We start from the raw sequence: 71,566 nt of genomic DNA, 5'->3' as shown, positions 1-71,566 counted from the left end.
CCTATTTACAACTGCTGTGCTGTGCTATCTTCCTGGGAGGAAAGGAGGGAGGGAGAGAGAGAATACAGCTGACTGTGTTCTCAGGATCTACTCACAGCAACACTGGTAAGAACCTAGGTATGAAGGGAGGTACCTTAGACTGAGAGTAAATCACCAGCCAAGGAACCCAAAGCCAGGAGCACAGGTGAAAAACTGCCAGCTCTCTAATACCACAGGTGTGTAAGTTTCACCACAGGACAAAGGGGGGGTTTCCAAGTCTGGACAGAAGAACAGTGAGAGGCAAGATCCCATCTTTTTTTTTTTCAAAATAGTTTATTGAGAAAATTATAATACATCTGGGAGAGTTAAAATATCCTAGGCTACACAGCAAATGTCTGTCTTTCAAGTTGTGTGGTGCTACATTTTTTGTTTTTACAGCAATCATCCCAGCATTTCTGTTTATTTGTTTGTTTGTTTTATGGCTACAAATCTTTACTTTTGCACAGGTAATGTTCCTCCTGAAACATTTTCATCTTGAAATTAGAATCCCAAAGCCTGGAACTGGATCACTTGGCCCTTTCTCTTCTTCCTCTTTTTTTTTTTTTTTTTTTGTTGGGTAAGGGGGTTGCTTTCTCTTCTTATCAGTTTCCTATTTTCACTGTGTAGACAAGGCTACTGCAGAGATGGCCAGTGAATCTAGAACCTTAGAAAAACTGCTGCTAGAAATGTGGAAAACATGAGTCCCACTGTATAGCCCAGTTTATTATACTGGCAAAACTCCTCCTCCTCGTATACCCAAGGAAAGTAGAGATCGAGTCTAGGGGCTACAGTGGTCAAACAAAGCCCTTGTATGCTTATCAAAATCTTTGTGGTCTCCTGGAAATTGGGCTTCATTTGCCCACCTTTAGCCCCTCTGCTTGCTGCGATATCTCTGCTTTCCCTGGACAAAATGGGAAGTTTCGCCTTTCTCATAACCAGCCACTTTGTAAGACTCATGCTTTCTATGTTCCTTACAGGAAGTTTTTCAGGTTTTAGATTCATTGACCATCTTTGCAGTAGCCTTGTCTACACTATGTAAATAGGAAAGTGCGTTGCTGCACAAGGAAACCCCACACTCTCATCTCTGCACCAAGCAGGTTCCTTTGAGACTGGTTGAAAATTTGGCTCGGGGGTTACCTCTCTCCACCAGCGCCTAACCAGACCTAGCCAGGTCCTGTCTCTTTTAAGGTATGTCTGTGGGCAGCAAAGTTGAAACCAAATTTTGCCATAAGGTGTGGGAGATGAATCTGGATCGACTTCTCTTGGTGGCTGACCTGTGGTTGAATTTGGGCCTCCAGGAAGATAGGTCTTGAAGTGTCAAGTAGCCTAGACACTGTAATATGCAGATTGGCAACTACATGTGGTTTTGGTTTGTTCAAAGTAACCAGCACTGTAGATGCCTAAAAAAGAATACCCTCCCCAGACTATTTCAAAACATTAAATTTGATTTTTACTAGAAAGCTGTGAAATAACTACATCCCCCTACTGAGACCTAGGCTTTATGTCTGTGTGGAAATATATATAGGAAGCCATGCTTTGGCTTATCTTCTGGACAGGAATGCCCAGTTGGTATCTCCTCACAGTAAACATCCTCTTGAGGCCACCTCAGCTCTGCCTCTGTTGCTACCACCAAATCTGCCTCATGGGAACCTTTCCACCTGCCCAGAAAGGGAATTTTCTGCATTGGAGCTACTGGAGGCATTAGTCTCTAGATGCTCAGGCTCCACACCCCCTGGCCACGCCTCTGGGTGGTCAGCTGCTTCCTTTCTTTGATTTGCTCTCATCAGACTCGAGGTCAGAGAAAGATTTTCTGTTTGGACTGTCTTTTTTTTTTTTTTTTAAGATTTCATTTATTAGAAAGATAGGAGGAGAAAGAACCAGACATCACTCTGGTACATGTGCTACTGGGGATTGAACTTAGGACCTTATGCTTGAGAGTCCAATGGTTTATCTACTGCACCACCTCCCAGACCACTGTTGCCTTAAGATTTAATTATAGTTTAAAATATCTTTTTTTTTTCTTATATTTAAGGAAGGATTAATTAACAAAACCATAGGGTAGGAGGGGTACAATTCCACACAATTCCCACCACCCAATCTCCATATCCCACCCCCTCCCCTGATAGCTTTCCCATTCTCTATCCCTCTGGGAGCATGGACCCAGGGTCATTGTGGGTTGCAGAAGGTAGAAGGTCTGGCTTCTGTAATTGCTTCCCCGCTGAACATGGACGTTGACTGGTCGGTCCATACTCCCAGTCTGCCTCTCTTTTTCCCTAGTAGGGTGGGTCTCTGGGGAAGCGGAGCTCCAGGACACATTGGTGGGGTCTTCAATCTAGGGAAGCCTGGCCGGCATCCTGATGACATCTGGAAGCTGGTGACTGAAAAGAGAGTTAACATACGAAGCCAAACAAATTGTTGAGCAATCATGGACCCAAAGCTTGGAATAGTGGAGAGGAAGTGTTGGGGGGGTATTCACTGCAAACTCTAGTGTACTTCTGCTTTCAGGTATATATTTTGCAGTAGTTTACGGATACGTGTGAACATATGCTCTCTCTCACAGAAGCTGGTGTATATCTAGGATTTGGGACTTTGTTAGAAAGTGAACCACCTGATATGGAATTAGAGTATACTATGAAAGGAAAGGTCTCACCCGAGTAAGGAAGCTGAAGGGTTGTCATTCCACACGTGAAGTCTCTGGACACAGTCTGAAGTGAAGCATGTTGAGGTGGCAATCATTGTGTTGGTTAGGTTGTGATCGGCAGATGCAATATTATTTGATATGGATTGGAAGAGGCTTACAGGAAAGTGGGCCCTATCCAATAGTTCCAGGTCTGGGGGAAGTAGAGGCTCTATAGTGGAGATGTGAGGTTCCTGCAGTCTTAGGGCTCAAAAAGACAATCAATAGTTTATGTTATCATCACATTATTTGGTAATTGGGTTAACTTTGAAAAGTCCTTTTGTTAGGGTTTGCTGTACAGTACCTACCCAGTATCTTGTATATAGCTGTGCTATTGGTTGCTTCTGATCTACTTGGTGTAGGCTTTCGAGAAAGTATGCATATCAATTACACAGCCCATATATTGAAAAGATTCAGTTTGTGTTTTGAAAAACATCGAGACATACAAATAATTTCCCCCCTCTCATATTAATTTACTAGGGATTTATATGACTAAATTTTACTAGGAGTGTACATAAACACCATTCCCACCACCAAAAGACTGTGACCCATCCCTCCCACCTACTCCCACCCACTCCCACCCCCCTTCTTGCCGGCCTTTTGAGAATCACAAAATGCTCCACTCAGCTCCGGACAGCCTAGATTTTCTTGGGGTTCCCATGTTCTGTTGGCCTCTGTAAGTGTTTTGCAGTGTAGGCCCCTTCCACCTTCCCACTTACTCATTACACACTGGTCGGCCCCGCAACTTTGCCAGCATGGATTCTTCAGGCTCAGCCTCTTCAACTTTTTGGCTCTTCCCAACCTGCTTCTCGACCATTTTTGGCAATGCAGTTTCACCTGAGGCCATTTGTTTGTTTGTTTATTTATTTTCCCTTTGTTTTTGCCCTTGTTGTTTTATTGTTGTTGTTATTATTGTTGTTATTATAGATGCCTTCGTTGCTGGATAGGACAGAGAGAAATGGAGAGAGGAGGGGGAGACAGGGAGAGAGAAAGATAGACACCTGCAGACCTGCTTCACCGCTTGTGAAGCGACCCCCCTGCAGGTGGGGAGCCGGGGGCTTGAACCGAGATCCTTATGCCGGTCCTTGTGCTTTGCACCACCTGCGCTTAACCGCTGTGCTACCGCCCGACTCCCTACCTGAGGCCATTTGTAACTGCAGACTTGAAGGCTGTTACTCACCACTTCCCAGCTGCTCTGTGTCCCGGGTTTGTGGTGTCTCAGGCCCTCAGCCTCCAACTCCAGTCACATCTGAGGCTGAGGGGCAAATCTATAAACGTTAAACCTTTAATTCAGTGAGTCCTAGAAAATACCTAGGGAAAAATAGTTGAAAACCTTGGTGGTTTTCCTTTTGTGCTTTTCCTGTAGATACTTTTGGGTAATAATCCTCGGTAGATTATTACCTCTACGGAGGATTATTATGTGGCCCAAAAGTAATGGGTGGGCAGGTGGAGGGACTGGGGTTCCAGGTCCTTTGCTAGTCCCGGGGGAAACACTGAATCTTGTTCTTCACTGTTCAGAATCAGGCAGCAGAGATGAATACCAGGAAGGAAAAAAGAACATGGGTCCTTTTCTGCAGAATGGTGACAGCAGAGAGATTCAATACTCTGCAGTATGTACTTTGTGTTCCTAAGGTCACTGTCTAGGACTTTTCCTGGATCTTGCCACCTGTGGGGAGTACCTTCTGCCATTTCTAGGAGTTTCTGCATTGCTCCAACACTTTCCCCACATGGTCATATGGTCATATGTTCTACATATTAAAGGGGAGTCTGTCCTCAGGGATGGCAAGTTGAATAGGGAGCATTTTGACAATTACAGAATCCAGAACTCCCACCTTCTGCACCCCAAAATAATTTTGGCCCATATTCCCAGAGGGTGATAGGACAAGTAAGCTAGAGGGCTCTGTACCCCCAGTCCACCAAAACCAAAAGCCACCAGGAATCTTATATATATATAATCTTATATGATTATATATATACCATCACTGAAAAGGAGAACTGGAAAACACCCGAAGAGAAAAAAAAAAAGGAAAGTTACCTGGAAGTAGTAACAGGTGTAGTGGTGACAGAAAGAACAAGAAGGCAAGACCACTGAAAAAAATGGGAAGAAAATACATAGATGGAGTTAGACATAGAAATAGAGATAGACAGTTATAGAGTCAGTAGGTATCTGTGACCTTGGGAGAACCACTGTAGTTTCCAATGGAGGGAATGAGGACACCGAACTCTGGTGGTGGAATCTGTGTGGAATTATACTTCTGTTATCTTATAATTTTATTAATTAATATTAAAAACAAAGTTCAGGAACACTTAGCAGGCAGCAATAAAGGCCATGCTATATATAAATGAAATAATGATCCTTTCAACATAGAGTAATGCTGCTGACAACACAATTCTCCAATATTCTGATGGAGAAAGACTTGAAGAAATTAACAGAGAAGAGAATGGGCTAGGAGGTGGCACATCTGGTTAAGCACATGTATTACAGTGTGCAAAGAGCCAAGTTCAAGCCCCTGGTTCCCACCTGCAGGAGGTTGGGAGGCTATAGTCTCTCTCTCCCTCTCTGCCAGGAATGGTGGAAAATCCTGCATATATTGGTTGCTGGTTCCATAAGAGGACCCATATCAGTTACCATATGGTGGCAGGTGCTCTGAAGACAGAGAGATTAAGTTTAAAGAAAGGGATAGATGGAATGCTTTTTTTCTCACTGTCATTTGGGATTCAGACCTTGACCTTGAATATTATTATTTTTTAATTTTCATATTCAATGAAACAGAGACAGAGGAAAAGACACAAAGGAAATGGGGTTTCCTCCGAACTCAGACCTGTGTCATGCATGTGGAAGATTGAATACATTCCCAGGTAAACTACCTTGACACTCAAGGAGTGTTTTTTAAAAAATTTCTTAATAGTGTCTGTCTGTCTATCTATCTGTCTATCTATCTATCCATCATGTGCAGACATAAATATAAAGAGAGAGACAGAGCATAGTTCATTCTACAGAGTGTGTGTAATGGAACCCAGAACCTCAGGCTGGCAAGTCCTTTCACTGCCCACTGAGCCACCTCTCCAGGCTGGACATGGCCTCTCTTTACGCGTAGGGGATGCAGCTAGAGGAGCAGGCAGAAAACCAAAGCCCCAGAGAAATGAGGGTGGGAGTCACAGCCATTTCTGGGAAAACCAGGGCTGGTCAGAGGTAAAAGTAGGACGAAGGCCATGAGAGACACTTGCTTCAGAAGTCAGGGCTCAAGGGGGAGAGTGAGGGGAGTCAGGTGGTAGTGCAGCAGGTTAAGTGCACATGGAGTGAAGCAAAAGACCCGCATGAGGATCCCAGTTAGAGTCCCGGCTCCCCACCTGTAGGGGAGTTGCTTCAGAAGTGGTGAAGCAGGTCTGCAGGTATCTTTCATTCTCTCCTCCCTCTGTCTTCCCTTCCTCTCTCGATTTCTCTCTGTTTTATCTAACAAAGACATCAAGAACAACAACAATAGTAACTACAACAATAAAAAAAACTCGAAGGGAAACAGAAGGGAAAAGAAATATGTATACAAAAAATCTTTTTAAAAAAAGAGGGAGATTGAGAAGAGGAGAAGCAGAGAAGGATGAGGAATCAGAGGGCTCGCTGGGGTTGGGTGAGCTCCAGACACAGCTCCCACCCCCTTCCCTGCCCCCCCCCCAGGGGTCAGATGTTTCAGAGCAATTCCTAATCATTGCACATGTAGAAGAGATCACCTTTTTAAAATACTTATGAGGGATTTTGCATAGTACCTGGATCGGTGCTGGGGGAAGGGAGAGGAACAGGACTGGCTGTCCCTAGAGCGTGGCCATTCTGCCATTATACACATCCCCTCTCACCCCACTCCCTGGATGTCCTAGGCTCTGCCCTCTCTGAGCATCTCTCTTCTCTTTCTGCATGTGCAGGCATGTACACATTTCTGTCCAGCACCCTCAAGTCTCTGGAGGAGAAGGACCACATCCACTGAGTCCTGGACAAGATTACTGACACCTTGATCCACCTTATGGCCAAAGCTTGTCTGACTCTGCAGCAGCAGCACTGCCGCCTGGCCCAGCTTCTCCTCATCCTCTCCCACATCAGACACATGAGGTGAGGCCTCCCCGGGGAGTGTCTGTGGGGCAGGTAGAACCCTAGAAAGTCCCCAAATGAAGATTATAGCCCGCCCAGGAACTATCTTACTATGTGGGATGCAGAAAGTAAGCTCACTTTGGGGTGACAGGGTCAGGAGACAGCTCCTCTGCTAAGATGCATGCCGTGGACCTGGGGTTGAACCCTGGCATCATGTGAGAACATCACAGGACCAGGGAGAGCTCCAGTACTGTGATCTCTCTCTCTCTACCTCTGTCTCTCTGTCTCTCAGTATCAGAAATAGAAAGAATAAAAGAGTTGGCCAGGGAGAAGCAGAAGGAGGCCCTCACAAGAACAGGATGAGTGTGTGTGTGTGTGTGTGTGTGTGTGAGAGAGAGAGAGAGAGAGAGAGAGAGAGAGAGAGAGAGGGAATGAGAGAGAGAGAATGCCTTCTGCATACATTCATGGGAAAACTTGGGTTTAGCACATGCTGGAGTACAGCAGTGTTTCAATCTCTTCTCTCACTCACATTCTCTTTTGTGAAATAGAAAAATATATATATATTCACAATTTTTCCTGTTTCATCCTTTTACAAAAATCTTTTTTTTTTCTGTTGCTTTCTTCCCCCTTGAAGAACCATGGCATTATGAGGTTAGACAGGTCTCAGATGTGCGTCATTGAAAATCTATGCATACAGCCCCCTCTGTCCTGATTTACAGCTCCCTTCCCCCAGCCCCCAGCTTTCCTCTTCCCTCCTGGGGACCACTCATTGGCCTTCCAGTTCAGATGTTTCTTACAGTTTCATTGAGCTCATCGGTTTGGTTTCTCTGTGATGTGGTGACAGCAGAGGACTGAGGAAGGAAGCCATCTGCCTAAGAAAGTCCCAGAATGGCTCTTTTATTGGGAAGAGAGGTGGGTTTAGCCTCTTTGAGGTGTTCCTCATCTATCCTTACCTTAGCCTGAGCAACCCAGGAGCTCAAGATGGTTTAAAGTGGATCTCTCTCTCTCTCATACACACACAAACACACACACACACACACACACACACACACACACACACACACACGCACACTAGAGGGGCTGAGAGAGACAAGCATAATGTTTATGCAAATAGACTTTAATGCCCAAGGCTCCAAGATCCCAGGTTCAATCCCCCACATTACCATAAGCCAGAGCTGAGCAGTACTCTGGTTAAAAATGTTTTTTAATAAATTATATTTTAAAATAATAAACATTAAAATTGATTCATTAAATAAATAAAGGGGTGTGGTTGAGTGCACAGGTTACAGTGCACAAGGACCATATTCAAGTGCCCAGTCCCCACCTGTAGGTGGGGAAGCTTCATGAGTGGTGAAACTGGGCTGCAGGTGTCTCTCTCTGTCTCTCTCTCTCTCTCCCTCTCTCTTCCCCTACCCTCTCAATTTCTGGTTGTATGAATTCAAATAGTACCCCTCTTATCCTATGGTTTTGCCAGTGTTTCCTTTTTTATAAATAAAATAAAAAATAATAATAAATTTAAATACATAAATAAATAAATGGAGGGAGGGCCAGTAAAATATCTTACTTGGATAGCACACAGATTTGCTTTGTGTGTGACCCAAGTTCAAGCCTGCTCCACTGCACTGAAGGAATGTTGGTGCTGTGGTCTCTTTCCCTCTGTCTCAAAAAAAAAAAAATGCAACAGGGCCGGGTGCTGGTGCATCTGGTGGAGCGCACATCAGCCTCCGGTCCCCACGTGCAGGGGGAAACCTTCACAAGTGGTGAATCAGGGCTGCAGGTGTCTCTCTGTCTCTTTCCCTCTCTATATGTCCTCTTCCTCTCTATTTCTGGCTGTCTCTGTCAAATAAATAAAGATAATAAAAATGTAAAATTAATTATTTTAAAAAATGGGACAGGAGATTTGGAAGTGACCATGCTAAGTAGAACAAGTCAGGAAGTGAAACAAATGAACTTGCACAATAATCTGCAGAATAACCAGACTGACTGAAGGTCAAGCCAACCGACATGAGTGATTTCACCAATTCTGGGCCTATTGTTTCTTTCAGATGGAGAGACAGAGAGAGACACACACAGAGAGAGAGGGAGAGATATCAGAGTACTAGTACTCCCCCTGGTGCCGTGCATGGCTTTCCCAAGTGAGACCCATGTGGGAAAGCACACAGGGCAAGGCAAGGCAAGCAAGGACCCTGTTTATTTGCTGAAGTGAGTCTACAGGCCCAAACTGACTCTTAGATTCTGGGAAAACTGTAATGGGCCTTAGAAGAAATAAAGAAGCTGGGTGGCGGATGTGGCAAGTCTTATATATGCAACTCTAGGTGCTAACCCATGCCCTCTGTTTTTATTTGTGGTTAATGTGTTCCAAGGTGGCAAGATAACAGTTCCACACCACATCCAGCACCAAAGTTCTGTGTCCCACCCTCCTACTCCCCAAAAATAACCACTGTGATTCTCGTCTCAGAAACAGTTGGCTTCTTTCTTCTCCTCCTCCTCATTCTGTTTCTTCTTTTCCAAGTTCATGTGTATTAGACTTCTAGATTCCACATATGAGTGAGACCATCCAGTAGTTGTTTTTCATCTCTTTACTTATTTGGGGAAGTATAAATTCCTCCAGTTCTGTCCATTTGTTCCAAAGGACATATCTTCTTTTTTGATTGCAGAATAGTATTTATGGAATATATGGATCAGAATTTCTTTAGGCAGTCATCTGCAGATGGGCATTTAGGCTGCTTTCACTCTCCAGCCACTGTGAATAATGCAGCTATGAACATGATGGTGCATATATCCCTTTGGATGAGTGTATGTCCGCTAAGTAAATACCAAAGAGTGGTATAACTTGATAATTCAGTTTTTATTTATTTAAGGACTTTCTATATAGTTTTCCATTGGGCATGCCCCTTTAAATTTTAATATTGCCAAGCCCATGTTCAATCGCAAAAAATAAAACCTAATACTGATGTGCAAAATAATAATAATGATGATGTTGATGGGGGGGAGATAGCATAATGGTTATGTAAAGAGATTCCTATGCCTGAGGCTTCTAAGTCCTAGGTTCAACCCACCACCACCACCACCAGCCAGAGTTGAGCAGTGCTCTGGCTTAGAGAGAGAGAGAGAGGGAGGGAGAGAGAGAGAGAGAGAAAGAGAGAGGGAAAGAGAGAAACTTGCTTAGGGGCCAGGCAGTGCTACACCTGGTTGAGCGCTCATGTAACAGTGCTCAAGGACCCAGGTTCATGGATTCATGCCCCGGGTCCCCACCTGCAAGGGGAAAGCTTTGCAAGTGGTGAAGCAGGGCTTTGGGTGTCTCTCTGTCTCTCTCTCCCTTTCTATCTCCACCTTCCTCTCAATTTCTAGCTGTCTCTGTCAAGTAAATAAAGATAGTAAAATACATTTTAAAAATAGAGAAATACAGAGTTGGGCGGTAGTGCATCTGGTTAAGCGCATGTTGCGTGAACTGTAAGGGCTGGCTTAAGGATTCCTGTTCAAGCTCCCTGCTCCCCACCTGCAGGGGAGTCACTTCACAAGTGGTGAAGCAGGTCTGCAAGTGTCTATCTTTCTCTCCACTCTCTGTCTTCCCCTCCTCTCTCAATTTCTCTCAGTCCTATCCAACAATAATGGCATCAACAATAACTACAACAATAAAACAACAAGGGCAACAAAAGGGGATAAATAAATTTTAAAAAATTAAAAATAGAGAAATAAGGGGAGTCGGATGATAGCTCAGTGGGTTAAGTGCACATGGTGCGAAGCGCACGGACTGGCTTAAGGATCTTGGTTCGAACCCCGAATCCCCACCTGCAGGGGAGTCGCTTCACAGGCATTGAAGCAGGTCTGCAAGTGTCTATCTTTCTCTCCCCCTCTCTGTCTTTCCCTCCTCTCTCCATTTCTCTCTGTCCTATCCAACAACAAACAATATCAACAATAATAACCACAACAAGGCTACAACAAAAAGGGTAACAAGGAAAAAAAAAAAAAGGCCTCCAGGAGCAGTGGATTCATGGTGCAGGCACCAAGCCGCAGCAATAACCCTAGAGGCAAATAAATAAATAAATAAATAGATAGATAAATAAATAAATCTTAATGGAAAAATAACAAGGCTACGTCCCAGAGACCACAAGCTCAATTCCTTGCAGCACCATCTGCCAGAGCTGAGTGGACCACTGGTTTCTCTCTGTCTCATGAAAATAAAGAGTTAAAAATAAAAGTAATAAAGAAATATGGTCCTTTGATTATAGTGGCTACTGCTATGTCCCTCAAATTCTAGACACATCTGTTTCTCTTCTCCTGTCAGTGAGAGAGTCCTAGAAGGAAAGGTTCCTCTGCCCCCTGGCACCAGCTGAGGCTTTATCACAGGAGACCCAGAAGTGTGAGGTGGGGCAGTTTCCTAGATGATGGTACCCACCACCAAACCAGTTCCTATCCTGTTGCCCAGGAGAGTTTGCAAGCCAAATAGATCCACATTCAAAACAGAGCTGCAGAGATAGCTCAGCTGGCAGAGCTCATGCCTGAGATTCCAGATTCGGTGTTGCATTGGATGAACTTTGAGTTTCTCTCCCTCTTCCTCTCCCTCTCCCTCTCCCTCTCCCTCTCCCTCTCCCTCTCCCTCTCCCTCTCCCTCTCCCTCTCCCTCTCCCTCTCCCTCTCCCTCTCCCTCTCTCTCTCCCTTATTGTTCCTTTCCTCCCTCCCTCTCCTCTCACAAGATATAAGTCTTAAAGAAGGAGGAAGCAGAGGAGAAGGAGGAGGAAGTAACCCCAGGAGGTAGCGCAGTGGAAGAGGACAGGGCTTGCAAGCATGAAGCCCTGAGTTACTGAGTCTGATCCGTGAACCAGAGTTTTGCTCTAACAGGAGCAAAGAAGCAAGTGTATCAACATGCTGGAAAGTGATCTTGAAATGGGGTGGAAGGATCTCAGTGGTCAGAGCAGCTGGGAGCAGAGGATGGACACGCCCCCCCCCCCAAATTGGCTTCCTCTGAACCTCTGCCTGGAGTCTCCCAGAAGCTGCAGCTGTGTGTCCCCCCTCAGCACCTTCTCAGCCTGTGCCCCATCCTCTGCTGACTCCTGATTGAGAAATCAGTCATCATGGTAAAGGCCACAATGAAAGACTGGCGAGCTGAGGGACATTTTTATGAACTGATGGCATTCCTGAACTCACTCGACTCTCCTCAGAATTTAAGCTGTGAAGATTCCGGAGGGATTTTCTCACATTTACGACCAGAAAGAACATGTTTTACATACAAAAAAAGAAAATAGAAAGAAAAGAAAGAAAGACACTCTTTAGCAGTGCTTATCATGGAATGTCTTCAAAAGCAGGAAGAAAAAAAAAAACCGGGGGGGAGTCAGGCCATAGTGCAGTGGGTTATGCGCATGTAGCGCGAAGCACAAGGACTGTTGTAAGGATCCTGGTTGAAGCCCCCAGCTCCGCACCTGCAGGGAACTCACTTCACAGGCAGTGAAGCACGTCTGTAGGTGTCTACCTTTCTCTCCCTCTCTCTGTCTTCCCCTCCTCTCTCCATTTCTCTCTGTCCTATACAACAACAATGACATCAATAACACAACAACAATAACTACAACAACAATAAAAAACACAAGGGCAACAACAGGGAAAATAAATAAATAAATAAAGGTAGAGGCTGGGCATGGTGGTGCCCCTGATTGAGCACACATGATACAATTCACAAGGATCCAGGTTCGAGTCCTGGGTCCCCACTGGCGGAGAGAAAATGTTGTAAGTGGTGAAGCAATGTTGCAGATGTCTCTCTGTCTCTCTCCTTCTCTATGACCCCTGCCTCTCTCAACTTCTGGCTGTCTCTATTCAATAAGTAAATAAAGATAAAAAATGAAATAAAAATAAAGGTACACAAGGAAAAACGTTGGTGTTTGTGGTAAGTTTACACAAAGACAGGAGATCTGCACATGGAAGTTTTAATTATCCGGTGATATTATTACCAATTATCCTAGAAAAAGAACACAAGAACTGAGTCTCTGAGGTAGAGAGATCTGGGCTCAGAAGGGACGGAAGCACGGCAAAAAGCAGAGGTGGAGTTTTACCTCCTCCCTCCTAACCGGTAACACCTGTGGGCTAGGATGAAGCAATCTTTTCTTTCTTCCATTTACTTTTATTTTATTTATTTTATTGGGGGAGGCTAATAGTTTACAGTTGTTGGTACATGTGTAAAATTTCTTTTTTTTTTTTTTGCCTCCAGAGTTATTGCTGCTGTTAGAGGCCATTTTTCTTCTTCTCCTTCTTCTTCTCCTTCTCCTTCTCCTTCTCCTTCTCCTTCTCCTTCTCCTTCTCCTTCTCCTTCTCCTTCTTCTTCTTCTTCTTCTTCTTCTTCTTCTTCTTCTTCTTCTTCTTCTTCTTCTTCTTCTTCTTCTTCTTTGTCTTCTTCTTCTTCTTCTTCTTCTTCTCCTTCTTCTTCTTCTTCATTGGTTAAGACAGAGAAATTGAGAGAGGAGGGGAAGACCAAGAACGGGTGAAAAACATAGACACCTGCAGACCTGCTTCACGACTTGTGAGGCAACCTCCCCACCCCACCACAGGTGGGCAACCGGAGGCTCAAACTGAGAGCCTTGAGAGGATCCTTGTGTTTCATACTGTGTGTGTTTAACCAGGTATGCTACTGCCCAGCCCTTAAAATTTATATTTTCTGCAAAACACTCTCACCCTGCCCCCCCACCTAGGTCCACTTCCACTATCCTGCACCAGGACTTGAAAGCTCCCCCTGACCCCTATCCCCCACACATCTCTAGTCCCTAGTCCTTTGCTTTGGTGCAGTACACCAAACCCAGTCCAAGTTTTGTTTTGTTTCCCCTTTCTATTCTTATTTCTCAACTTCTGTCCATGAGTGAGATCATGCCATCTTCATCCTTCTCTTTCTGGCTTATCTCACTTTACGTGATTCCCTCAAGGCCCATCCAAATGAAGTGAAGCTGGATTCATTATTCTGAATAGCTGAATAGCATTCCATTGTGTATATACATCACAACTTTCTCAGCAACTCATCTGTTGCAGGTGGCTAGGTTGCTTACAGGTTTTGGCTCTTAACAAAGTGTGCTGCTACCAACACCGCATGCACAGGTCTTTTTGATATGACAATCACAGGAGTGAGGAAGCAATCCTTAACACACAGCTTCACCTGGAACTGCTGACTATACTGCAGCCTTCCTAGGGTGGCACCAGAGAGCAACGGTGCCATTTTGTTTCTACCACATGGAGAATGTTTAAAGAACATCTACACTGAGCAGCAAACCAGGTGCAAAAATACAGCCAGATGCAATTGAACAGCCTTCAGGAATGACAGGGCAGTGCTGATTTACCTGGGAAGAAAGATAAAGCCTTTCTGCCTGGCTGGGCAGTAACATACCCAGTTAAATAATAATAATGTAGTTATTGGATAAAGGTAGACAGAAATTGATAGGTAATAATGGGGGGAGAGGAAGGAAGGGAGGAAGGAGAGAGAGAGAGAGAGAGAGAGAGAGAGAGAGAGAGAGGACTTCATCACTCCTTTACTACTCATGAAACGTTTCCCCTGCGAAATGGTGGGGGCCAGGGGCTTGAACTCAGGTTCTTGTGCATGGTGACAGGTGCATTGTACCAAGTGTGACACTGCCTGGATACCAGATGTATTTTGTTATATAATAGTGAGTAACCATACTGCGTATAGGCCTAGGATCAGATGTGCCTTGTTAGGTAATCAGGATGTCATTGTGTCCTGGTTTGTAACCTGGCACATTCTCCTCATTCATGAAAGGGGTGGTGAGGGGCCAAGCAGTGGTGCACCAGGTTGAATGCACATGTTACAATAAGAAAGGACCAGGGATAGAGTTTCTGGTCCCCACCTGCAGAGGGAAAGCTTTGTGAGTGATGATGCAGTAATGCAGGTGTCTCTCTGTGTCTTTCCCTCTCTGTCACTCCCTTCCCTCTCAATTTCTGGCTGTTTCTATTCAATAAGTAAAGATGATGATAATAATAATAAAGGAGGGGGTTATGAAAAGCTATTGAGAGGTGCTGCATCTCCCTGGGGCTATGTCCTCCTCAGATTGAGAGGAGTTGTGTCCCCACAGGGATGACTGTATACTTCTGTCTCTGTGCCTCATAGTTTCTTTCAGCCTCCACCATTCCCTTCCCTTGTTCAGAATGGAGGAATTTCTCAGCAAACAGCCCATCACTCAGAAGGGGACACTTCCTCTTGACAAAGTGAGGTCTCTTGGGAACACTCTATCCCCCTCCCCCCCCTCCACAAGGACAGCAGCAGCAACAACAACAACAACAATAACCGTAAACAACCGAAGGCAACCAAGGGGGAAAAATGTCCTCAAGGGGCAGTGGATTTGTAGTGCAGGCACTGAGCTCCAGCAATAACCCTGGAGGCAAAGAAAAAAAAAGCCTAATTACTCTAGCCACATTTGAATATAAACAAAGGGAGGCTGCTAGAATGTTCTCAGCTGTCACTATGGACTGGGAGCTCAGAGTAATAGGGACTCTCCTGTGATAAAAATTAATATATATCATGCCCAGGTCAGATTGAGGTTATAAATGTTCACTGTATTTATATATATATATATTTTCAAGTTTGGGAGCCACTCTCTCCCCTAACCCACCTTTCTAGTTCTATTCTTTACTCTGACACCACCCTGCCAGACAATATCAAGCTCCAACAAAAATTACTCAAGTCCTGGGCTCCTAGAACATATCTAAAATAGACATCCTAGCTTCTTTCTACCCTAGCATCAATATTCTCATAGGCTCCAGCCCTACTTTTTGGTTCATGGAGAAAGAAAACAACAACAACAACAACAACAACAAACTTCTCTTCTATATCTTACTGCCTTTCAGTCAGCAAGTTCCAGATGCTGCTATGCCCTCATCCTGACCTCCTTAGGCAGATGTCCTCACCAACATGTTCTGTACCTCAACTCTGCAGAGCCCTGCCCTAGTAAAGAAAGATAGAGACAGGCTGAGGGTATGGTTAGATTGGCCAATGCCCATGTCCAGTGGAGAGGCAACTACAGAAACCAGAACTCCTTCCTTCTGTACCCTGAAAAGAATTTTTGTTCATATTCCAGAAGGGGCAAATATTAGAGGAAGATGTCCAGAGGGCCCTGAACCCCAGTTCCACTGGGACCTGGAACTATTGCGACCAGGAACCTTCATTTTTATATCATTATAGAGAGGAAAGAGAATCTGGAAAACACCTAAGGAAGTCAGGTGTTGTTTATCATATCTGAGAGGGAAACGTAAAAAGGAAGAACACCCAGAAGTTGTAATAGTTGTGGGTGTGGCTTAGAAAGAAAATGAAGGCAGAGCCTTAGAAATGAATACAAATGGTTATCACTTTCCACAAGGGATCAGTCATATTTGCCCAAATAGTCCATTTGATTCTTTGGTATGTGTGTTTTTATTTTCCTGATTAAAATTTTACACTATCAGGAGAAAAAAGTAAGCCTACAAAGAATACTAAGAGGGACTGGGTGGTGGCACACCTGACTGAGTGCATGTATTACAATGTGCAAGGACCCAAGTTTGAGCTCCTGGTTCCCAACTGCAGGAGGAACGCTTTACGAGTGGTGAAGCAGGGCTGCAGGTGTCTCTCTGTTTCTCTCCCTCTGTATCACCCCTCCCTCTTGAACTCTGGCTGTCTCTATCCAATAAATAAAGATAATAAGAAATTTAAAACAATAAATTTAAAAAAAGAATAATAAGAGTTTGTTTTTTGCCTACAGGTTTATCTCTGGGGCTTGATGCCTGCACCTCGAATACACTGCTCCTGGAGGCCGCTATTTTTTCTTTTCTTTCTTTCTTTCTTTCTTTCTTTCTTTTTTTTTTTTTTTTTTACCATTTTTGTTGTCCTTGTTGTTGGATAGGACAGAGAGAAACTGAGAGGGGAGGGGAAGACAGAGAGGGGGAGAGAAAGACACCTCCAAACCTGCTTTACCATTTGTAAATCGACACCACCCCCCACCCCCACCCCTCTTAGGGGCTTGAACCAAGATCCTTATACTGGTCCTTGTGCTTCATGCTTGTGCACTTAACCTGCTCCACCACCACCTGGACCCTAAAAAATACATCTTTGTATTATTGTTATCACCAGTGATACTATCCACAGAGTGACAGAAGGGCCTGGTCAGTGGCACACCTACAAAACGCATGTTACAATGTGCAAGGGCCAGGTTTGAGTCCTCAATCCCCAGCTGTAGGGGGAAGTGGTGAAGCAGTGTTCTCTCTCCCCTACTCATGTCTCTGTCTCTGTCCTATAATTAAGTAAATAAATAAAACCTATAAGAGATAATTCAAAAGATAGCAAAGTTAGTTCAACTGCGCAGGACAGAGTCCCAAATTAAAGTGACATAAATATCGCTTTTAGGAAAGCTAGCACTTAATGAGGCTACTTCTATGTCAGGGGAGAGGATGGGGGAACTGTTCCCATTGGTTGCCCATGGTTCCCAGCAGGAGAGAGTTAACTAGTCCCAGATGGTGGCCCAGATGGTGGCCTGGCAGTCCAGCCTAAGAGTGGAAACTTCCTATGAGGTTTCCAGACTCTGCTGCTATTGAGTCTAACCACAGCTGGAAAACCACTGGCCCTGGTCAGAGAGTCTTCCAGCAAACCCTCTGTCTGTGGTTTCCAGTCAATCTGTTAAGTCCTATGGGAAGACAGGGGCAGGGGCAAGGGCAGGAAGGTGACCTCTGTGGAGGCATTGGGGGTGGAGGCATTCAAGTGTTTGGAACTGCCATCTATAGCTGTTCTGTGATCACTGCACAGCCGCATTTTCTGATCCCAGCGATTTTCTTCAAGAATGTGTCTGGTGACTGGAACATAGCTTACCTGGTAGAGGACACACCTTAATATGTGCAAGGCTCTGGATCTGAACCCCACACCACAGAGAAGACCCATGGAAAACACCAGGGAGCTCCATGGCTGGTGGAGCAGGGAACAAGTGGTATGCAGGCTGTTGTGTGAGGGAGGTGAGAAGGAAATAATGGCACTACGGAGATACGGAGACACAAGGTGGGACTTTTCCATAGTTAGAAAGGCCGGAACCACCTGTTAGCTGCTTAAACTACGAGCTCCTCAGTTATACTCACCATACTCGGTTCCACATTAAGGGGCTGGGCGGTGGTGTATCTGGTTGAGTGCATATAGTACTAAGTGCTAGGACCTGTGCAAGGACCTAGGTTCAAGACCCCCACCCCCAGCAAGCTCCCCATGTGCAGGGGGGATGCTTCACAAGTGCTAAAGCAGGTCTGCAGGTTTCTAACCTTTTCTCTCCCTCTCCATCTCCCCCTCCCCTCCCAAGTTCTTTCTGTCCTATCCAATAATAATAATAATAATAATAATAAAATGGCTCCCAGGAGTGCAGAAGCCACATAGGCTCCTAAGCTGAATATGGACCCCAGATTAGATCACATCGATGGGGTTTACAGTCAACAAAATTTATACACCTTTCCCATATTTGGGAGCTACTCTCCCCAACTTGTATCCACCTGCATATCAGATGTCAGGTTCAGAAAAAGAAAAAAAAAAAAACTAGTATAGTCATAGGACCTTTGGAATATAACTAGAATAGGCCTACTAACTATCTATAAAATGGAGAACCCCAAATCTTCATCTGCACTATTCCAGCCTCTAGGTTCATGATTAGTCAACAATTTGTTTGGCTTTGTATGTTAAATCTTCTTTCAGCCACCAGGTTCCAGATGGTAGCATGATGCCGACCAGATGTCCCTGGGCAGAAGACCACCCCCCCCATTTGTCCTGGAGCCCCGCTTCCCCAGAGTCCCACCCCACTAGGGAAAGAGAGAGACAGGCTGGGACTATGGATCGACCTGTCAACACCCATGTTCAGTGGGGAAGCAATTACAGAAGCCAGACCTTCCACCTTGTGCAACCCATAATGACCCTGGGCCCAGAGGGAGAAAGAATAGGAAAACTATCAGGGGAAAGGATGGGATATGGAGTTCTGGTGGTGGGAATTGTGTGGAGTTGTACCCCTCTTATCCTATGGTTTTGTCAGTGTTTACTTTTCATAAACAAAAAATGGCTACCAGAAGCAGTGGATTCATAGTGCAGGCACCCAGTGATTAGGGTGGAGGCAAAATCAATAAAAATCCATCCGTATTAAGTTCAGGATGACGTCACACGCAAATCATAGGACCCCTAGTGGTACTCAGGTTACCAGCATTATGGGTGGCCTGCATGACTGTTTCGAATATTTGAGTCTGTCACTTTGCTTTAAATATTTGGTTTAGAGCAGAATTTGTAGCCTCAAATACCCAGTGGGAGTTAGGTTGGTGCAGGCAATGAGAGGAACTGAACACACCCTGGTGTGAGTATACACACTTCTTTGTCCTATATTTCACAAGACAGTTGCCACAGGGCTCCAGTACTGGCCTTCATGCAGTAAAGTATGTCCAGGTCACCAGAGTTTTCCATGTCCAAGAGAAGCCCCAAACCTTGTTTTATTGAAACTCTATCCTTTCACTGATTAAATGATGGGAAATAAACAAATCCACTAGCTGGCAAGACCAGAGGGGCAGAATAACTGAACATGAATGACAGACTAAAACTGTAGTCATTCTAGAGTACAATAAAACAAAAAGGGTTTAGAGCAAAGTAGGTTTCTGGATAAAAAGTGCTTGGAGGGGGAGGGGTAGACAGCATAGTCGTTATGCAAAGAGACTCTCATGCCTGGGGCTTCAACCTCAGGTTCATTATCTCTACCTCCATAGACTATAGCTGAGCAGTGTTCTGGTAAATAAAAGAGAAAGAAAGAAAGGAGGAAAGAAAGAAAGGAGAGAGGGAGGGAGTAAGGAAGGAAGGAATGAAAGAAAAAGAAAGAAAGAAAGAAAGAAAGAAAGAAAGAAAGAAAGAGGAAGGAAGGGAGAGAGAGAAAAAAGTAGGAAAGAGAGAGAAAGAAAGAGGGTGGGAAGGAGAAAGAAAACAAGAAAGTAGAAGGAAGAGAGAAAGAAGGAAAGAAAGCAAGAGAGAATGAGAGAAAGAGAAAAGAAAAGAAAAGAAAGAAGGAAGAAAGGAAAAAGGGGGAAAGGACAACACACCAAAGAGTGCTTTAAGAAAATTCAGGGAGTCGGGTGGTAGCGCAGTGGGTTAAGTGCAGTTGGCGCAAAGCACAAGGACCGGCATAAGGATCCCAGTTCAAGCCCCCAGCTCCCCAGCTGCAGGGGAGTCACTTCACAAGCGGTCAAGCAGGTCTGCAAGTGTCTGTCTTTCTCTCCTCCTCTCTGTCTTCCCCTCCTCTCTCCATTTCTCTCTGTCCTATCTAACAACGACGACATCAATAACAATAATAACTACGATAATGAAAAACAAAGGCAACAAAAGGGAAAATTTTAAAAATTAAAAAAAGAAAACAAACAAACAAAAAAAACATCTTCATGATGAGAGCTGGGTGGTAGTAGTGTACCTGTTTGAACACACACACATTACCGCATGCCAGGACCCAGGTTCAAACCTCAGGTTCCCACCTGTTGGGAAGGGGGAAGCTTCACGAGTGGTGAAGCAGTACTACAGGAATCTTTCTCTTTCTATATCCACTCTCAATTTTTTTGTTAAAAAAAGTATTTATTTATTTTTGGGTAGAGACAGAGAAATTGAGAGGAGAGACAGAGACAGAGAGGGAGAGAGACAGAGACGCCTGCAGTGCTACTTCATCTTTCATGAAACTTTCCCCGTGCGGGTGGGGACCAGGAACTTGAACCTGGGTCCTTGCACACTAGTAATGTGTGTGCTTAACCAGGTGCACCACCACCCGGCCCCTTCTACTCTCACTTTCTTTCTGCCTCTATTGAGAGACAGAACAAAAGTGACAGAGAGAGAGAGTTGGCCACTGGGAGATGTGGATTCATCAGGTAGATACCAAACCTCAGTGAGAACCTTGGTGAAAAAAAAACTGAAAACCCATCTTCAGGCTTCATATTAATTCATTCTGCAAAAAGAGATAATTCTGGTTGCATTCTGTATGTGTCAGGTGAGTAAGGAAAAGTTAGAGCCTTTCTTTTAGGGAGGGAAGAAAAACCACGCACGGGCCAAATGATTTATAGTCTCTATAATAAATGCAAATCAATCAATCAATACAAACAGAATTTGGCTTTAGTAAACTGTACATACACAAATACCTTTTTATTATAACATTCAACTCTTTTTTCACATAAAGTTTTCCATAATCTCATTTATTACACCCAGTATATATATATATATATATATTTTCTTTACACCTTATAAAAAAGTGCTTTACATATTTACAGCTTCCAAACCAAAGATGAAAACATGCCCCCGTGTTACTTCCAGACTCGCCACTGTCCCGTCATCATGTTCATCCACCCCCAAAGCCTGGGTCTCCACGCGTGGGTGGGAGATGAGGTGACAAAGCTGCCATCACCAGGACTCTGCCCAGGTTCCCAGCCCTCCTCCTGCTGGTCCTGACTTGCTCTGGGCCAAGCACAAAGCCCCCTTCTGTGAGAAGCACCACGGGCACTAGCCACAGAGGAGGTTCACAATGGAGGGGGACCATTGATGTATCTGAGCATGAAGTGGAAGGAGTGAGCGGGCAAAGTTGTTGGCAGGGCGCAGCTGTAGTCCTTTTCAGACATGCGGACCAGGCAGGCCAGCCCCATGAGGAGCAACAGCAGGAGCTGTAGGGGGAGCATCGGCTCGGAGAACCCTGCACAGGAAGGCTCTGCAGCGGTGAGAGGCAGCTGGAGCTGGTCGAGGCTCAGAAAGGAAGGAAGAGGAGCCACTTCTTCTGGACCTGAGAAAGAACCGACACAGATCACACAAAGATCTTAGAGGCTGGCTGGCTGCTGTGGTCTCACTTCTTTGCCATCCAGGAAGCTACAGGAGACTGCCCAATCCATCCCCTGCCCTGGCAATCATTGGCCATGTGCCCTGGGGCATCTCCCCCACTCAGAAAGTGAACTTTGGCTTGGAAACTGCACTGATGACAGATAAGCATAGAGTCAGTCAATACGAGGGGGCTGACTGGGGGATCATTTAATTTGGTCAAGTACACACACGTTCTGCCCACAAAGATAACTGCTCTGCACACATCCTCCCAGTACCAGTGAAGTCAATCTCAAATCACTCCAGTGTGGACGTTTGATGTGGTGCCTTTTTGGTTTAAAGCTACCAAAGGATAGGCTGAGGATGTAGGCAACGTCAGTTGAGGTCCAAATTGTAGGAAGCCTCCCAGTGAGCCTCTCGGCTGTGCCAAACCCGCCCCACCTGGCGGCAAAGATGAGAAGAGCCTTTGCCATTTTGCACAGACCCCTAAAGCTTCATGAACCTTTGGCTGTACCCTGGGTTCATATTGCACTGAATCAGCATTTTGCCCTGATGACAGTGGGTTTCAAAGCTGTTGACTCAATCCCAGAATGCAGGTGTTGAGTGGCGTCCTTCCTCGGCTGAGCCTATCCATCATTAGTTCTGTGCTGTGGGGAAACAGACACACTTTTTCTAAAGGAAGGTGGGCTAGTCATTTCAGAGGCTTCTTTGTCAAAGAAATGTTATTCCTTTAACATTTAAACAATGTTTTGGAAGTAGACTTGAGTTATAGAATGTGAGAGAACGAGAGAGAGAGAGAGAGAGAGAGAGAGAGAGGAAGAGGCTGACCCTGAGATACTAAGTACAGAGCCAGGTTTGGGGTGGGGATTTATTATTTCTTTGTGAGCACCTCTAACTTTTTTTTAATTATGATTCAGTATTGGATAAAGACAGAGAGAAATTGAGAAGGGGAGAGACAGAGAGATACCCGCAGCACTGCTTAATCATTTGTGAATTTTTTGCACCGTAAGGTGAAGACCAGGGGTTTGAATGTGGGTTCTTGTGCACTGTAATGTGTGCGCTTAACCAGGCACACCACCACCTGACCACCCCCTCACTGTTCTGTGAGGCCATTAACGGAAAAGATGCAGGCAGAACTGTGATTTTAAGAGGTATTTTGTAAGGGCCAGGTGGTGGTGCACCTGGTTGAGTGAACACATTACAGTGCACAAGGACCCAGGTTCAAGCCCTGGTCCCCACCTGCAAGGAGAAAGCTTCATGAGTGGTGGAGCAGGGCTGCAGATGTCTCTCTGTCTCACTCCCTATCTCCCCCTTCCCTCTCGATTTCTGACTGTCTCTATCCAATAAATAAATACAGTGAAAAAAATGTAAAAAGAGGCATTTTGTACACACACACACACACACACACACACACACACACAAGCAACAGGAAGGAGAGAGGAAGCTGTAATGAGGAGACACATTCTATCATGTCTAGCACAGTTCTAGAAAGCTCTTAGTGCCACTAAGCTTAAGGATAATGGGAAAAAGAGGCAATGTGAAATCTGCATGACTGCCCCGTGTGTTTTTCTTATAAGAAAACATTAACTGGATGAAGGGGCTCTGGCTGTGATATGGGAATAGGCAGTGGTGTAGCTGGTTGAAAGCACACACTACCTTGTGCAAGGACCTGAGTTCAACTCCCAGCTCTCTCTACCTACAGTGTATATGTGGGTGGGTTGGTGGGGGGGGGGAGTTTCACCAGGGGTAAAGTAGGACTGTAGGTGTCTCTCTTTATCTCCCTCCCTTCCCAATTTTATTTCTGTCCTACCAAGTAAAACTAAGAGGGGAAGAAATAAAAAATAAGAATACAAGGAAAAAGATGATTGTTAGGAGTGATGGTTTCATAGTGTAGGCACTGAGCCCCAGCAATAATCTTGGTGATGATAAACACAAAACAAAATAAGCAGAAAAAAAGAGATAGATAGAGAGAGAGAGAGAGAGATATGATTCCCTTAAGTGGGGACAGACAGCTAGTTAACACCCTTATCAAGATACCAAAGAAATATGGGTGGTGGCTGACTGGTTCTGCACAAGTATCAAGCAGCTTCCAGAAAGGAACATGTTTGGTTCCAACTTAAGACAACACTGTACTATCTGAAGGGATGTGTCTCTATTTTAGATATCATGAAAAAAGGTGCCTTGAGATGGGAAATAACTGGCTCAAGGTTATACAGCACCCATATGGCAAAACAAAGATTTCAACCTTGGGATAGGAACCCAAGAACTGGGACTCTATGGAGACAGTGAATGGCCTGCCCTGAGTTCCACCACTAAAGGAAGAGACGCAGCAGGCACGTGAGGTAGCAAAATTCTTGCCTGCTCTACGTCCCGTGATGTTTTATAGGTTGATGACATGAGGCACAACCATCCAGCTCACAGATATATCACACGTAGAAACGATGACTTGTGCCCTAAGATGTGCTTTATGTATAAAATAAACAGCTGTAAGGGTGGGGGAGATAGCATAATGGTTATGCAAACAGACTTTAATGCCAGATATTCTAAGATCCCAGTTTCTATCCCTCATAAGCAAGAGCTAAGTGGTACACTCCACTTTTTTTTTTTTTTTTTTTTTTGCTCATGAAGGAATATAAACTCCAACTCTATCAGGACCTAGAGAAAGAAGTAGACAAAAACAAAACAAACAAACAAACAAAAACGATACCCAAAAGTAGTAACAGATGTGACTTAGAAAAGAAGAAAAAAAAGGAAGGAGTCTAAGCTTCAGAATGAAGCCTTAGTCCACTGTATTAGATCACAGGTGACTCTTCCTTCACCTTCCTGGGAAGAGGGCTGAAATCAACTTCCACTGTGACACACTAGGGCTTTGAATAATGTTGCTGCCGATTTGCTGTGGTGATCTGAAGTCAAAACTAACAAGCAGCAACTACCAGCTAGACCACCATTAGCAATACTGCTATTGACAATGTGACTCTTAAACATGCCAACTCTAAAGCTACAATCATGAAAGCAGTTGCGAGGAACATTCAGACAAGTGTTTTTTAAATGCTAATCATCTGAAGGCATCTCAGGGAGCTATCTGTCATTGACCTAGCTAGGGAAGTTCTAGGGGCCGGGTGGTGGCACACCTGGCTAAGTGTACATGTTACAATGCACAAGGACCTGGGTTCAAGCCCCTACCTGCAGGGGGAGAAGCTGCAGAAGCGGAGAAGCAGTGCTGCAGGTGTCTCTCTGTCTCTCCTCTATCACCCTATCTCTTATCAAATACAGACAGATTTAAACAATCTAAAAAAGGGGAAACTCTAGAGGCCGATTTATCACAATTCTTTGACTGGATATTTCATTAATTTTAAGGACTCGGGGTCTAATTCTAGAAAATTGCAGAGTACATATTGACATCGACACATATCTAGGCTTAGAATACTGCCTCAGAGGAAAAAGAAAACAAGACACAACAGTGACCAAAGATCAAACTGGAATAGACAGCAGGCAAGAAGCTGACATGACTATTATCTGAGTTCAAACAATGACAAAAAAAAAAATAGTAGAATAAACCTTCCCTTCCAATTAACATTCAGTTTCTCCCCCATTCAATTAGTCTCCTCTCTTGGGATGAATATGTATCTCTCTACCTTTTTCTCACTGTTAATTGCTGGTGTCAAAATTTGAAACGACCTGTGCTTTTACTGGAACCTTTCCAAATCATTGGACGAGTGCAAGATCAAACACACAGTAGCCTCTGTGAAGGAGCCAGGACCACCTGGGGTGTGAGCAGACTTCATCCCTTCCCAGCAAGCTCTGCATTGTAATGTTGAGGTTGGGTGCACCCCACCCCAAATGGAGCTGCCAAGGAGTCAGTCTAACCCAAGAATGTTCAGTCACAATCAAGGGCTTTGAGGAAGTTTGCTGTTGGGGTGCAGACCCATTTGTCTCCCTGGCCCCCCCTGCTCCCCTCCCCAGCAAGGTGAGCATTGTGCTCAGATGAGTGTTAATCAACAGTGCTGGACAGAGCAGAGTCGAAAGGCATTCTGAGAGGTGTCCCAGGAACAAGATGGCTGCTACTGCTGTAGAGCCCTGTGAGGAGACATAGTGAAGCATCCGCAGTCCTGAGACACCAAGACCGACATTTTCAGAAGACCTGGGCAGCTGTTTGCAAGCATGGAAGAAGAGACCAAGTTGGGGGGGGGGGGGCTATTGATGTTGCCTTAAGACAGAAGTTGTGTTTTTTATTACCATCATGTAGGTCAACCAACCAAAGCAGTTGTTACTGGGATATCCTATACAGAATGTACTGGGGTTACCCCATCTCAGTTCAGGCCACATAGGCAGCTTGTGGGGACAGGATAAGTTGCATTTAATACCACCTTCTGCCTACCTACAACACACGCTGTGCTTTTTTTTTTTTTATGGAGTTAAGATAACAGAGCCTCTTACTATCCTTTACGTCCCTTACTATCTTTTTTTTCTTTTTTTCACTTGAATCTCATTGAATATTTTGACAATAATAAAACAAAAATCAACAGCCAAATCTGTTCAAACCAAACTAAAAGTTTTTTTTTTTTTTTAAAGTATCTTCAAACCAGACAGTAGCCCTAATTACATTCTGGATAACTTTTGTTGAAGGGGAAATGAACAGATTTTGTTTTTAAATGGCTGTTTCTTTTGGCTCCCAGTCAGAAAGCCTAAATCCTCACTGGGGGGTCATTTCAAGTTTGGTTCTCCACTTCCAAGTCCCCTAACCCTTTTCTTCTGGGGACAGATTCCTGCTCTTCTGAGGAGATATTCCCAGAGGGATAAAGTACTTGAACAGAGAAGGGCTTTGATTAGAATGAAACATCAATTGGTAGAAAATCTTTTTCCTTCTAGCAAGTCATTGGGAAAAACATGAACTGTTTAGCATGAGGGAAGCGACACAGACATCACATGGACGATGAAGAAGGCACAGTACTGCTGGTGCAGAGACTGGGGCTGGGGGCATAGGAAGCAGGGTGGGGGGCTGCAGGGCAGGCAGGAATCACAAAGTGGTGGGGCTGTAGGGAGGCTTCCTGGGAAAGAGACCCCAGTTGCCCTGGTGTTTCTGAGGTGTCAGGAGAGTGAGTGAGTGAGTGAGTAACTGTACTGGCAGAAGAAAACTCTGCAGAGAAGCCCAAGAAAGAAGGTGACTCCGTCATTGTGATATGAACACCCAATTCGGATTGGCCTTGTGAGGTGTCCAAACCCACAATCTAGATAAAACATGAAGAGAAATTTAAAAAGGCTGGTTGTGGGGGGGGGGTTAGTCTTTTTTATTCAGATATGTGGGTTCCAGGAGTGGTAGAGGGATTCATTACTCTATCACCCTGTCTTTTTCTAGAATCTAGAAAGAAAGAGGATGATGAAAACCTGATATGAATCAAATGATGGACGTGCTGTCAGTTACACAGAATCTTCCTATTCACCCTTAGTAGTTTGTGAAGGAAAGTACCGGGCAGCCTATTGGGGAGTCAAGCAAAATTTGCAGGGGGGTGAGGGGACAGTTTCCTTGTTCTATTCCCTGAGATTTACTTGCATTTTTCCACTTAGAAAAATATTTTCCAGTTTATGAGGAAAGGGCGTGGATCACAATGAATCGTTATTTCTCAACTAGCCTGAGGCCGACCTGAGATAGGTCTATCTAAATTAATGGGCAATTTTCATCATCCTCTTAGGACTCTAGAACAGTGTGGAAACCAGGAGAAAAAGGTACCTGCTATGTGGACTGCTGACAGAGGGTCCAGGCTGTGAGAGACTACATTTGCCTCGTGGCTGTTCGCAATGAACAGGGGGTAAAGAAAGAAGAATGTTCAGTCCAGGCAAATAAAGACAAGCTACTGATGAAAATTAAACTAAAAGTGTAGCAAAGTAAAAACAAATCAAATAAAACAATCAGTATCCAGGAATTAAGGAAACTGGCTTTTCTTTGACAAGGAAATATATTTGTATACTTAACATCTACATTATTGCTTGTTGGCTAAACGTCCTAAATTGTGATTCAGGAATTCACACCAGAGTAGGTGTGTTGTACTCTACATTTTATGGTAGAAACACAAATGCTTCTATATTAGTCAAGATTACTCAGATTTATTTGCAGTGGATACAGAATTCACTATGCTATGGACTATGCATTTCCAATAAACTTTCCATATTTCCCATATGTAACTGAAACAGTACTAAAACTCTTCATAGAGAAAAACAATATTAACCCTGATATGAATTGTTCTTTGTCAAGTAATAAAGACTGAGTAAGTTAAAAACTGGTGAAATTAAGACTTAAAATTTGATTTGAAAAGCCAGTGTTCCTTCACATTCTTAAACCAGGATCTATAGGAAACTAGTGAATGTTGTTAAAAGAATTATAACATCGACCAGCATCAAACTTAAATTTCTAACAAAAGCACTACAAATGCAACCAAGACTTCTAAAAACTAAGGAAAATGGAATGATGATAAAAATGAATATAATCATGAAGCTGGACAAAATAAAATAACAAAACAAACAAAAGAAACAAGCTTCTAATTACACAGAGAAACTAAGGCAGAGAGGGGTCAGGGACAGAGTTTGTCCTTTCGTCCTTATTGTGTTTCTCATAGACTAGACGTTGTGGGTGGGTCCTTGTGTGTTGCCACCATTTTGGGAGGGGGCCAGTATCATTGATGAAAACCTGCAGGAGCTGCTACTCTAGAGTCAGCAAAATCTCCACTTGCCTCAGAAATTCACTGGTCTCATGAGACAGTGACATTTTTGTTCAACTTCGACAGAGTGGCCCTTCTATGGAGGGACTATAGAGGTGGGCACTTGAAGGGAGGAGTCACCCCTGAGGGAACGTGAGTGCCATTCTAGAGATGGCCCTTGGAGCAATAAAAACCATTTGTAGCCCCGAAAAGCCACCACCAGTGAAGCCTTGATTCATCAGAAAAAGAGAACCACTCTTCTTGTTCCTGAATGCTTGTGGGGCAGGTGGGAGACAGGGCTGAGGAAAGAACTTTTCACTGAATCACTTGCATAGGGAGGCTCCATGGTGGCTATAGATACCATCGCTCCCCCAAATTCGAGGGGCAGAGCCAAGATGGCGACTGGAATCTAGCAGCACCTTTGGGCTCTGACATCAACTGCTAGAAAGACTTGAAATCCTGGCCTTCAGCGGGACAAGCAAGGAGGCATCCTAAAGGTAGACCAAGGAGGTGATTATAATTCAGTTTGGGTTAAAAATTAGAACAAAAAGAAAGGAAATTTCTTGATTATTTCTCTCAGCCCCCATCTCCCCATAACCAGACCCCAGGGGTAGGAAGCTGCTGCTAGTAGGCTCCCCATGGAGCTCCTTTCTTTACCAAGATTCCTGGCCCACCAGGGTGCCATTAAACCCTGCTTCCAAATTTCTAGGCTATGTCTGTTGTTCCTCTGAGTAAGGGACTTAGACCTATTCAAGTGACAATTAGCTGATCAAGCAAGCCTCACCCAGCCTGCTTGAAAGTTTTTTTTTTTCTTTTTTTCACGTTTGTTTTGTATTGTGTGTTCTTTCTCAATCAGTTGTCTAGACTAAATGTACATAGGCTAACAGGGGGCTATCCAAGCTGTAGACCCACTGCTTGGGCTTTTTACTCTGTTCTATTTTACAAATACTATTATATATACACGCATATCCCTTCCCCCCTCAGGTAACCAACTTTAACTCTTAGTATACTTTCCATTGCTAGACAACAAGAATTATCACCCACTGTGAGAGAAACTTGTCTCACTTTTCATACCTCCGATATACACTATCGCCCTTCTCCCACCTCCAAGCCAATTAAAAAAATATATATATATATATATATATATATATACACACACACACACAACTCTCCCTTTTACTGCTTTTTTTTCTGTTTCCTTTTTTTTCTTTTCTCCATTTTTCCCCCTGTCTTCCTCTCTCCCTTCCTCCACCCTCTGCCTTCTGAATTCACTGATACTTATTTGTGAACTATTTCAGGGAAGAAGTCGGACTCAGGGCAGACTCTTTTTGTGTGTGTCTCTGCTCTGCTTCCCCTTCCCCTCTTGCTACCCCTAGAATCTACAGTGGACAGTAGATTTGCATAATTGTCTATTCCTGCTATCCCTTTTTTCCTTTCTCTTTCTTTTTCATTTAGATTTGGTTGCTATTTTTTCTTGAACTGGAGACATTGTGGGACTAACTGGTATTGGTTAAACTGCTTCAGTCATTGCTTTAGTTACTATTGTAATTTCTGAGGGTGGTGATTGCATTTGTCATAAAGGTATTTAGTATACTGTGGCTTGTACATAAAACAAAGCAACTGAGGAACAACAGAACATAAAAATAAAAAAGCACATTAAAAATGGGCAGATCAAGAGCAAATAAAACTGCTAATACAATGAATGGAGACAAGAGCCTAGAAGAAACTACAAATCAGCCAGAAGTAATCACAGATAAGAAAAGCATGCAAGCAATAATAAATTTATTAATCACAGAAATGAAAACAACTTTGGAGGAAAGGAATAGCAGTATGAGGGAAACAACAGATGAGACCCTCAAGGAAAATACTAACTACCTTGAGGCAATTGGAGAACTGAAAGCTGAAATAGCTGTAATGAAGAAAGCAGCCGAGGGAAGAGAAAGCAGACTAGCAGAAGCAGAAAACAGAATTAGCCAGACAGAGGATGAGCTAGAGAAAACTAAGAAAGAGGTGAAAGAGCTCAAAAAGATTGAGAGACACTGAAAACAACAACAGAGACATATGGGATGATCTCAAAAGAAGTAACATTCGTATAATTGGCCTGCCAGAGGAAGAAAGAGAGGAAGGGGAAGCAAGCATTCTAGAGGAAATTATAGAAGAAAACTTCCCAGACCTGAATAACAGAAAGGACATCAAGATTCAAGAGGCCCAGAGAGTCCCAAACAGAATCAACCCAGACCTGAAGACACCAAGACACATCATAGTCACAATGAGAAGAAGTAAGGATAAAGAAAGGATCCTGAAGTCTGCAAGAGAGAAACAAAAAGTCACATACAAGGGAAAACCCATAGATTATCTGTAGACTTCTCCACTCAAACTCTAAAAGCCAGAAGGGAATGGCAAGATATCTATCGAGCCCTGAATGAAAAAGGATTTCAACCAAGGATAATACATCCTGCTAGACTTTCATTCAAACTAGATGGAGTCATCAAAACCTTCTCAGACAAACAACAGTTAAAGGAAGCAACTATCACCAAACCGGCCCTTAAAGAGGTTCTAAAAGACCTCTTATAAACAGGAACATCACTATAATACTTGCAACACATCAAATAAAAGCTTGTTGAACAATGGCACTATAACACATTAAACCCATAATATCAGTAAATGTCAATGGCTTAAACTCACCCATCAAAAGGCACAGAGTGGAAGGATGGATCAGAAAACATAACCCAACCATATGCTGCTTGCAAGAATCCCACTTGACCCAACAAGACAAACACAGACTTAACGTGAAAGGATGGAAAACTATCCTACAGGCTAATGGACCACACACAAAAAAAGGCAGGAACAGCCACTCTCATCTCTGACACAATCGATTTTAAATTAAATAAAGGAATAAAAGATAGGCACGGTCATTACATAATGATTAAAGGATCAATCAGCCAAGAAGATATAACAATTATTAACATCTATGCACCCAATGAGGGACCATCTAAATACATCAAACACCTTCTCAAAGAACTTCAAAAATACATCAATAGTAATACAATAATAGTGGGAGACGTTAACATCCCACTCTCACACTTAGACAGATCAACAAAACACAGAATCAACCATGAAACAAGAGAATTAAATGAAGAGATGGACAGACTAGACCTCTTGGACATTTTCAGAGCTCTTCACCCCCCTAAAATTGGAATACACATTCTTTTCAAATCCACAAAACACATACTCAAGGACAGACCACATGTGAGGCCACAAAGACAGCATCAATAAATTCAAGAGCATTGAAATCATCCCAAGTATCTTCTCAGACCACAGTGGAGTAAAACTAACATTTAACAACAAACAGAAAATTATTAAAAGTCACAGAATCTGGAAACTAAACAACATACTGCTTAAGAACCACTGGGTCAGGGAGACACTCAAGCAGGAAATACAAATGTTCCTGGTAACAAATGAAAATGATGACACAACCTATTAAAATATTTGGGACACAGCTAAAGCAGTACTGAGAGGGAAACTCATAGCCATACAATCACATATTAAACAACAAGACAAAACCCAAATAAACAACCTTACTTAGCACCTTAAGGACTTAGAGGAAGAGGAACAAAGGAACCCTAAAGCAACCAGAAGGACAGAAATCACTAAAATTAGAGCAGAAATAAACAACATTGAAAATCAGAGAACCATACAGAAGATCAATGAAGCCAAATGTTGGTTCTTTGAAAAACTAAACAAGATTGACAACCCCCTAGCCAGATTCACTAAACAAAAAAGGGAGAAGACTCAAATTCATAGAATTGTAAACGATAGAGGAGATATCACAACTGACACCACAGAAATCCAGAAAACCTTGCGAGACTTCCATGAAGAACTATACGCCACCCAGCTAGAAAATCTGGAAGAAATGGAAGAATTCCTAAAAGCATATGCCCTTCAAAAATGAACCAAGAAGAACTACAAAACCTAAATGCACCAATCACAGACAAAGAAATCGAAACTGTCATTTAGAATGTCCCCAACAACAAAAGTCCTGGACCAGATGGCTTCACAAATGAATTCTACAAAACCTTCAGGAAACAGTTAATACCCATATGCCTAAAGCTTTTCCATAAGCTCGAAGAAACAGGGACACTCCCTTCCACTTTCTATGAAGCCAACATCACTCTGATACCCAAAGCAGATAGAGACACAACAAGAAAGGAAAACTACAGACAAATATCTGATGAACATAGATGCCAAAATATTAAAGAAGATCTTGGCCAACCGGATACAAAAGCACACCAAAAAGATTGTTCATCACAACCAAGTGGGATTCATCCCAGGAATGCAAGGCTGCTTCAACATCGGTAAGTCAATCAATGTCATTCACCACATCAATAAAAGCAAAGCCAAAAACCACATGATCATCTCAATAGATGCAGAGAAAGCCTTTGACAAAATCCAACACCCATTCATGCTCAAAACTCTACAAAAAATGGGAATAGACGGGAAATTCCTAAAGATAGTGGAATCCATATATAGCAAACCAACCACCAACATCATACTCAATGGACAGAAGTTGAAAGCATTTCCCCTCAGATCAGGGACTAGATAGGGCTGCCCACTATCACCATTACTCTTCAACATAGTGTTGGAAGTTCTTGCCATAGCAATCAGGCAAGAGAAAGAAATCAAAGGAACACAGATTAGAAGGGAAGAAGTCAAGCTCTCACTATTTGCAGGTGACATGATAGTATACATAGAAAAACCTAAATAATCCAGTAGAAAACTACTGGAAGTTATTAGGCAATATAGCAAGGTATCAGGCCACAAAATCAATGTACAAAAATCAGTGGCATTTCTCTATGCAAACACTAAAACTGAAGAAGAAGACATCCAGAAATCACTCCCATTCACTGCTGCAACAAAATCAATAAAATACCTAGGAGTTAAGCTGACCAAAGAAGTGAAAGACTTGTACACTGAAAACTATGAGTCACTCTTCAAAGAAAGAGAAACTGATACCAAGAAATGGAAAGACATCCCATGCTCATGGATAGGAAGAATAAATATCATCAAAATGAATATTCTCCCCAGAGCCATATACAAATTTAATGCGATACCCATCAAAGTTCCACCAAGCTTCTTTCAGAAAATAGAACAAAAAATACATTCATTTCTCTGGAACCAGAAAACACCTAGAATTGCCAAAACCATGCTGAGGAAAAGAAACAGAAATGGAGGCATCACACTCCCAGATCTCAAACTATATTATAATGCCATCATCACCAAAACAGCCTGGTACTGGAACAAAAATAGGCACACAGACCAGTGGAACAGAATTGAAAGCCAATATCTAAACCTCCACACCTATGGACATGTAATCTTTGATAAGGGGCCCAAAGTATTAAATGGAAGAAGGAGACTCTCTTCAATAAATGGTGCTAGGAAAACTGGGTTATAACATGCAGAAGAATGAAACTGAACCACCTTATCTCACCAGAAACAAAAATCAACTCCAAATGGATCAAAGACCTGGATGTCAGACCGGAAACTATCAAATACTTAGAGGAAAACACTGGTGAAACACTTTCCCACCTAAACCTCAAGGACATCTTTGATGAAACAAACCCAAATGCAAGGAAGACTAAAGCAGAAACAAACCAGTGGAACTACATTAAATTGAAAAGCTTCTGCACAGCCGAAGAAACACAAACAAAGAGACCCCTCACAGAATGGGAGGAGATCTTCACATGCCAAACATCAGACAAGAGACGAGTCACCAACATATACAGAGAACTCAGCAAACTTAGCACCAAAAAAGCAAATGACCCCATCCAAAAATGGGCAGAGGATATGAACAGAATATTCACTTCAGAGGAGATCCAAAAGGCTAACAAACATATGAAGAACTGTTCCAGGTCGCTGATTGTTAGAGAGATGCAAATAAAGACAACATTGTGATACCACCTCACTCCTGTGAGAATGGCATATATCAAAAAGGACAGCAGCAACAAATGTTGGAGAGGCTGTGGGGACAGAGGAACCCTTCTACACTACTGGTGGGAATGTAAATTGGTCCAGCCTCTCTGGAAAACAGTCTGGAGAACTCTTACAAGGCTAGACATAGACCTTCCATATGACCCAGTAATTCCTCTCCTGGGGATATACCCCAAGGATTCCATAATGCCCAACCAAAAAGATGTGTGTACATCTATGTTCGTAGCAGCACAATTCATAATAGCTAAAACCTGGAAGGAACCCAGGTGCCCAACAGCAGATGAGTGGCTGAGAAAGCTGTGGTACATATACACAATGGAATACTATGCAGCTATTAAGAACAATGAGCCCACCTCATCTGACCCATCTTGGACAGAGCTAGAAGGAATTATGTTAAGTCAGCTAAGTCAGAAAGATACAGATGAATATGGGATGTCCCCACTCATCAACAGAAGTTGAGAAAGAAGAACAGAAAGGGAAACTAAAATCGGGATCTGATTAAATCGAGATCAGGGCACCCATGTAAAAACACTGTGGTGAAGGGGAGGGTGGCCATTGGGCTTCCTGGCATGGTGGAGGGTGGGGGGCAGGGGTTGGTGGTGGGGATGGGACACCGTCTTTTGGTGGTGGGAGTGATGTTTATGTGCAATCCTATTAAAGTGCAAACTTTATATAAACCACTATTTAATTAATATCAGAGGCGAAAAACTGATGATATGTCTAGAACTTCTTAAAACACAGACTGAGTCTTTTTAATACATAGGCTGTCTTTGATAAGTTCTCTCCCAAAAGCCTAACCAGGGAGAACAGAAGCAACCAACAACACAGCTATATACAAGATGCTGGGTACTATACCCCAAACCCTATCAAAGGGACTTTCCAAAGTTAACCCTATCACCAAATAATGCGATGATAACAATAACTATCCATTGTCTTCTTGAACCCTAAGACAATAGGAACCTCACATTTCCACTATAGAGCCTATATTTCCCCCAGTCCATGAACCTTAGGGTGGGGCCCACTTTTCTGCATGCTGCTCTCAATTCAAATCAAATAATATTCCATCCGCGGATCGCAACCTAATCAACACAGAGAGTGCCACCCCAGCATGCTTCACTTCAGACTGTGACCAGAGACTTCAGGTGTGGAATGACAACCCTTCAGCTTCATCACTCGGGTGAGACCTTTCCTTTCATAGTATTCTCTAATTCCATTCCAGGTGTTCCACTCCCCAATAAAGTCCCCCAACCTAGATATAGTCCAGGTCCCCTGAGACAGAGCATAGGTTCACCTGTGCCCATAAACTAGGGGAAAAATATATACCTGAAAGCAGAAGTACACAAGAGCATGCAGGGAATACCCCCAACACTTTATCTGCACTATTACAGTCTTTAGGTCCATGATTCTTCAACAATTTGTTTGGCATTGTATGTTAACTCCCTTTTCAGCCACCAGGTTCCGGATGCTGACCAGACTTCCCTGGACAGACGACCCCATCAATGTGTACTGGAGCACCATTTCCTCAGAGCCCCACCCTTCTAGGGAAAGAGAGAGTCAGACTGGGAGTATGGATCGACCAGTCAACGCCCATGTTCAGCGGGGAAGCAATTACAGAAGCCAGACCTTCCAGCCTCTGCAACCCACAATGACCCTGGATCCATACTCCCAGAGAGATAGAGAATTGGAAGGCTATCAGGGGAGGGGTGGGATGTGGAGATTGGGTTATGGCAATTGTGCGGAATTGTACCCCTCTTATTCTATGGTTTTTTTAATGTCTCCTTTTTTAAATAAATAAATAAATAATTTAAAAAATCTAAAAAATTGAACCAATAATACAAAGAATTCATATGAATGAAAAAAAAGAAGAGATCACCTTTTTAAAATATCTATTTATTCCCCTTTTGTTGCCCTTGTTTTATTGTTGTTGTTGTTGGATAGGACAGAGAGAAATGGAGAGAGAAGGGGAAGTCAGAGAGAAAGATGGACACCTGCAGACCTGCTTCACTGCATGTGAAGCGACTCCCCTGCAGGTGGGTAGCCGGGGGCTTGAACCAGGATCCTTACACTGGTCCTTGTGCTTCGCGCCATGTGTGCTTAACCCGCTGTCCTACCACCCGATTCCCAAGAACATTTTCAATCCCCATCCTCGCCTTTCTTCAAGGCTGAACCCATGACAGCACTGTCCTGTCTCATGGGAAGCTACTACGGTCTCCTACACGCTACCTTTTAAACATGTCAACTATCTGTTTAAAATACTGTATTTTAGGAGCCAGGTAGTAGTGCATCTGGGTAAATGCAAACACTGCGGGGCTCAGGGACCCAGGTTCAAGCCTCAGCTCCCCATTTACAGGGGGAAATCTTCATGAGTGGTGAAGCAGGGCTGCAGGTATCTCTCTGTCTCTCTCTCTCTCTCTCTAGCTCCCCTACTCCTTTCAATTTCTCTTGGTTTCTATACAACAATAAATAAAAATTTAAAAACTCTTTATTTGACAGAACAGAGAGAAATTAAGGGGGAGGGAAATAGAGAGAGACAGAGACAAGATCAGAGACAGAGACAGAGAGATACATGCAGCCCTTCTGCAGCACTAGAGAAGCTTTCCCCCTGCAGGTGGGGACAGGGGCTTGAACCTGGCTCCTTGCACACAAAAATGTGTGTCCTCAACCAGAGTGGGGGCTTGAACTTGGGTCCTTGTGGATGGTATTACATGGACTTAACCAGGTGTGCAACCACCCTGCCCTCAATATTTTTTTTCATTTTTTTTCTTTCAATTTTTATTTGATAGGACAGAGAGAAACTGAGAGGGGAGTGGAGATAGATAGGGAGAGAGAAAGATAGACACCTGCAGACCTGCTTCACCGCATGTGAAGTGACTCCCCTGCAGGTGGGGAGCCGGGGGCTCAAACCAGGATCCTGACACAGGTCCTTGCGCTTTCTGCCATGTGCGCTTAACCCGCTGTGCTACCACCTGACTCCCCCTCTCTAACATTACTAACAGACTCTATTCAATAAATAAATAAAGATAATAAAAAATAAAAAAGAGAGAGTCAGACAGAGGGAGAGAGAAAATGACACCACACACGCCTGCTGTATCCAGATGAGGGGAACCAGGCCAGAACCGGGACTCATGCTCGGCTGGGAGTCCCGCTCCTGGCTGCGCTGTCTCACCTCTGATGGAGTGTTGGTGCTGAGGACTCACACGACTTAGATCTTGTTAAACCTACAGTTGCATGCTCTTTTTTTCATAGTTTGATGGCAGATGTAGCTTTTTCTACCATAGAAACAGAAGACACCGGGACACTTTTCTCTAGGGGAGGTTGGAAAGGAGTCTCCGAACTTGTGCGGAGAGATGGGCCTTCGCAATTTTTCCTGACCCCGTATCTCCTGTAAGTTGCTATAAAGCCAGCCATAAAACGAAAGGAAATGTGTTTGCTGCCAGTCTATAGGTTTTGAATTTCTGCAGCCAAGCAGCCACCACATTTGCAGAGGGGACAGTGATAGCCTGTCCTGTGCATCAGTCAAACCACCCACAGGGGCATCTGAAGGCCTGTCTGCCCTACACCAGCTATGGGTCACTCGACCCCACCATGGCTTCTGCTGCCCTGCCTAGGCCTGTGTGCTACTCAGGCCCCAGGACTTACCTTCCTCCTTCATGGAGGAGCAGAGGGCTGTTGTCTGGTGATAACCTGGATTGCCAGCTTTAATTTCAACAGATGGAGTGGTTTCACTATTTGGAGATTTCTGATCAGTTGTGCATCCGTCATTGTCAAGATGTCAGAACCACTGATCCCATTGGCCTGGCAGGCAGCTGATGCATCCGGCATCTTCAGGCAGATCTGGGAGACAGGAAGAAGCAGCAAGGTGAGAAGGTTCCACAGAGTGTGAGAGGGCACCATGGGGACATTCCCAGGTGTCCCCCACCCCCACCCAGCCCAGAAGGAGAGAAGGACAAACCTCCATCCAGGTAGCCACGATTTCTTCATCCCACTGGGAGAAGCACAGACCTCGACCCCAAGTCTCCTCCAACAGAGCCTGCCTGCACACCCACAGGACTCAGGTCAGGTCACACTCACTCACACAGGGAAGCAGTCAGGGGAAATGTTTGCTATCCACAGCCCAAGGTAAGTTCTGCTCAGGCAGCATCTCAACCCTACCCTCACTTTATTTTTTTTTCCCCGAGCCCTGATCAGCTCTGGTTTATGGTGGTGCAGGGAACTGAACCTGTGACTTGGGAGCCTCAGGCATGAGCATCTCTTTGCAGAACCATTATGCTATCTACCTGTACCCCTCAACCTTCCCCTTCAGCCTTCTACACCATTCACCTAGACAGCACTGTTAACAGTCTACAGGGCCATCAGGTACATGAATGGGGCCTGACTCTCTGTGTGTCCAGGCGGCTTGCACCCTTTCTGTCTCAAGAGATGCTGGGAAAACACAATCCCCCTTTCTCCCTTCATCTAGACAGTGGACTGCTCTACTGACTGAGGAGATGGTCTCAGGCGGTGATCTCTTTAATTTGTGATGCCTGTCAGTTTAATATTGATGTGAATTGACCACATTTCTCATCTGTTCATACCATCACCATCTAACCATCCACAGAGCCCTCCCTTTCTCCTACTTCCTTATACATATATATATATTTTTTATTATTATTTCTTTTTTCCCTTTTGTTGCCCTTGTTGTTTTATTGTTGTAGTTATTATTGTTGTTGTCGTTGTTGGATAGAACAGAGAGAAACGGAGAGAGGGAGGGGAAGACAGAGAGGAGGAGAGAAAGATAGACACCTGCAGACCTGCTTCACCACCTGTGAAGTGACTCCCCTGCAGGTGGGGAGCCGGGGTTTGAACCGGGATCCATATGCCGGTCTTTGTGCTTTGTGCCTTGTGCCACCTGCGCTTAGCCCGCTGCACTACAGCCCGACTCCCACTTCCTTATTTTTTTAAGTTTTTATAAATCATCTTTATTTATTGGATAGACAGCCAGAAATTGAGAAGGTAAGGGGAGTTAGGGAGAGAGAGACAGAGACCAACCTGCAGCCCTGCTTCACCACTCGTGAAGGTTCCCCTCTACAGGAAAAACCAGGGGCTCAAACCTGGGTCCTTGCGCATGCACTGTAACATGTGTGTCATGCGTGCACCCTCCCCTACTTTCTTATATTGACAAAAAAAAGTAAAAGAATATGTGTTGATCCTCAGCAATCTTCAAAGAATGAGAGGCTCTTTTGTGAGTCAGTGTTGCAGGAAACAAGTATTCTCCTGGCCACTGGCTTCAACACTTCACAGACAAAGGTGATATGAAAAGGCTCAGGCATTCTCCTGCGTCTTAAGCCGACCAGCTCTGCTCTGAAGATTCTCAGTGACAACAAGCTGAGCCAGGAGCACTTAGACAGGTGGAGAGACGCCCACACGGTAGCCTTCACACCTGCCTTGTGGAGGATGATATGGTGACAGAGACGGACATTAAACTTAATAGACACAAATGAATATCAAGCACTTACTTTCTCTGCAACACAGTATTTCTTAGAGGTGTTGTGTCTCGGGTTCTCAAATCCTGTGCTTGTGGAGGACAGGTTTCTTCCTTAGAAGACTTGACTCTTCCATCTGTGAAGAGTCAATGGTGCCCAGAGGGAGAGAGATGAAATACCCAGTCAGTGCTTTTGGCTTCAGGTGGAGGAGGGTTTGCAGGGTGACAAACTATCATTCCCAGGCCCGAGTCTCTGGGCTAGTCAGTTAGCACAGAGACGCTCCGACGCGGTGACCCTCTGATGTGAAGGAGAGGGAAGGCATGCCGGGAAGTGATGTCAACCATGTCTCTGGATCTGAACATGTCAACACTAAGAAGGCATCTCCAGGGGCTGGGAGGTGGTACAGCTGGTTGAATAAACATGTTATGGTGCATGGGGACCCGGGTTCAAGCTCCAGATGCCCATCTGCATGGTGGCGGTGGGGGGGGGTGGAGCTTCATAAGTGGTGAGGCAGAGAGGCAGGTCTGTCTCTCTCTCCATTCCCTCACTCTCGATTTCTCTCCATCTCTACCCAATAAGTAAAATTAATAATAGAGTATGTTTTCAAATAAAAAGAAAGTATCTGTATTCTTTCCTTTTCTGTTTGGAGACCCAACAGGTGGACGACAGAGCCCACAAAGAGTGAGGGGGCATCACAGCAGGTACACAGGGAAGCCCTTGTCCTGGGGACTCATCATCTAATCTAGGGCTGCCATTTTCCTCCCTGTTGAGACCGTTAAGTGACCCCCTACTGCTGACACAGGTACCTCTGCAGCTGCTGTCACTGCCATCTTCCCACAAGCTGATGCTGATGTCATCGGTGTCTTTATGACAGCAACTATCCAGAGCTGCATGTGGCGCAGCATCACTGCGGGGACAGAACATGATCGGTAATAAATTTCATCATCCGGGGCCAGGTGGGGCCGCACCTGGTTTGGCACTCACCTCACAAGCCCCTGGTCCCCATCTGCAGGTTAAAGCTTCCCCAGTGGCGAAGCAGGACTACACTACAGGTGTCTCTCTGTCCATCTCCCCTCTCTATGCCCCTCCCCCCTCAGTTTCTAGCAGTGTCTATCAAATAAAGATAATTTTTTTAAAAGAATAAAAACATTTAAAAAATAACTAAATCTCATCATCCCAAGAACCACTCCATTTCTGCAATTTGCTCCTCAAGGTCCACTGAAAGACTTTGGGGGTCTTTTGCACAAAATGCACAGGGAATAGAGACTCTGGGAAGCCCCAAGGGAGAACTGTCTCTGGGAAACCAGGGTTCTCTCTAAGCAGAGTTCTGCTTCTAAGGAAGCCAAGAGTGTGAACAGCACAGGCTGGGAGCTCTGGGGCACACTCTGGGTCCCCTCTCCACCAGCCATGTTGCTCTTAGAGTCTCTGCCAGCTCACTTGAAGCAGGCAGGACCGGGAGGGGACAGTCACGTCTATGAGCCAGGGCTTGTCATGACAGGCTGTGCTGTCTCAGATGGGACAAGGCTTCACTGGCAGTTCTTTGGAAAAGCTAGGTGCTAGAGGTGGCATGGCTGAGCAGTTACTCCACACAGATGCTCCACCGAAGGGAAGGAAGTCTCGATGTCTTACACCTCCACAGGCCCAATGGCACCTGGGAGCACCGGCTGCCATAGAAGCCACACCGCCAGCAGCCCAACTCTTGGCAAATGCTCCCGCTGAGAACAGAGGGGCAAGGCTGGGAGGTGACCATGTGAATTGATCAAGACCCTCCATGCTTCAGGCCCTGGAGTGACTCCTTCCTCCACTAGGGGAAGCCCACATACAGGGACATAGCAGGCGCCATGGACAGAGACCCAGGGGGCTCCTTAGCCAGGGCTTTTGCACACACACACACACCCCTCTCTCAAAACATAAAAAACAGAGGCAGGGAGTTGGTTTAAAAACTGAGTACATCAGAGCCAGGCGGTAGCACAGTGGGTTAAGCACAGGTGGTGCTAAGCACAAGGACCGGCATGAGGATCCCGGTTCGAACCCCGGCTCCCCAACTGCAGGGGAGTCGCTTCACAGGCGGTGAAGCAGATCTGCAGGTGTCTGTCTTTCTCTCCTCCTCTCTGTCTTCCCCTCCTCTCTCCATTTCTCTCTGTCCTATGCAACAACGATGACATCAACTACAACAACAACAACAACAACAAAAAGACAACAAGGGCAACAAAAGGGAAGACAAATAAAAAAAATTACAAAAAAATATATAAAAAAAACTGAGTACATATATGAGGTCTTGGTTTACTCTTCAGCACAATTATATATTTCTCTCTCTCTCTCTCTCTCTCTCTCTCTCACACACACACACACACACACTAAAAGATAAAATCTTTAAAGACCAATTTGAAGAGTTGAGAGAAATGTAGTTTTTCTCAAACAGCTGAGATTATCTGCTAGGGTTCAGTTTCCTTCTGATGGGGGCAGGAATCCCGATAACCCCATTTCAATACTGTGCATTATCCTGGTTCTGAAAATTATCATTCCTAGGATTTTATCCCAGAAATGTTGTCATGTTTGACTTATGGACCACAAAGCTTTTTTTTTTTTTAAAGGGGGAGGGAAAACAAAAAGAACCAATTTCCAGAAACTGAAAGGCCGAAGCCCACGTGCTGCCCACAGAATGCTGTGGCATAGAATCACTGTGCTTACTCTCTCCCGCCTTTGTTGTGCCACCAGGCCGGTGGAGTGGCTCTCAGGGTGGAAGAGTGAGAAGCCCCACTCTCTGATACTGCTGCCTTGTGTCCTGCGGCCTCTGCTCCGGGAGCTGTCTGCTGTCAGGTGGGCAAGAGAAGGCGAGTCAGCTTCTGACAGGGGCAGACCCACCTAGGCTGCAAGGTGTGAACACACGCCTCTGTACAGCCTGACCACCGTCTTCTGGTCTTCTGCCAAGGCTACCAAGGCTTGTTGGGCTCCTGCCACTGGAACAGACTGTGGTGGGGGTGGCTCTCGGGCTAGAGGACAGGACTCGATGCCCGAGGACACAGGCTTAGTCCCGGGTGCCACGTTGGCTAATCCGCGCTCTGGTCTCTGGCTCTCAGGAAAAGGAACTGGCAGTATCTGCAGAGCCCAGGGCTCCCCAGGCCCCAGTGGCCACAGGTGGCGGCAGCGGGGTCTTTGTGACCTGCAGCTGACTTACCTGAGACGCATCCCCCACGTGAGACACAGCCCCGCTATGAACAGGCAGTGTCCCTCAACCACAGGGGTTGCTCACGGACAGGGCAGCCTCTCTCAGATGAAAAAAGGGCCAGAGGTGAGCTGCCTGGCAAGCTCCCAGGGGAGCTGAGGCAAAGAGGAGGACAGGACAGGACAGGACAGGCAGGAGATAGGCAGGAAGCAGAGCCAGAACCAGCTTCCTCCTCCTCCTGTGGGACCCTGATCCCTGCCTGTGCCTTCACTGAAAAGGTCTCCTTAAGGCACAGGAGGCAGGCAGCATAATGGCTGTGCAGAGACTCTCAGCCTGAGGCTCTGAGGTCTCAGGTTCAACCCCCAGCACCACCTTCAGCCAGATCTTAGCTCTGGGGAAGAAGAGAGAAAAGTCTCTGCCTGCTGACTTTGGTTTTACATAAATATATTATCTTTTCCCTTCTTTCCCCCTTCCTTCCCTCCTTCCTTCCCTCCTTCCTTCCTTCCTTCCTTCCTTCCTTCCTTCCTTCCTTCCTTCCTTCCTTCCTCCATCACCCCCTCACTCCCTTTCTTTCTTTCTTTTTCTTTCTTTCTCTCTTTCTTTTCTAATAGAACACTACTCAGCTCTGCTTACCTTTCCTCCTCCTCAGTCCTCCGTCCTCCTTGCTCATTCCTCTCTCCTCTTCCCTCCTCTTCTTCAGCCCTCCTCCCTCTCTCCCTCCCTCCTTCTTCCTCTCTTCCTCTCTCCTTCTCCTCCAACCTTCCTCTCCCTCAATCCTCCTCCCTCCTTCTCTTCCTCCTCCTCCTTTCTCCTCCCTCCCTCTCTCCTCTTCTGTCTTCTTCCTTCTCTCCTCTACCTTAGTTGCCCCCTTTCTCCTCCCCCTCCTGCACTCCTCTTTCACTCTTCCTTCTTCCTCCCTTCCCCTCCCTCCCTCCTAGTCTTCCTCCCTCTTCCTTTCTCCTCATTCCTCTTTTTCCTTCCAGCTCTTCTTCAGACTTCTTCCCTTCTCCCTCCCTCCTCCTCCCTCTCTCTTCCTCCTCTCTTCTCCTCCCCTTCTCTTCCTCAGTCCATCTCCCACCCCTCCCCTCCCCCACACCTCCTTCCCTCCTCTTACTCCTCCTCAGTCTTCCTCTTCCTCTTCTTCCTCCCTCCTCCTCCTTACTCCTCCCATTCTCCTCCTCCTTCCTTCCTCTTCCCCAGTCCTCCTACCCCTCTCCTCCCTCCCTCCTCCTCCTCTTCCCTTCTCCTCCTTCCCTCCTCTTCCTCAACCCTCCTCCCACCTCTCCTTTTCCTCACTCCTCCTCCCTCTCTCTCACCTCCCTTCTTCTGCTCCTCCTTCTCTCCTCTTGCTCCTCCTCATCACTCCTCCCTCCATCTTCCTCCTTCTCAGACCCCGTTCCTCTCTCTTCCTCCTCCATCCATCTTCCCTCCTCTTCTTCGCATCATCACTCCCTCCTCCTCCTCCTAGCTCTTCTCAGTCCTCCTCCCTCCCTCTCTCTCCTCCCTCCTCAACCCCCTTCTCCTCCCTCTCCTTCTCCCTTTTTCCCTCCCACCCTCTTCTACCTTCTAAGTCCTGCTCCCTCTCTTTTCCTCCACCAGCTCTCCCACCTCCTTCTTCAGTCTTCCTCAGCCCTCCTCTCTCCCTTGTCCTTCTTTCTCCTCCCTCTCCCCTCCTCTTCTTTCCCTCCTCTTCCTCTGTTCTCCTTCCCATATCCCTTCTTCCTCTCTCCCTCCGACCTCTCTTCCTCCTTCTTCCCTCCTTGTCCTCAGTCCTCCTCTCTTCCTCCCTCCTCCTCCATTCTTCTCCCTCCCTCTATACTCCCTTCCTCTAATCCTCCTTCCTTCCTCTTCCTCCTACTTGATCCTCCTCCCTCTCCCTCCTCCTCCTTCTTTCCTCCTCCTCACTCCTCCTCCCTTTTCTTCCTCCTTCCTTCTCTTCCATCCCTCCTATTCTCTGTCCTCCTCCCTCTCCTCTCTCCTTCCCTCTTTCTCTCCTTCCACCCTACCTCCTCTTCAATGCTCCTCCTTCACTCCTTTTGCCACCCTCTTCCTGCTCAGTCCTCCTCCCTCTCCTCCCTCCTTCCCTCTTTCTCTCCTTCCACCCTACCTCCACTTCAATGCTCCTCCTTCTGCCACCCTCTTCCTGCTCAGTCCTCCTCCTTCTCTCTTCCTCCTCCTTCCCTCCCTCCTCCTTTCTCCTCCCTCTCTTCTTTTCCCGCTCTCCTCTTCCTCGCCCCTACTCCCCTCCCTCCTACTCCATCCCTCTTCCTCTTGCTCCTTGTCAGTCCTCCTAACTTCAGCCTCCCTCCTTCCCTCCCTCCATCCTCCTCCCTCTCTCCTCCGCCTTCCACTTCCTTCCCTCTTCCTCAGTCTGCCTCTCTCTCTCTCTCCTTTCTCCTCCCTCCCTCTTCCTCTTCCCCCCTTCATCAGTGCTCCTCCCTCTCTCCTTCTCCCTCTTCCTCCTCCACAGTACTGCTCCCTCTCTTTCTCCTTCCTTTCCTCCCTCCTTCTCCCCTCCTCCTCCTCAGTCCTCCACTCTCCCTCCTGCTCCCTTCTCCTCCCTCTCTCCTCCTCTTCCTTCCCTCCTGTTCATCAGTTCTCCTCCCTCCCTCATCCTCTTCTTCCCTCCTCCTTTCTCCTCCCACTTTCCTCTTTTATCCTTCCTCTTTCTCAGTCCTCCTCTCTCCCTCCTCCTCTTACTCCCTTTCTCATCCCTCCCTCTCTCCTCCCTTCCCCCCACTCCTATTTCCTTCCTATTCTTCCTCTGCAGTACTCCTGCTCCCTCACACCTCCTCTTCCTCCTCCCTTCCTCTCCTCCTCCCACCTTCTCTCCCTCACTCCTCAGCCCTCCTTCTTCCCTACTCCTCCCTCCCTCTTCGTGCTCTTCAGAACTCCTCCCTCTCTCTTTCTCCTCCCTCCTACCCTCCCTCCTCCCTCTCTTTTCCTCTTCCAACCTTCCTTCACTCCTCTTCCTCTCTCTTCCTCCTCCCTCCTTCCTACCCCCTCTTCCTCTCTCCCTTCTCCTCCTTTATCCTCCTTCTCTCCTCCTCTTCCTTCCCTCTTCTTCATCAGTCCTCTTCTCCTCTCTCCTCCTCCTCCCTCCTTTCCCTCCTCCCTCCTCTTCCCTCTGTAAACCTCCTACTCAGTCCAACTGCCTCTTCCTCCCTCTTTCTTCCTCCTCCCTCCTCTTCCCTTCTATTCCTTCCTTCCTCTTTCTCAGTCCTCCCTCTCCCTCATCTTCCCTTACTCTCCCTCCCTCCTTCTTTAGTCATTCTCCCTCCTCTTTTCTTGCTCCTCCCTCCCTCCACCCTCCTCCCTCCCTCCTCCTCTCTTCCTCCCTCCTCCTAGACCGGAACTGCAGGAGGGAAGCTTCATAAGTGGTACTCTGGCTCTGATTAAAGCCCTTGAAAACAGACAAGATGGACTATCTTCTGGTGAAACTGAATTTGGGTTTTGTTCTTCCCATCAGCATGTGGTTATCCTTGGCTCCCCAGAACCAGGCATAGGCAAGATTGACCAAGCCCCAGGAGGACAAACTCTCCTGGGAAAGCATATCGCTCACACCAGGCCACTTACTAAATTAACCTACTACACAGAAGCCTGTGCCTTACTCTCCTCCTTGGCAAGGGCTAAAAATACCAGGTTAATGTTCAGTAGAGACAAACAGGAAAAGAAGGAGAAAGCAGTCAGGTTTGGTCAGATGCTGAGAGAGAATCCCAGGTAACTGAGACTTGCAGCCGGAAGAACCCCGCACTGTACAGCTCCTCTCGGAAGACCTTCTAGACCTGGAGCTCGGCCATGGGCCTTGATTCCTGAGCCGCAAGCAAGCCCAAGGAAAAGTTCTCTGAGATCAGCGGCCCTCCCTCCACTAAGGGCTCATGGAGGAAACCCCCTGGAGGCCCCTACCTGTGTATCCACAGGCTTGGGAGCAGCAGGTTTACAAGAAGCTTCTGGGCTCGTGGGGGAGTATTTGCAGTGTGCAGGGGAGACCTTACCCTTCTGTACCAACTTCAGCAATTTCACCTTCAGAACCTGCAATCAGGATCCCAGAGGGGGAGATGATAAACAGTTAACATGCAACATGTGTGATCTACAAGAGAGAAAAGCTCTACAAAATGCTCATGATAGGGCCTACTGAGAGTTCAGTTGGTATCAGGGAAACTGGGAAATGTTGTGCATCCATCTACAAATGATAGTATTTTATTTTTACGATTTTATTTATTTTTAATGTATTGATTGGGTTAATGTATTACAGGCAAGAGTAAATACAGTAGTTTAGCAAAGGCCCATCTGTCTAATTCCAGTGTGCTGACTCCATTCTGACACGATATTACAAAATAGCTAAGAATATCTTTGAGGATAGCACCAAAGTAAAGGACTCTGGAGTGGGGGGGGGGAGGTGATCATATCCCTGTGCAGTGGTGGTGGGGGGACAAGATTGGGAGTGGGAATGTTTTGCAGAAAACAGAAATATTAATCATGAACCAATATCTGCATTTTCTGTAAACCATTAATCCATCCAATAAAAAAAGTGTGAGAAAAACTCGTTTAGATTAAAAAAGAAAAGGGTCAAGTTATTGGCTCAACAGGTTAAATACACACGTTGCAGTGTGCAAGGACGTGGGTTCAAGACCCTGGTCACCACTTGCAGGGGGAAAGCTTCACGAGTGGCGAAGCAGGTCTGTGGGTGTCTCTCTGACACTACCCCTTTCTATCTCACCCTCTACTGTCATTTTCTGTCCCCATTCAGCCAATAGTAACATTAAGAAAGAAGAAAGTCTGAGAGTTATTGCTGGAACCCTAGGAGGTAGGTGAAAGCAATGCCAAGGAAGAGACACACTGTTTGCCTCAGGATTCCAGCAGGTTTCACACTGAGCAGGGGTGTTATAGCCACAGAGGCAGAGTGAGATGCCCAGCTCACACTCCTGAGTCAGAGAGGGATCCAAAACACAAAGCCAGGGCCACAAAGAATGGAAGGACATTGAGTGCTGATGTGGCCAGGGGGCAGAGGTTGGGCTACTGCGCGGGACGGTTATCTAAAGTGGACCGCGGCACCAAGCTCTGAGTCTCCTGTGAGTGAGACTCCTGTCTCCACCTCAAGTTTCACCTGGTGCTCATCAGCTTACCAAGGGCTGGGTGTGAGCCCAGCCTCGCTGTGGAAAGCCACCGCTCTTAGATTTTTCAAGATTCATCCCAAATGCTGCTGTCACATAGATTCTACTATTTATAAAAAGAACTGAAAAAATCAACAGCCTTTGCCCATTGATTGATAGGACTATGCACTCAGGAGTCTCATTGCTTGCCTATTTATTTATTTATTTACTTGTTTGTTTGTTTGTTTGTTAGTGAATGAGAATTTTAGAAGTAGAGAGAGAACCAGACATCACTCTGGTACATGTGTTGCCTGGGATTGAACTCTGGACCTCACGCTTGAGAGCCCAATGCCCTGTCCAATGTGCCACCTCCCAGACTACAGGACTCTGTTTCTAACAACAAAAATTCCCCTGTGAAATCACAGCACAGGAACAGATGTGGAGCTCCCCTTTCTTTCCTTGGCAGCCACTTGTCTCTCTTGGGACAGGCACCTCTCACCAGCTATGCGCAGTCACTCTCTCAGCTGAATCAAAGGGACTGAGTTTGTGTGTGTTGCCTCACAGGGTCATGACCAGATCCTATGGCTGCCCTCCCGGATGGCAACACACAGGAGTGTCTCCTGTCCTTCCTTGGTATTTCTATCCAGAAAAAGGCCTGTGGATAGCTTTAAAATGAAGTTCAGGGAAAAACAATTGTTGAATGAATCACATTACCCAGTTTGCTCCTGTCCTTTGTTCAGGGAGGTTCTAGGGATCAGACCCAGGGCCACATGCAGGCCAAGTACCTGCTCTATCCTCAACCCCAGCATGATGGCAGCAGTACACAGTTCTTTCTCCTCCTCCTCCTCCTCTTCCTCCTGTGTTTTCTCCTCCTCCTCCTCCTCCTCCTCCTCCTCCTCCTCCTCCTGTGTTTTCTCCTCCTCCTCCTCCTCCTCCTCCTCCTTTCTTCCTCTCCTTCTCCTCCTTCTTCTTACCCTCTTCCACATATCCTGGACTCTCTCTGCATTCCTCTTTCCTATTTATACTCTACCTCCCCCTTTCTCCTGCTCACCCTCCTCTTCCCTCTTCTCCTCTTTCTTCTCCTCTGCCTCCTTGTTCCTCTCCTTTCTCTTTTCCTTCTCCTCTTCCTCCTCCTCCCTCACCCCTTCTGATGCTCCCCCCACTCCTTTTTCACCTCCCACTTTTTCTTCTTCTCTTTTCATGGCACAAGACCGGCTTTCTCAGATACAGAGCGATAGACTTGGCAAAGTATTCAAGCTGGCCTTGAATAGCACACAGATTCACACACACGTGCCCACCTGTGAATGCACATGTTGTGGAGCCGCAGTTTTAGGGGCTGTTTCTGCGCACGCTGAGGAGTCTTTCGGGGGAGCGGGCAAGATCTTGCAGCTCCGGACTGACCTCAGCCAGTTGGTCTTCATAACAAATGTGCATTCAGGGTCACAGAAGGGGGAGAAGATAAGTAGTTAACATGCAACACGTTTGATCTAACCAGAGAGAAAAGCTCTACAAATCCTCATGTTAGGGCTTACTGGGAGTTCAGTTGGTATCTGGGAAACTGGGAAATGTTGCACATATACAAACGATTCTATTTTATTTTTATTATCATTTACTTATTTATTTTAATGTTTTACAGGCAACAGTAAATACAATAGTTTAGCAAAGACTCATCTGTGTCTTATTCCTGTCTGCTGTCTCCATTCTGTCACGTTATTACAGAAATAGCTAAGAAAATCTTTGAGTATTGCACCAAAGTAAAGGACTCTGGTGTGTGCGTGTGGGGGAGGGGAGGGGAGATCAGGTACCTGTGCAGTGGCGGAGGGGGACTAGACTGGGGCTGGGAAATTTTTTGCAGAAAACTGAGAAATTTTACATATGTACCAACATCTGTATTTTCTGTAAACAATTCATCCATACAATAAAAAAAAATGAAGTTTTCTCACAACTCTTTTAGTATTAAAAAGAAGAGGGGCCAGCTAGTGGCTCAACTGGTTAAATACACACATTGCAGTGTGCAAGGACCTGGGTTCAAGACCCTGGTCACCACTTGCAGGGGGAAAGCTTCACGAGTGGCGAAGCAGGTCTGCGGGTGTCTCTCTGACACTACCCCTTTCTATCTTGCCCTCTACTGTCATTTTCTGTCCCCATTCAGCCAATAGTAACATTAAGAAAGAAGAAAGTCTGAGAGTTATTGCTGGAACCCTAGGAGGTAGGTGAAAGCAATGCCAAGGAAGAGACACACTGTTTGCCTCAGGATTCCAGCAGGCTTCACACTGAGCAGGGGTGTTATAGCCACAGAGGCAGAGTGAGATGCCCAGCTCACACTCCTGAGTCAGAGAGGGATCCAAAACACAAAGCCAGGGCCACAAAGAATGGAAGGACATTGAGTGCTGATGTGGACAGGGGGCAGAGGTTGGGCTACTGCGTGGGACGGTTATCTACAGTGGACCGCGGCACCAAGCTCTGAGTCTCCTGTGAGTGAGACTCCTGTCTCCACCTCAAGTTTCACCTGGTGCTCATCAGCTTACCAAGGGCTGGGTGTGAGCCCAGCCTCGCTGTGGAAAGCCACCGCTCTTAGATTTTTCAAGATTCATCCCAAATGCTGCTGTCACATAGATTCTACTATTTATAAAAAGAACTGAAAAAATCAACAGCCTTTGCCCATTGATTGATAGGACTATGCACTCAGGAGTCTCATTGCTTGCCTAATTATTTATTTATTTACTTGTTTGTTTGTTTGTTTGTTAGTGAATGAGAATTTTAGAAGTAGAGAGAGAACCAGACATCACTCTGGTACATGTGTTGCCTGGGATTGAACTCTGGACCTCACGCTTGAGAGCCCAATGCCCTGTCCAATGTGCCACTTCCCAGACTACAGGACTCTGTTTCTAACAACAAAAATTCCCCTGTGAAATCACAGCACAGGAACAGATGTGGAGCTCCCCTTTCTTTCCTTGGCAGCCACTTGTCTCTCTTGGGACAGGCACCTCTCACCCGCTATGAGCAGTCACTCTCTCAGCTGAATCAAAGGGACTGAGTTTGTGTGTGTTGCCTCACAGGGTCATGACCAGATCCTATGGCTGCCCTCACGGATGGCAACACACAGGAGTGTCTCCTGTCCTTCCTTGGTATTTCTATCCAGAAAAAGGCCTGTGGATAGCTTTAAAATGAAGTTCAGGGAAAAACAATTGTTGAATGGATCACATTACCCAGTTTGCTCCTGTCCTTTGTTCAGGGAGGTTCTAGGGATCAGACCCAGGGCCACATGCAGGCCAAGTACCTGCTCTATCCTCAACCCCAGCATGATGGCAGCAGTACACAGTTCTTTCTCCTCCTCCTCCTCCTCCTCCTCCTGTGTTTTCTCCTCCTCCTCCTCCTCCTCCTCCTCCTTTCTTCCTCTTCTTCTCCTCCTTCTTCTCACCCTCTTCCACATATCCTGGACTCTCTCTGCATTCCTCTTTCCTGTTTATCCTCTACCTCCCCCTTTCTCCTGCTCACCCTCCTCTTCCCTCTTCTCCTCTTACTTCTCCTCTGCCTCCTTGTTCCTCTCCTTTCTCTTTTCCTTCTCCTCCTCCTCCTCCTCCCCCACCCCTTCTGATGCTCCCCCCACTCCTTTTTCACCTCCCACTTTTTCTTCTTCTCTTTTCATGGCACAAGACCGGCTTTCTCAGATACAGAGCGATAGACTTGGCAAAGTATTCAAGCTGGCCTTGAATAGCACACAGATTCACACACACGTGCCCACCTGTGAATGCACATGTTGTGGAGCCGCAGTTTTAGGGGCTGTTTCTGCGCACGCTGAGGAGTCTTTCGGGGGAGCGGGCAAGATCTTGCAGCTCCGGACTGACCTCAGCCAGTTGGTCTTCATAACAAATGTGCATTCAGGGTCACAGAAGGGGGAGAAGATAAGTAGTTAACATGCAACACGTTTGATCTAACCAGAGAGAAAAGCTCTACAAATCCTCATGTTAGGGCTTACTGGGAGTTCAGTTGGTATCTGGGAAACTGGGAAATGTTGCACATATACAAACGATTCTATTTTATTTTTATTATCATTTACTTATTTATTTTAATGTTTTACAGGCAACAGTAAATACAATAGTTTAGCAAAGACTCATCTGTGTCTTATTCCTGTCTGCTGTCTCCATTCTGTCACGTTATTACAGAAATAGCTAAGAAAATCTTTGAGTATTGCACCAAAGTAAAGGACTCTGGTGTGTGCGTGTGGGGGAGGGGAGGGGAGATCAGGTACCTGTGCAGTGGCGGAGGGGGACTAGACTGGGGCTGGGAAATTTTTTGCAGAAAACTGAGAAATTTTACACATGTACCAACATCTGTATTTTCTGTAAACAATTCATCCATACAATAAAAAAAAATGAAGTTTTCTCACAACTCTTTTAGTATTAAAAAGAAGAGGGGCCAGCTAGTGGCTCAACTGGTTAAATACACACATTGCAGTGTGCAAGGACCTGGGTTCAAGACCCTGGTCACCACTTGCAGGGGGAAAGCTTCACGAGTGGCGAAGCAGGTCTGCGGGTGTCTCTCTGACACTACCCCTTTCTATCTTGCCCTCTACTGTCATTTTCTGTCCCCATTCAGCCAATAGTAACATTAAGAAAGAAGAAAGTCTGAGAGTTATTGCTGGAACCCTAGGAGGTAGGTGAAAGCAATGCCAAGGAAGAGACACACTGTTTGCCTCAGGATTCCAGCAGGCTTCACACTGAGCAGGGGTGTTATAGCCACAGAGGCAGAGTGAGATGCCCAGCTCACACTCCTGAGTCAGAGAGGGATCCAAAACACAAAGCCAGGGCCACAAAGAATGGAAGGACATTGAGTGCTGATGTGGCCAGGGGGCAGAGGTTGGGCTACTGCGCGGGACGGTTATCTAAAGTGGACCGCGGCACCAAGCTCTGAGTCTCCTGTGAGTGAGACTCCTGTCTCCACCTCAAGTTTCACCTGGTGCTCATCAGCTTACCAAGGGCTGGGTGTGAGCCCAGCCTCGCTGTGGAAAGCCACCGCTCTTAGATTTTTCAAGATTCATCCCAAATGCTGCTGTCACATAGATTCTACTATTTATAAAAAGAACTGAAAAAATCAACAGCCTTTGCCCATTGATTGATAGGACTATGCACTCAGGAGTCTCATTGCTTGCCTGTTTATTTATTTATTTATTTATTTACTTGTTTGTTTGCTTGTTAGTGAATGAGAATTTTAGAAGTTGAGAGAGAACCAGACATCACTCTGGTACATGTGTTGCCTGGGATTGAACTCTGGACCTCACGCTTGAGAGCCCAATGCCCTGTCCAATGTGCCACCTCCCAGACTACAGGACTCTGTTTCTAACAACAAAAATTCCCCTGTGAAATCACAGCACAGGAACAGATGTGGAGCTCCCCTTTCTTTCCTTGGCAGCCACTTGTCTCTCTTGGGACAGGCACCTCTCACCCGCTATGCGCAGTCACTCTCTCAGCTGAATCAAAGGGACTGAGTTTGTGTGTGTTGCCTCACAGGGTCATGACCAGATCCTATGGCTGCCCTCCCGGATGGCAACACACAGGAGTGTCTCCTGTCCTTCCTTGGTATTTCTATCCAGAAAAAGGCCTGTGGATAGCTTTAAAATGAAGTTCAGGGAAAAACAATTGTTGAATGAATCACATTACCCAGTTTGCTCCTGTCCTTTGTTCAGGGAGGTTCTAGGGATCAGACCCAGGGCCACATGCAGGCCAAGTACCTGCTCTATCCTCAACCCCAGCATGATGGCAGCAGTACACAGTTCTTTCTCCTCCTCCTCCTCCTCCTCCTCCTGTGTTTTCTCCTCCTCCTCCTCCTCCTCCTCCTTTCTTCCTCTCCTTCTCCTCCTTCTTCTCACCCTCTTCCACATATCCTGGACTCTCTCTGCATTCCTCTTTCCTATTTATCCTCTACCTCCCCCTTTCTCCTGCTCACCCTCCTCTTCCCTCTTCTCCTCTTACTTCTCCTCTGCCTCCTTGTTCCTCTCCTTTCTCTTTTCCTTCTCCTCCTCCTCCTCCTCCCCCACCCCTTCTGATGCTCCCCCCACTCCTTTTTCACCTCCCACTTTTTCTTCTTCTCTTTTCATGGCACAAGACCGGCTTTCTCAGATACAGAGCGATAGACTTGGCAAAGTATTCAAGCTGGCCTTGAATAGCACACAGATTCACACACACGTGCCCACCTGTGAATGCACATGTTGTGGAGCCGCAGTTTTAGGGGCTGTTTCTGCGCACGCTGAGGAGTCTTTCGGGGGAGCGGGCAAGATCTTGCAGCTCCGGACTGACCTCAGCCAGTTGGTCTTCATAACAAATGTGCATTCAGGGTCACAGAAGGGGGAGAAGATAAGTAGTTAACATGCAACACGTTTGATCTAACCAGAGAGAAAAGCTCTACAAATCCTCATGTTAGGGCTTACTGGGAGTTCAGTTGGTATCTGGGAAACTGGGAAATGTTGCACATATACAAACGATTCTATTTTATTTTTATTATCATTTACTTATTTATTTTAATGTTTTACAGGCAACAGTAAATACAATAGTTTAGCAAAGACTCATCTGTGTCTTATTCCTGTCTGCTGTCTCCATTCTGTCACGTTATTACAGAAATAGCTAAGAAAATCTTTGAGTATTGCACCAAAGTAAAGGACTCTGGTTGTGTGCGTGTGGGGGAGGGGAGGGGAGATCAGGTACCTGTGCAGTGGCGGAGGGGGACTAGACTGGGGCTGGGAAATTTTTTGCAGAAAACTGAGAAATTTTACATATGTACCAACATCTGTATTTTCTGTAAACAATTCATCCATACAATAAAAAAAAATGAAGTTTTCTCACAACTCTTTTAGTATTAAAAAGAAGAGGGGCCAGCTAGTGGCTCAACTGGTTAAATACACACATTGCAGTGTGCAAGGACCTGGGTTCAAGACCCTGGTCACCACTTGCAGGGGGAAAGCTTCACGAGTGGCGAAGTAGGTCTGCGGGTGTCTCTCTGACACTACCCCTTTTATCTTGCCCTCTACTGTCATTTTCTGTCCCATTCAGCCAATAGTAACATTAAGAAAGAAGAAAGTCTGAGAGTTATTGCTGGAACCCTAGGAGGTAGGTGAAAGCAATGCCAAGGAAGAGACACACTGTTTGCCTCAGGATTCCAGCAGGTTTCACACTGAGCAGGGGTGTTATAGCCACAGAGGCAGAGTGAGATGCCCAGCTCACACTCCTGAGTCAGAGAGGGATCCAAAACACAAGCCAGGGCCACAAAGATGGAAGGACATTGAGTGCTGATGTGGACAGGGGGCAGAGGTTGGGCTACTGCGTGGACGGTTATCTACAGTGGACCGCGGCACCAAGCTCTGAGTCTCCTGTGAGTGAGACTCCTGTCTCCACCTCAAGTTTCACCTGGTGCTCTTCAGCTTACCAAGGGCTGGGTGTGAGCCCAGCCTCGCTGTGAAAGCCACCGCTCTTAGATTTTTCAAGATTCATCCCAAATGCTGCTGTCACATAGATTCTACTATTTATAAAAAGAACTGAAAAAATCAACAGCCTTTGGCCCATTGATTGATAGACTATGCACTCAGGAGTCTCATTGCTTGCCTATTTATTTATTTATTTACTTGTTTGTTTGTTTGTTTGTTAGTGAATGAGAATTTTAGAAGTAGAGAGAGAACCAGACATCACTCTGGTACATGTGTTGCCTGGGATTGAACTCTGGACTCACGCTTGAGAGCCCAATGCCCTGTCCAATGTGCCACTTCCAGACTACAGGACTCTGTTTCTAACAACAAAAATTCCCCTGTGAAATCACAGCACAGGAACAGATGTGGAGCTCCCCTTTCTTTCCTTGGCAGCCACTTGTCTCTCTTGGGACAGGCACCTCTCACCGCTATGCGCAGTCACTCTCTCAGCTGAATCAAAGGGACTGAGTTTGTGTGTGTTGCCTCACTAGGGTCATGACCAGATCCTATGGCTGCCCTCACGGATGGCAACACACAGGAGTGTCTCCTGTCCTTCCTTGGTATTTCTATCCAGAAAAAGGCCTGTGATAGCTTTAAAATGAAGTCAGGTAAAAACAATTGTTGAATGGATCACATTACCCAGTTTGCGTCCTGTCCTTGTTCAGGAGGTTCTAGGGATCAGACCAGGGCCACATGCAGGCAAGTACCTGCTCTATCCTCAACCCCAGCATGATGCAGCAGTACACAGTTCTTTCTCCTCCTCCTCCTCCTCTTCTCCTGTGTTTTCTCTCCTCCTCCTCCTCCTCCTCCTCCTCCCTTCTTCCTCTTCTTCTCCTCCTTCTTCTCACCCTCTTCCACATATCCTGGACTCTCTCTGCATTCCTCTTTCCTGTTTATCCTCTACCTCCCCTTTCTCCTGCTCACCTCCTCTTCCCTCTTCTCCTCTTACTTCTCCTCTGCCTCCTTGTTTCTCTCCTTTCTCTTTTCCTTCTCCTCCTCCTCTCCTCCCCACCCCTTCTGATGCTCCCCCCACTCCATTTTCACCTCCCACTTTTTCTTCTTCTCTTTTCATGGCACAAGACCGCTTTCTCAGATACAGAGCGATAGACTTGGCAAAGTATTCAAGCTGGCCTTGAATAGCACACAGATTCACACACACGTGCCCACCTGTGAATGCACATGTTGTGGAGCCGCAGTTTTAGGGGCTGTTTCTGCGGCACGCTGAGGAGTCTTTCGGGGGAGCGGGCAAGATCTTGCAGCTCCGACTGACCTCAGCCAGTTGGTCTTCATAACAAATGTGCATTCAGGGTCACAGAAGGGGAGAAGATAAGTAGTAACATGCAACACGTTTGATCTAACCAGAGAGAAAAGCTCTACAAATCCTCATGTTAGGCTTACTGGAGTTCAGTTGGTATCTGGAAACTGGGAAATGTTGCACATATACAAACGATTCTATTTTATTTTTATTATCATTTACTTATTTATTTTAATGTTTTACAGGCAACAGTAAATACAATAGTTTAGCAAAGACTCATCTGTGTCTTATTCCTGTCTGCTGTCTCCATTCCTGTCACGTTATTACAGAAATAGCTAGAAATTCTTTGAGTATTGCACCAAAGTAAAGGACTCTGGTGTGTGCGTGTGGGGAGGGGAGGGGAGATCAGGTACCTGTGCAGTGGCGGAGGGGGACTAGACTGGGCTGGGAAATTTTTTGCAGAAAACTGAGAAATTTTACACATGTACCAACATCTGTATTTTCTGTAAACAATTCATCCATACAATAAAAAAATGAAGTTTTCTCACAACTCTTTTAGTATTAAAAAGAAGAGGGGCCAGCTAGTGGCTCAACTGGTTAAATACACACATTGCAGTGTGCAAGGACCTGGGTTCAAGACCCTGGTCACCACTTGCAGGGGGAAAGCTTCACGAGTGGCGAAGCAGGTCTGCGGGTGTCTCTCTGACACTACCCCTTTCTATCTCACCCTCTACTGTCATTTTCTGTCCCCATTCAGCCAATAGTAACATTAAGAAAGAAGAAAGTCTGAGAGTTATTGCTGGAACCCTAGGAGGTAGGTGAAAGCAATGCCAAGGAAGAGACACACTGTTTGCCTCAGGATTCCAGCAGGCTTCACACTGAGCAGGGGTGTTATAGCCACAGAGGCAGAGTGAGATGCCCAGCTCACACTCCTGAGTCAGAGAGGGATCCAAAACACAAAGCCAGGGCCACAAAGAATGGAAGGACATTGAGTGCTGATGTGGCCAGGGGGCAGAGGTTGGGCTACTGCGCGGGACGGTTATCTAAAGTGGACCGCGGCCCCAAGCTCTGAGTCTCCTGTGAGTGAGACTCCTGTCTCCACCTCAAGTTTCACCTGGTGCTCATCAGCTTACCAAGGGCTGGGTGTGAGCCCAGCTTCGCTGTGGAAAGCAGCAGGTGTTATCGAACAGGCAGCAACGCTGTGTCTGAGAATCCTGCATTTTGCTCTGAGATAGTCTCTCTTTGGTTTTCCTGAAGCAACAAAATAAGTCACTCACTAAGCAGTTATAGTTCATTGTGTCCTACTTAGAATCTCCAAGGAAATGAGCCAAGGGTGGGGCTCAAGCCAGTTAATTTGCCTAGTCATTGAGTTCTAAGTTCTACTAGAAGATAATGGCAATCAGATGACCTCACTTTCTGGGGGTCTGTTTCCTGACTTCCTCCCTCAAGTCACAGTTAGCCTCATGTTGATGTTTCTTTGTTTGTTTTGCCACTAGGCTTATCTGTGGGTCTCAGTGCTGCAAAACTCAGAGTTGATGTGACATTTATTTATTTATTTATTTATTTATTTATTTATTTATTCCTTTCCCTCCTTTCTATCTGCCAAGTCAGATGGAGATAGCTGAGCTGTCAATCTGAATTCACACTGAACACTTTGGTGACATAGACCGTGTCCCCCCTACAAAGCCCTTGTCAGAACTGGGCCTTCTGCTCAGCTGACTGTGATTAACACCCAATCTGTGCACCAACTGCAATGGACACTGACTAATCAGAACTGAGGTTCTAGACACTAATGGCTGTGGGGACACAAGGCTCACCTGGCCTCACTTTGTAGACAGATGGGAGACAGATTGCTCTAAAAAAAAGTGATTTAATGATTAACAAGATTGTAAGGTAACAGGGGTACAATTCCCTACCATTGCTGCTCTACAGTGAGGACATGGTCCTGGAGAGAACCACAGGAGGGCTCGTGATGACATTCCTGAGGGAGAGGACCAGTGATGCTGGAGAGAGGGGTCTGTTAGAGGTCTAGGCCCATCATATCTGTGTGGGAATCCCAGGATCCCCTGACTAAGGCCCCAGATGATGGGGTGGCCTGGTTGTGACCAAAAGGGCCATCATTAAAGTGAGCCAGTCTCTTGCCCTTTTCCAGCTTTTGCAGTCCTTATTTTCTCTGAGGAGGTCAGACTTAGAGTGATTGTGGGAAGTGAGGTAGGGGTGGGTGAGGAGGGCGTCTGGGCCTAAGCAGTAAGAATCTGATGAGGTGCTTTATGGTGTCTTCTTAGGACTGGCTGCACTTACCAAATCTTAAGTCTAATCACAGCAGACTCTTGCGCACCTTACTCTGAGGTATTTAGTTCCCCTTGACTTAGGGATACTTGTACACATGTCCCTGAGCCCGGGTCTACATCTAGGCTCTGTTGCTTTGTGTTGGGCTGCACCAGGTAAGATGAACCAGAGAGGCCCATGAGTTAGGGAAGGTCTCACCAGACTGTTGGAGCTGGAGGACACCATCTCAGGCTGGGCGTCTCTGGATACAGTCTGAAGGGAGGCATGGCGGGGTGGCTCTGCTAGCACTGACTTGGCTGAGGGCAGCAGGGGCAGGATCACAGGGCAGGGATCAAGAGGAGAAGCAGGGAGAAATACAAGCAAAGTCCCAGAGGTTCCAGGACTGGCAGAAATACAAATTTTAAAAAATATTTATTTATTTATTTATTCCCTTTTCTTGCCCTTGTTGTTTTTTATTGCTGTAGTTATTATTGTTGTTGTTACTGTTGTTGGATAGGACAGAGAGAAATGGAGAGAGGAAGGCAAGACAGAAAGGGAAAAAGATAGACATCTGCAGACCTCCTTCACTGCCTGTGAAGCAACCCTCCTGCAGGTGGGGAGACAGGGGATTGAAACGGGATCCTTAAGCAGGTCCTTGCGCTTTGTGAGACTTGCGCTTAAGCTTCTGCGCTACCACCCAACTCCCAGAAATACGGATTTTAAAGAGAAGGAGAAGGTTCCTTGCTGTCTTAGAATTTCAGAAGGCAATCGATAATGACAGGTTACTTTTATTCAGATATTTTGGGACAAGGTTGAGTCTGGCATCCCCAGACTGGAATGCTTCTAGGAATTTGATATGTATTTTTAAAAGGACTTGAATATTGTACAAATATTGCCAAGGATAACCCACAGTAAAAGGAATTTTGTTTTGCTCGTTAGGCTCATAACTTCTGGATCATGCTTTGTTTTTCTATATTTTAGTTTCTTTAAAAATAATTATTCCTTTATTCAATAGTTTTCACTGGATAGGACAAAGAGAAACTGAGAGGGGAAGGGGAGAAAGAGAGGGAGAGAGAGAGAGAGACATTTGCAGCCCTGTGTCACCACTCCTGAAACTTCCCCCACAGCTGGGGACTGGGGGCTTGAACCTGGCCCATTGTGTTTGCTAACACATATGCTTAACCAGTACACCCTTGCCTGGCCTCCTTAATTGTTTATATATATATATATATATATATATATATATATATATATATATATAGTATAAACAATTATATATATAAATATATATATAAATATATATATATATATATATATATATATATATATAATTCCTGTAATTAACGTCATGGTGTCTATTGCTTTGCTCTTGTTTGAGACATCACTTCCTCCAATTAACATCATGGGCCTATTGCTTTACTCTTGATTGAGACATTATTTCCTGCAATTAACATCATGGTGCCTTTTGCTTTACTCTTGTTTGAGACATCACTTCCTGCAATTAACATCATTGCTTTACTGTTGTTTGAGACAACACTTAGAAGTAGCCTGTCTGCAAAAGGAGAGCAACTTGTGATGGCAGTTGGAAGGACAGAAGGACAAGTTCAGAGTCTTCAGGTGAGTGTGAGCACCATCCCTCAGGGCAGAGCATGGAAGTTCCTTTGCTCCATCAAAAGAAAAATTTCCCAGTGGTAGAGAAGCAACCTGCCTGCCTGACACCTCAGGGCCCCAAGTTCACTTCCTGGCACCACTCACTGCCAAAGCTGAGCAGTGCTTTGACCTCTCTCCCTGCCCCTCCTCTTTTGTTCTCTCTCTCCGCAAGAAGTCAATAAGTTCACCAATTAATCACTCTGAAAGAAAAGATAGAACAACAGCAGGCAGTGTACATGTGAGATGGTGTGCGCAAAGGCCAGAGCAGTGCCTCCTATTCCCCACCCCGACTTCTTCACACACTCGCCACAGCATGAAAGAGAGAGAGGCACACACTTGACCTTCCTCTCTTCTCCACTCAACCCACACACAATGAGACCTGAACAAGAACAAAAACTGTCCAGAGGAGAGAGAATTAGAAACCAGAGCATGAACTCTGCGAGGCTCTGCCCCAGAGCAAGAGTGCCATTGACATGACAGCCAGCATGTTGGTGACAAACTTGAGTTCACGGAGCACCAACACAGAGCACCAAGCAACTGGCTGGTGCCATGTGTTCCTTCAGATCTCACAGAAGGCGGTGACCAGTAAACACAGTTGTGTTGTGTCATTACTAGGCAACTTGGCTGAGAGGGCCTTTCACGTGACAAGCAGCTTGTCCAAGAACAAGGGACACGGCCAAGCTCCTGAAAGACATAAGGGCTGGACATCGAGGCCTCCGGTCCACAGGCTGATGAGAGTGGACATGCCCAGTTGATTGTGGTTCAGGCAGAAAAAAAGACTTTTGCCACCCGGGTCAGCTTAGCCAGTGAAGCCCAGGACTCCTGAGGTTCCTGGTCCAATCCTTAGCATGGAATGTTCTGGAGTGGTGTTCTGACTTCTGTTCCCACGAACCCATATGTCAAATAAGCAAAAGCACATCTTGTTAAAATAGATGCTGACTGTGTGCAACTCCATTACAGCTGTGATCCATCTTTATGGAGTCTCCCTTGTGCTTTGAGTTAAGGCTTTTTTGTTTTTTGTTTGTTTTTGCCTCCAGAGTTATTGCTGGAGCTTGGTGCCAACAATACAAATCCACTGCTCCTGGCTGCCTTCCCCCCCCCCACGCCCTCATTTTAATGGATAGACGGAGAGAAAGTAAGAGAGGAGTGGGACATATAGAGGGAGAGAGAAAGATAGCCAGCTGCAGGCCTGCTTCACCACTCACGAAGCATCCTCCCTACAGGTAGGGAGCCTAGGATTGAACCCAGATCCTTGAGTGGGACTTTGCACTTAGTACTATATGTTTTTTTTTAATTAGATTTATTCATTTATTCCCTTTTGTTTCTCTTGTTGTTTTATTGTTGTAATTATTGATGTCGTCGTTGTTGGATAGGACAGAGAGAAATGGAGAGAGGAGGGGAAGACAGAGAGTGGGAGAGAAAGACTCCTGCAGACCTGCTTCATGGCCTGTGAAGCAACTCTCCTGTAGGTGGGGAGCCGGGCTCAAACCGGGCCTTATGCTGGTCGTTGTGCTTTGCACCACGTGTGCTTAACCCGCTGTGCTACCGCTCAAATCCCAGTACTATGTGTTCTTAACAAGTGTGCCACCACTCAACCCCCTTATGTCCTAATTTTGTAAATCAATATTAAAATCACTAATGAAAAAAAAAAAGAATATGATGGAAGCTAGGGTTGGTGGTTTCTGAGGCCAGTCATGAAAGATCTTCAGTCTTGGGCTATGGTGTTTGCTGGCTCCAGGGAACAACCACCCTGCTTGGAGAACCCTCAGGCAATTCAGTGGAGGCTCCACCCCACGGCCAGTAGGGACTTCAGCCTGCAGGCCCGTCCCTGTCCCCTTGGAAGTGGATCCTCCAGCCCCAGTGGCACCTTCATGATGTCAGCATGAGTTAACCTTCCTGTGAGCTCCAAGCAAGAACTGGCCACCCAGCTCCTTCCAAAGTCCTGACCCACAGCCTGCAGCGAAAGCCTGAGTAGTGCTTCAAGCCATGAATACTTAGAGTAGCTACAACAGCCCCTCTTTGGGGAGGAGATGGCAGAAGCGAACTGACACATCCTAGAATGATGCTCAGTCACAGACCAGAGAAAGAAGGTAAACTTCTGGAAATGCCTTTGCACTCACAGGGCAAGGGGACTGCTGATGGTGCAGGAGTCTCTGGACTCCTGCTCGTGATAGTGGTTAACACCGCACTCCTGAAGATGGGTTCTGAAATGAGAGCAGCCTAGAAGATTCCCAGCTGTGACCATGTACTGTGAGCTCAGACTAACAGGGACTCAGGTCACACAGGCTCCAGTGCTAAATATATATATATGTATTTATACACATTTCCTCATGTTTGAGAGCTATCTGCCCTAATCCATCTTTCTAGGCCTATTCTCAATTCAGATGCCTTCTTCCCAGACAACACTTTTAGCCTACCTGCACGTTAGCTGTCAGGCTCAGGAAAAATTACTAAAGTTATGGGCCCCTTGGAACATACCTAAAATTGACTTCTTAGCTTATTTCCACATTAAGACCCCTGATTTCATCTGCTCTATTCCTACCTTTGGGTTCCTATTTATTAAACAGTTTGTCCTGCTTTATAGTTGACTGCCTTTCAGCCACCAAGTTACAGATGCTACCATGACGTCAACCTGATGCCAACCTGACTTCCCTGGGCAGACAACCTGAGCAGTATGTCCTGGAACCTCCTGTCCCCAGAGCCCTGTCCCACTAGGGAGAGATAGAAATAGGATGGGGGTGGGGATCCACCTGCCAGCACCCATATCCAGTGGAGAAGCAATTGCAGAAGCCAGAACTCCCACCTTCTGTTCCCCATAAAGAATTTGGGTCCAGGTTCCTAGAGGGATAAAGAATAGGGAAGTTTCCAATGGAGGGGATGGGGACACAGAGCTCTGGTTGTGGGAACTGTGTGGAGTTGTACCCCTGTTATGCAACAATCTTGTCAGTCATTATTAAACCACTATATTAACTTTTTAAAAAAATCACACCAGCTTCATGCTCGGATCAGAAATTACAGCACCACACACCCCCAAAAGACACACACAGGTTCTTCTTTGCATGAATGAAGGTTTCATCCCTCAGGGTGACACCCATTCACAAAAAGCACTCAATCTGTCAAGGAACTTCCATCCTTCATTCCTGCCCCACCCTGGGAACAAGAACTAGATGTTCTCTTCAAAATGACTTATAGATTCCTTGCACCCCGGTGCAGAATGGGAAGTTGTAATGTTGAGGGCATAGGAGGCAGGGTTGCGCAAAAGGAGTCCTCATGCCAGCTAGCCTAAGGCCAAGGGCACTGAGTTTGCAGAGGAGAGTGGAGCTTGCCTCTGGCTCTGCCACTCGCTGATTATGGAAGCATGGAGGTGGGGGTGAAACCCAGTTTCTGCTTCTACAACTCGGCCATGATCCTGTGTCCTCTCTCTCTAAGCTTCAGGAGGCTGACGCCTTGGGAAATGTCAAGTGACATATATTGTTTACTTTGTCATTTTATTGGGGGGGATAATGTTTTACAGTACAGCTGTTGACATACTAAGGGAATGAGTATGGGTACATACATATCCATAAGTTAGGGGCAACTATATTCCCCAAATTAAAGTGCGTACCAGTCCTCTGTGATTAGACTTAGCCCTAACAAGCTCAACAATGTGGTAGAACAGCCTAAAACGGGACCATCAATTTACCAGCCGAATGTCTATTACATAGGCCTCAACACCCTTCTCTTCAACACCCTGTTTCAGGTCCCTTAGTCACTGTGTCCACTCAGCTCACCACACACACACACACACACACACACACACACACACACACACACACACACACACCAGACAAGCAAAAAGCAACTGCTGAGAGTGGTGAGTCACTGCAGGTGACGAAACAGAGCAACAACACTGTATGTACCCATATGTCTGTGTGTCTCTATGTTTAATAAAGCTCTATTCTATTCTATTCTATTCTATTCTATTCTATTCTATTCTATTCTATTCTATTCTATTCTATTCTATTTTATGTCCAGCTAGAATCTCTCTCTATGTTTCTTCTGCCATGTCAAGGTGAAGTTTACTTGTCTACTTCTCTTTCTTTTTTTTTCCCACAAGCTGTATTTATTTTTATGAGAAAGACTTGCAAGGAGAGCTAGAGGGGGGGAGGGAGAGGGAGAGGTAGAGAGAGAGAGAGAGAGGAAGAGAGAAAAAAACATTTTACTACTCAGCTCTGGTTTATGACAGTGCTGGGGATTGAACCTGTGACGTCTGGGACTTCAGATAAGCAATTCCTGTGCTCTTAACAGGTTGAGCCATCTCAGCCTTTATCTGTTTTCTCTCTTTTATTCTTCCCTCTGTTTATGGAAACAGAGAGAAAAATGCCCTCATCACTTCCCCTCTTGTCTGCTGGATGTGAGGGTGATCTGACTGAGACATCACCCCACTGCTTGCCAGGGTTGACTTGGCTGATGTGGCTGGCAAGGCAGGTGTCCCCTTCCCTCTTCACAGCTCCCTGTGTGTCCCTCCAGAAATGCTTGGTGAAAGAGGAAGGCCTTGCCTGTCTTCAGTGAGTATGTGTGTGTGTGTGTGTGGCGGGGTGTAGTAGCTGTGCTCCCCTGCTAGAATCCCCAGACAAGTTCCCTTCTAGTCTGCTGTTGGGCTCTTCCTGATATGTTAGGGTTTTCTCTTTGGTCTTCAGCTTTAGTGGCGGGTGACTTTTACTCAAGTGTGTGCATGCAGGCCAGGCTGCTGTCACTATGTGGTGACAGATTCAGGCCAGGTGCTAGTAAAAGGCTGAAGCAAGCTGAGACCTGAATACATGTTCCTGCCCAGCAGGGCAAGAGACCCCGGGGCTGGCTCAGGACAGTCTCGTGAACTTGGCCTGTTCTGGTCCAGCCTTTTACCAGGAAGTCCACAGCAGTGCCAACACAGAACTCTCAGAACACACCGTCATCAGAAGAGTATCTAGAACTAGAGCCAGTCCACAGAGACAGGACCTACTGGGGATGCCTGGGTCAGAGGCAGGCCTCTCTTGGGTCACGTTTTCAAGCTGACGACGTGGCTAACCCAAAGTAACACCGTTCTGTTTTGATCATCAAAAAGCAGAAACAAACAGGACCTTTACAATTATGTGTAAACGGGAACAGGTGGTGGCACATCTGGTTAAGTGCACACATTACAGTGCGCAAGGACACAGGTTCAAGCCCTTTGTCCCCAACTCCAGGGGGAAGCTTCACAAGTGGTGAAGCAGGGCTGTAGGTGTCTCTTGGTCTCTTTCCCAGCCTACCTCCTCCTCCCATCTCAAATTCTTTCTGTCTCTATCCTATAATCAATCAATACATGAAATTATGTGAAAAAAACACTGGAATCGGCATATGTGCATATGTTTGATAAAGCATTCTTTTATTTGATACACATATTAACCAGAGCACTACTCAACTCTGGCTTATGGTGGTGCAGGAGATTGAACCTGAGACTTTGGCGCCTCAGCCATGAGAGTTTCTTTGCAGAGCCGTTGTGCTATCTATCCCCAAAGCATTATTTTACTTTATGGCCCGTTAGAATCAATCTCTGTTTCTTCTCCCATGTCAAGGTGAAGTTTACTTGTCTCTCCTTCCCCCCATCCCAAAGCTTAGAAGAATATCAGGGTAGTGATAGCAACAACACAGATTAAAACATGGCTCGGAGGAAGAAAACTTCCAGGGTCTGTGCCTTTATTTATTTATTTATTTATTTATTTATTAGTATTATTTTTTTTACCTGGTCATATTCAGGACTGGCTATTTCTTGTAGAATGTTTTTGGAGCCCTTTTCAGCAGAAAGGGAAGAGTCTTTTTGCAGTGCCTTTTAGGACCTTGACAAGCCTGTTCTCAGGTATGTGGTCAAGTCTGAAGCAGGACTCTCACAGGCCAGTTGTCCCCTTTGAAATCTGACACCCTATGGCAGTCAATTTGGTCTTGTGCCTCCCCAGCCCTTCACTGGGATGTGAGGGTTAGTCCCCATCTCATGCCCCCCCCCCAAGCCAGGGAAGCAGGGGGCCTGGTTGGGCTCCAGGTGTTTGCAGCCCAGGTCAGCAGCTTTGCCAGCACCAGGGCGCACCTGTGTCTGCACTGGGGGGGTCCTGTCAGCAGGGGTGGGCTTCACCACACACACACACATATTTGCAGAAACACCAGGAGCTTCCCCTGTGTGCTGGGTGAATGAAGAATTCCCACAGGCAGACTTTGCTGGCAGGAGGGTTCTGGAGACACAGGTGTTGGCAGCTGATGTGACTGCACAGGAGGTGCTGCTCAGGGCATTGGACCCTGGGGTCCTTGTCCGACTCAGAGAGGAGCCAAGAAAGACACATTCCAGAGAGGCAGAGCTTGACTGGAAGGGAGACATTTGCCAAAAAGAAGCTTTGGAGCAGCAGAGAAACAGGGTCCCTCTCTCTCCCTCTCTATCAAATAAATTAATAATACACATCTACCAAGCTTTGGTGCTGTGATCATTCACTCTGTCTCTTCCTCTCTGTCTCTATTAGATAGATGATAAATCCATCCATAGATAGGTGACAGACGGATGGATGGAGCTGATCAAGTTCGGGGGTGTTAGTATAGGGATGGGGCCAAGGCCAGGCTGTGAGTTCCCACCATTCAGGCCTGGAGGAGACAGAGACCCCCTCAGCCTCACCTCCAGGCCATGCCCACCCCCTGGGGGAGGGGGAGGGGGAGGTGCGACCCTCCTGGGTGCCTCCACGCTTCCAAGACCTGGGGGTGCTCAAGAGCAGGTGGAAGCCCCTGGGGGGAAGAGCAGCTCTGACATCACAGAAACTGGGGAGTTGCAGAGTGGGAGTCCTTGTCCAGGGCTTCCTGGGACCCAGCTCCTGCCATCGCCCCTGACCCCCCTTCTTGCCTTGCTGCTGGGGTGAGTCCGGGGTGAGCCTCTGGCACCCTGTGCAGATGGAGGTGGAGGGTGCTGGGCGGGGTCCAAGAGTGTGTTGGGGGAGGCAGGCAGGCACCCCAGCCCTAAGCCTGCGCCCTGCCTGCGCAGCCCTGCGCCTCATGGCCAGCAGAGGGCGCCCGCAAGCAGCTAAAAGGCTGGGCGGTGGCGGGCATGCTCAGTGTGCAGGCAGAGGGACAAACTGACTCAAGGATCCCCAGACAGCAGGGACCCAAAGGAGACTCCTGCGGGTTCCCAGCGCACTGGCCACCCCCTCCCCGCGCACCCCAGGGTGCCCGTGGCGCATCTCGTCCCCGCACCCCAGCCCCAGAAAGCATCCCTGCTGCTCCTGGCCTCACTGTTGCCCACCTGCAGGCCGCCAGTCCCAGGTCCCAGGTAGGCGCCCTAGGGCTGTTCCTGCCCTATGCACCCCACCCCACGCACCCCAGGGAGCCCAGCACCCAGGGAAGGAAGTCTTTCTCTGGTGTCTTTCCTTCCCCTCCAAGGAGTAAAAAGCTTTCTCCAGGAGCAAACGGGAAGTTCATCACTCTGACATAGTTGCCTTATGTCAACTGCCCCCTGCTATGCAGTGTAGCCTACTGGAAAGTGGTGCTAAGGACCTGTCTGCTGACACATGTCGAGTGTCACTCTGAGTAGAAGAGCCCACTGGGTACAGGACACATCAGTGGGGGGGGTGTGTGTGTGAGAAACAAGTGTTAACTGTAGGGCGGCACACGGGGTGGGTACCGGACCTCCAGGTGAACCCCAACTGCCAGCCCTCAAGATGGCAGCTAGGGAGGTGGCTCAGCAGGCAGAGTGCACGCTGTTCATGCAGGAGACGCCTTTAAGATTCTCTTACAGGATAAGAGCTCTATGGGACACATTGTGCCAAGGTTAGGTACCTGGTACCATGATCAGAAAGACACCATTTGGGGCCAGAGACGTGAGCCAGTGGGTGTAGAGTGTGCACAGACTCTGGGTTTGGTCCCTAATGCCACATGGGAACACCACACACAGCAGAGAGTCATGCATGTCAGGAGATTAAGGGGAGTCTGAGGCTCCCCACCTGGTGAGGTGAGTCAGTGAGAGATTGTCTCCTCAGCAGGACGGCAGACATGACTAGTGACCCAGCACTGGGCACACACCAGGTCGTGTCTGGTGTTGCGAGTGGTTTCCACCACACCACCTCAGGAGCTCCACGCTCACACCACAGTGGTCGCACAGGCTTAGCCAAGGGGCTTTCCAGCTACTTCCCTGCAAAGGGACCAAGCTGCAGGCTGCTGCTTAGAAGGAGACACCAGGGGTCAAGGAGGCATCTCAGAGGCAGATAATGGGTGAGAGACCTCACAGCCCGCCGCGGGAGACCTAATCACCAGCAGCCAGGCCTAACTGGCACTGAGTCACATGGGCAAAGCAGCCCTCTGAGCCCTGAGCTGTGTTTCCTTGTGCAGAGGGCAGGTTTGGCTGCTGGCGTGACTGGGAAGGAGGCATGCAGCAGCCTGGCCTCCAGTGCCCACCAGCAGCCAGCACCAGGGTGACTGCTTTACCCAGCAGACCTGTGGGCAGATGGAGTGTGATCAGGGTCTTCTCCGAGGAAGGTCGGCCTGGACACCTGCAGCAGGGACGTTGTGTGTGTGTGTGTGTGTGTGTGTGTGTGTGTGTGTGTGTGTGTGTGTGTGTGGTGGGGGGCTGTGTTTCACTGGGTTTCAGTCCCAATCAACAGTAGAGACTGCACTCAGTAAACAGGCGGTGGACATCTAGTTTCCATAATGCACTTAGCTAGAGAAGCCATTCTCTGACTCTCAAATCGTCATCAGAAAGTCCAAGTTCTTTATCCCTGGGCAAGGCTGGACCTCAGCATGCTCTTGGACATGAGTGCTCCCAACAGAACCCCCCTCGGAACAGGCACTGCCCAGAAACCCTGTGAACTAGTGAGAGACTCTGTTCAGCATTGCTGTTTGAAATGATGTCTTTTGCGTAAGGACCCGCGTTCAAGCCCCTGGACTCCACCTGCAGGGGGGAAGCTTCACGAGAGTGATAACGCAGGGCTGCAGGTCTCTCTCTCCCTCTCTCTCTTTCTTTCTCACTTTCCCTTTCTTCTTCTCCTGTCTCACCCTTCCTTCTAAATTTCTGTTCAGTAAAATAAAAAGGAAATACTTTAAAAGGGAACAACTAAAAAAACTCTGACTATTAAAAGAAATAAAAATATGTCTTACTGCTTCTATATTGGTATGAAGCCAGTCCTCTAGGCTCCTTGAATTTCCCAGGTTCTGTGTGATTGAATCAGTGACTGATAGATTTCAGTACTGTGTAGGTTCCAACAGCAGACCAAATGGAGAATGGAGAGTCCTTCTGGGAAGTAATGGAAAACCAAGCATACAGAGCATCATCAACAGTCCCCAAGGAACAAAGTGGGTAGGGTAAACTCCTCTATTCCTTCTCACTGCTTCTGTGATGATGTTGAGAAGAAAGACACGGATGGTCGCTGCTGTGGTGATGGATCTCACAGTCTTGCTTCCTCCTTGACACTAGCCTGGGCTTTGTCAATATGCTTGTCTCTGTCTCCGTTTGGTGACCAGAAGCAGCTGCAGTTCTCCCAAGGACCCAGCTCACTTGTCTGCTAGTAGTCAGGTCGGGTGCAGTTTGCTTCGTTGGTTGGTTGGGTTGTTTGTTTCTGTTCCTTGCTTGTCTGGCTCTCATGGAAAGATGGCACAACCACCGCAACAGAACCTGACTCTCACCTTTCTCAGATCATTTTCTCACTCCTGCCGACTCCATTTGCTTCAGACGTTTTCTTTTCTAGTTGACTAAATAGCACATGTATTTTCTCTAAATCTTCTCAGGTCCTTTATAAATAGAAGCAGGTGCTGAGACAAAACATCACGAACAAAACAGGAAGACCACCTTTGGAATAGTCCAGCGTTTTTGTTTGACCAGAAGGGAAAAGAAATATTGGTGCTCTCTGCCAGTTTAAACTGAACCACTCTCTTCGAGAACAGTTGAATGATGAGATATACATCTTGTTTGGCAAGTGCGGGGGAGGGGGGGAATTAATGTTTTACAGTTGCGAGTAAATACAATAGTTTGTACATGCAGAACATTTTTCAGTTTTCCAAATAAGAATATAACCTCCACTAGGTCCTCTGTCATCCTTTTCCAGGATCTGTCCCCCACCCCATACCCACCCCAGAGTCTTTTACTTGGGTGCAATACACCAATAAAATTTTCAACAGTTGGGAGTTGGGTGTTGGCGCAGGTGGTGAAAAGCGCAAGACCTGCGTTAACAATCCCAGTTCAAGTCCCCGGCTCCCCACCTGCAAGGGGAGTCGCTTCACAGGCAGTGAAGCAGGTCTGCACGTGTCTTTCTCTCCCCCTTTCGGTCTTCCCCTCCTCTCTCCATTTCTCTCTGTCCTATCCAACAACGACGACATCAATAACAACAAAACAACAAAGGCAACAAAATGAAGTAAATAAATATAAAGAAAAAAATTAAAATTTTCTACAGCTTGGGATTTTCATGGATTTGGATTAGGTCAAGACGGAGCTAGTTATGCTGAGAGTGGTGACTCTGTCACACACGGTGGGATTTGTACCCATTGCTCTGGGTCTGGTTGCCTTATTTACTGTTACCTTTTCCTACACAGTTGTGTCTGGGAAATTTTAGCTTCAGCATAAGGGGTGGGGGTGGGGGTGGGGGTGGGGGTGGGGGCAGTATACCTTTTTCTTTTTTATTTGTTTTTCGGTGAACCTTTATTAAAAAATATTTTTATATTTATTTTTCCCTTTTTGTTGCCCTTGTTTGTTTTAATTGTTGTTGTAGTTATTGCTGTTGTTGATGTCATCATTGTTAGATAAGACAGAGAGAAATGGAGAGGGGGAGAGAAAGAGAGACATCTGCAGACCTGCTTCACTGCCTGTGAAGTGACCCCCCCCCCCCCGCAGGTGGGGAGCCAGGGGCTCAAACCTGAATCCTTAGGCAGGTTCTTTTGCTTTGTGCCACAGGCTCTTAACCCAACTCCCCAGTGTACCTTTTTCTTGGTCTGTTATCTGGGGCTTCTCTCCTTGCATTT

The 71,566-nt window shown here is 46.2% G+C and overlaps 1 protein-coding gene and 1 long non-coding RNA gene across 2 annotated transcripts; one reads left to right on the top strand and one right to left on the bottom strand.

Annotated features, from left to right (window-relative positions):
* Window positions 1-21,432: 21,432 nt before the first annotated feature.
* LOC132542371 (uncharacterized) lies at window positions 21,433-48,065 on the bottom strand. The gene is made up of 8 exons (XM_060204943.1): window positions 48,000-48,065; window positions 46,780-46,905; window positions 42,399-42,520; window positions 40,514-40,614; window positions 39,741-39,843; window positions 38,198-38,279; window positions 37,885-38,079; window positions 21,433-21,533 (listed from the first exon to the last, which is right to left on the bottom strand). Exons 1-7 carry the CDS (start codon window positions 48,063-48,065, stop codon window positions 37,894-37,896), a joined length of 786 nt encoding a protein of 261 aa, XP_060060926.1. The 3' UTR covers window positions 21,433-21,533; window positions 37,885-37,893.
* A 12,321-nt stretch (window positions 48,066-60,386) lies between these two features.
* LOC132542795 (uncharacterized) lies at window positions 60,387-61,524 on the top strand. The gene is made up of 2 exons (XR_009553764.1): window positions 60,387-60,562; window positions 61,211-61,524. It is a non-coding gene; the product is annotated as an uncharacterized LOC132542795 (long non-coding RNA).
* The last annotated feature ends 10,042 nt before the right edge of the window (window positions 61,525-71,566 follow it).

This window comes from Erinaceus europaeus, chromosome 13, assembly GCF_950295315.1.
Source record: "Erinaceus europaeus chromosome 13, mEriEur2.1, whole genome shotgun sequence".
Classification (NCBI taxonomy): Eukaryota; Metazoa; Chordata; class Mammalia; order Eulipotyphla; family Erinaceidae; genus Erinaceus; species Erinaceus europaeus.
This window is presented reverse-complemented; position numbering and strand designations above follow the sequence as displayed.

Coding starts and splice junctions, on each gene's coding strand:
- LOC132542371 (XM_060204943.1), bottom strand. CDS start 48,065: ATGAATCTTGAAAAATCTAAGAGCGGTGGCTTTCCACAGCGAGGCTGG. Junction 46,906..47,999: donor GGGCTCACACCCAGCCCTTG/GTAAGCTGATGA, acceptor TCCTGATTGCAG/GTTCTGAAGGTGAAATTGCT. Junction 39,844..40,513: donor CAGTGACAGCAGCTGCAGAG/GTACCTGTGTCA, acceptor GACTCTTCACAG/ATGGAAGAGTCAAGTCTTCT.